The sequence below is a fragment of the Vulpes vulpes genome, chromosome 2 (genome assembly GCF_048418805.1).
Source record: "Vulpes vulpes isolate BD-2025 chromosome 2, VulVul3, whole genome shotgun sequence".
In the NCBI taxonomy this organism is placed as follows: Eukaryota; Metazoa; Chordata; class Mammalia; order Carnivora; family Canidae; genus Vulpes; species Vulpes vulpes.
Genome location: NC_132781.1, coordinates 93156084 through 93228172, shown reverse-complemented (window position 1 = coordinate 93228172; position 72089 = coordinate 93156084). Strand labels below are relative to the sequence as shown.

The 72089-nt window shown below is 37.6% G+C and overlaps 1 protein-coding gene across 1 annotated transcript; it reads right to left on the bottom strand.

The window, feature by feature from the left end:
* Window positions 1–21023: 21023 nt before the first annotated feature.
* On the bottom strand, window positions 21024–50566 carry MTPAP (mitochondrial poly(A) polymerase). Its single transcript, XM_026000871.2, has 9 exons — window positions 50348–50566; window positions 44689–44861; window positions 43576–43809; window positions 42256–42480; window positions 35973–36184; window positions 34104–34330; window positions 23589–23681; window positions 23423–23496; window positions 21024–21791 (listed from the first exon to the last, which is right to left on the bottom strand). The coding sequence occupies exons 1-9, from the start codon at window positions 50499–50501 to the stop codon at window positions 21429–21431; spliced, it is 1755 nt and encodes a 584-aa protein (XP_025856656.1). The 5' UTR covers window positions 50502–50566; the 3' UTR covers window positions 21024–21428.
* Between the last annotated feature and the right edge of the window lie 21523 nt (window positions 50567–72089).

Genomic DNA, 72089 nt, shown 5'->3' with positions numbered 1-72089 from the left:
ACAATACAGGCCCACTTCATGCAACAAGAAAAATTTCAAATAAACAACCTAACCTTACACATAGGGGACCTATGAAAAGAGGAACAAACAAAATCTGAAACCAGTAGAAAGAAGGAAATAATAAATATTAGAGCAGAAATAAATGAAATAAGAACTAAGAAAAAAAATAGAGGAGCTCAATGGAACCAGGAGCTGGTTCTTTAAAAAGATCAATAAAATTGACAAATATTTAGTCAGATTCATCAAAAAAGAGGGGGGGGGGACTCAAATAAAATCAGAAATAAAAAGAGAAGAAATAACAAACCACAGAAGTACAAAGGATTATATAAGAGAACATTATGAAAAATTATAAGGCAACAAAATGGACATACTAGTAGAAATAGATAAATTCCTAGAAACATATAGCCTCCCAAAACTGAATCAGGAAGTAGAAAATTTGAACAGATTGGTTATCAGCAACTAAATTAAATCAGTAAGGCACCTGGGTGTCTCAGTTGGTTAAGCATCTGCCTCTGGCTCAGGTCATGGCTCAGGTCAGTGCTGGGATGGAGTCCCAGGTTGGGCTCCCTGCTCAGTGGAGAGCCTGGTTGTCCCTCTCCCCAACCCCTGCTCATGTTCTCTCTATCTCTCTCTTTCTCTCAAATAAATAAATAAAATCTTAAAAAAATTAAATTAGTAATCAGAAAACTCACAACAAACAAAAGTCCAGGACCAGACAGCTTCACAGGTAAATTTGACCAAACATTTAAAGAAGAGTTATTACCTAGTCTTCTCAAACTATTTGAAAAAATAGAAGAGGAAAGAAAGCTTCCAAATTCATTCTATGAGGTTGGCCTAATATCAAAACCAAATAAAGACACTATCTAAAAAAAACCTTCAGGCCAATATCTGATGAACATAGATGCAAAAGTTCTTAACAAAATATTAGCAAACCAAACCTAAGAATACATTACAAAACTATTAACATGAACAAATTGGATATTGAGATATACACAAATCTGTAGGAAAAAAAAAAACAGTATGAGGTACTGGCACAAAATAAACACGTATATTAGTGTAACAGAATAGAGAGCCCAGAAATAAACCCATGATTATATATATGGTCAATTATTCTTTGATAAAGAAGGCAAGAATATAAAATGGGAGAAAGACCGTCTCTTCAACAAATAGTGTTGGAGAACTGGACAGCTACATGCAATAGAATGAAATTGGACCCTTTCTTACACTATGCACAAAAATAAACTAAAATTTTATTAAATACCTAAATGTGGGCCCTGAAACCACAAAAATCCTAGAAGAAGACACAGGCAGTAATTTCTCTGACACCATCTGTAACAACATTTATCTAGATATGTCTCCTGATGCAAGGGAAACAAAAGTAAAAATAAGCTATTGGGACTATATCAAAATAAAAAGCTTCTGCACAGCAAAGAAACTTATTATCAAAACTAAAAGACAACCTATTTAATGGGAGAAGATTTTTGAAAATGTCATATCCAATAAAGAGTTAGTCTCCAAAATTATAAAGAACTTATAAGGGATGCCTGGGTGACTCAGCAGTTAAGTGTCTGCCTTTGGCTCAGATCGTGATCCTGGAGTCCTGGGATCGAGTCCCAAATCAGGCTCCCTGCATGGAGCCTGCTTCTCCCTCTGCCTGCGTCTCTCATGAATAAATAAATGTAAAAATCTTAAAAAAAAGAACTTATAAAACTCAATACCAAAGAAAACAAATAATTGAATTTAAAAATGGGCAGAAGACACAAACAGACATTTCTCCAAAGAGAAATCCAGATGGCCAATAGATACATGAAAAGATGTTCAACATCTCTCATCCTCAGGGAAATGTCAATCAAAACTACAATGAGATATCACTTCATACCTGTCAAAATGGCTAAAATCTAAAACACGAGAAACAACAAGCACTAGAGAGGATGTGGAGAAAAAGGAACACTCGTACATTGTTGTTGGAAATGCAAACTGGTGAAGCCACTATGTAAAACACTATGAAGGTTCCTCAAATAATTAAAAACATAAATGCCACATGGTCCAGCAATTTCACTACTGGGTATTTACCCAAAGAATATGAAAAAACTAATTCAAAAAGATACATTCACCCTTATGGTTATTGTAGCATTATTTACAATAGCCAAATTATGGAAGCAACCCAAGTATCCATCCATAGATGAATGATAAAGAAGATGTGGTATGTATATATATATACATATCTATCTATCTATCTATCTAGATAGATAGATAGATAATATTACCTATCCATAAAAAAAGAATGAAATCTTGCTATTGCAACATCAGGAAGAAAATATATGAAAGTGCACAACACATTGGTAAAGGTGAAAAATACACAGTCAGACTTAGAAAAATATAACTGTATATTAGGATAGTGTATTAACCACTCAACTATAGTTTAAATATTAAAGGAAAATGGTAGATTAACCATAGTACTATAAATTATTAATAAAAACACAACCTAAAAAGTGGTAAATTGTGACATTATTAATACAAAAGCAAGGAGTAAAAGGCTGAAGCCTTTATAGGTGATTGAAGGTAAGTTGTTATCAGCCTAAAACGGATGGTCTAATCTATGTCTTATGTAAATTCCATAGTAATCACAAAACAAAAACTTAGAGTAGATCCACAAAAGACAAAGAAAAGGGAAATTGTCTACCACCATGGAAAACCAATTGACAAAGGTGGGTAGAAACAGAGAAAAAGAAACAATGGAAATATAAAACATCCAGAAAGCAGTTAATAAAATGGCATTAGTAAGTGCCTATATATCTATAATTACTCTAAATGTCAGTGGACTAAATTCACTAATCAAAAGACACAAAGTGGCTGGATGTGATGTATTTAATAAAACAAGGTCCCGCTACATACCATTAGCTATGAGACCCACTTCAGAACTAAGGATGCATTTAGACTCAAAGTGAAAAAAAATAGAAAAATATATTCCATGAGCAATAGAATCAAAACCATAAAATACCTAGGAATAAATTTAACCAAAGAAGTCAAGTATCTGTAGAATGAAAACTGTAACACTGTTACAGTTCTTACTGAAAGAAACTGAAGAAGACAAAACAAATGCAAGGACATCCTGTGTTCATGGACTGGAAAAATTAATATTGTTAAAATGTCCATGCCAGCCAGAGCTAACTATAGATCCAGTACAATCCCTATAAAAATCTCAATGGCTATTTTCACAGAAAAAAAATCCTAAAGTTCTTATGGAACCACAAAAGACACCAAAGAGCAAAAACAATCATAAGAAAATAAAACACAGAAACATTACACTTCTTGATTTCAAACTGTACTACAAGCTCTAATAATTATGGTTCTGGCATAAAAACCATAGAGCAATGGAACCAAATAGAGAGTCCAGAATTAAACCCCTACATATATAGTCAACTAATATTGACAAGGGAGACAAGCATACTAATGAAGAAAGAACAGCATCTTCAACAAATGGTGCTTAGGAGACCTGGAAAGCCACTTACAGGAAAAATGAAATTAGACTCCCACCATCACCATTCATAAAAATGAACTCAAAATGAACAAAGACTTAAATATAAGACTTGAAACTAAACTCCTAGAAGAAAACATGAGGAAAAGATCCTTGACACTGGTCTTGGCAGTGCTTTTTTGGATGAGAAATCAAGAACACAGGCCACATGGACAGGAAAAAAAAAACAAAAAACAAAAAACAAAGTAGGATTGCATCAAATTTAAAAGCTTCTGCTCTGCAAATGATACTCTGTAAAATGAAAAGGTAACCTAGAAAATGGAAGAAAATATTTGCAAACCATGTATCATATAAGGGGTTAATATCCAAAATTCATAAAGAGCTCTTATATTTCAATAACAAAATTACAAAAAAATCCAATAAAAAATGGGCAAAGGAACTAAATAGACATTTTTCCAAAGAAGACATTCAAATGGCCAACAGATACTTGAAAAATGCTCAACATCACTAATCATTAAGAAATGCAAATCAAAACCACAATGAGCTCACCTCACCCCTCTAAATATGGCTATCATCAAGAATTCAAGAGATAACAAATGGTAGTAAGGATTTGGAGAAAAGAAAACCCTTGTGCACTGTTCGTAGGATTGCAAACTGGTTCAACCACTATAGAGAATAGTATGGGGCGTCATCAAAAATTGAAAATAGAAATAACATATGATCCAGTAATTCCTCTACTGGGTATTTATCCAAAGAAAACAAAAAACACTAACTCAAAAAGATATATACCCCTATGCTTACTGCAGCATTACATTACTGACAGTAGCCAAAATATGGAAGCAACTCTAATGTCCATTGATAGATGAACTGATTGAAAAGATGTGGTATGTGTACACACACACACACATACACACACACACACACACTCACTGGATATTACTCAGCCATAAAAAAGAATGGCATCTTGCCATTTGCAACAACATGGGTGGACCTAGAGGGTATTATACTAAGTGAATAAATGAGACAGAGAAAGACAAATACTATATCATTTCATTTATATGTAGAACCTAAAAACAAAACAAAACAGAAACAGATCCATAAATACAAAGAACAAATTGGTGGCTGCCAGGGAGGAAGGCAGTGGAGGGAGGGACAAAATTAGTGAATGGGAGTGGGTGATACAGGCTTCCAGTTACAGAATAAATATCTCATGGAGATAAAAGGTACAGCATAGGGAACATAGTAGTACTGTGAAATAGTACTGTAGGGTGGCAGGACAGACGGTAACTATATTTGTGGTGAACAGGGTGTAACATATACAGTTGTCAGATCACTATGTTGTAGACCTGAAACTAATAAAATAAACAGATACTGTTAAAATAATGCAAACATAAGGTATAGAATAGAAGATAGTAGGGGCTCCCATATTTGATAAAGAACTTGTATCCTGAACGCAAATATAATACTCAATAATAAGAAAACAAAAAGTTGAAGGCTGCTAAGAGTAAATCTTAAAAGTTCTCATCACAGAAAAAAAAATTTGTAACTATGTCTGGTGACAGATGATAATTTTGCAAAATAAACAAATACCAGATCATTGTGTGGTACCCTTGAAACTCACATAACATTATAGGTCAATTATACCTCAATTTTTTAAAAAGTAAAGAACTCAATTTTTAATTTGCAAAATATTTGGTGAAACACTTTAATAAAGAATATATATAAAGATAAACTAAGTATATTTTATGTGGTAATAAGAATAAAGATGATGTAAATAGGATGTTGCAACATGGTTGATAGGAGGTCTAACCCAAACTCCTCACAAAACCATAATTTAACAACTACTCACAGATCAGGGATGTCTGGGTGGCTCAGTGGTTGAGAGCATCTGCCTTCGGCCCAGGGTGTGATCCTGGAGTCCCAGGATCGAGTCCCACATCGGGATCCTTGCATGGAGCCTGCTTCACCCTCTGCCTCTCTCTGTGTGTCTCTCATGAATAAATAAACAAAATATTAAAAAAAAAAAAACTACTCGCAGATTAATGAGTATCGGGGAGGGCTTGAGAGTACAATTAAGAAGCTGCAATGACCAAGGGAAACACGAAAACCCAAGATAGCTGCATGGTAAGATGGAGAAAGCATTGTATCTGTGCCACTTCATTCCTCAAGCCAGGATAACTTGGCTCCAAGAGACTCCCTCAGCCATGACATTCCTCCATAAGGGAAAGGAGAACAGGAGAACTGGAGCAGCTTTTGCCATTGGGGACCCTGGCAGCCCTTGCCGTGGCTATTGATGCTCTGAAATCTTCATTGTCCAGTAGTCTCTCAGTCTTTTTTCTTTTTTAAGATTTATTTATTTATTCATGAGAGACACAGAGAGAGAGGCAGAGACATAGGCAGAGGGAGAAGCAGGCTCCCTGTGGGGAGCCTGATACAGAACTCGATCCCAGGACCCCAGGATCATGACCTGAGCTGAAGGCAGACACTCAACCACTAAGCCAGACAGGTGCTCCAATCCCTTAGTTTTTATTGACGCTGACTCCAGCTGACAGATCTACCCAGAGCCACAACCACTGCTGTACTCCTGAATCCAGGGCCAGAGACACTGCTATGCTTCCCCAGGATCAGAGATATCATTCCTCAGCTCTGGTGCTTCATATGCCCATTGTGGTCCTGGAACCACTGCACTTACCCCTGAAACAGACAGCCCTCCCCTCACCCCTGCTCTGAGAACTGGTGCCATCATGCACTCCTGGAAACAGTGTCTTCAGACCCAGTCTAGAACCAGCACTGTCATGCACACCACCTAGCCAATGCCCTCATGTTTACTTACGGGTGGTTTTTTTCCCTACCAAAGCCAATCCATAGAATCTGAAAGAGGTGACTTCCTTCAAAAGTAGAGACACCAACACAAGGCTACAGAACCATGAAAAAAAAAGAAAAGGAAGCCTGATGTAAAAAAATGAACACAACAAATTTCCAGTAACTGACCCTAGAGGAATAGATTGCCTGACAAAGAATTCAAAATAACGGACAAAAAGCAGCTCAGTGAGCTACAAAGGTACATGGAAAGACAACTGAACGAAATCAGGAAAACAATACATGAAGAAAAGTTCAGCAAAAACAGAGAAGTCCTAAAAAAGAATCAAACAAAAATTCTAGAGATGAATGAAAACAAAAATGCAAAAGAGCTCTTCGACAGCGGAGTGAATCAAACAGAAGAGAGAATTAGTGAACTCACGTCCGTAATATTTGAAATTATCCAGAGGAAAAAAATTAAAAGAAGACACCTGCACCCCGATGTTTCCAGCAGCAATGGCCACAATAGCCAAACTGTGGAAGGAGCCTCGGTGTCCATCGAAAGATGAATGGATAAAGAAGATGTGGTCTATGTATACAATGGAATATTCCTCAGCCATTAGAAACGACAAATAGCCACCATTTGCTTCCATGTGGATGGAACTGGAGGGTATTATGCTGAATGAAGTAAGTCAACCAGAGAATGACAAACATTATATGGTTTCACTCATATGGTGAATATAAAAAATAGTGAAAGGGATTAAAGGGGAACAGAGAGAAAATGAGTGGGAAATATCAGAGAGAGACAGAACATGAGAGACTCCTCTAACTCTGGGAAACAAACAAGGAGTAGTGGAAGGGGAGGTGGGCGGGGGGTTGGGGTGACTGGGTGATGGGCACTGAGGGGGGCACTTGGTGGGATGAGCACTGGGTGTTACGCTATATGTTGGCAAATCGAACTCCAATAAAATATATATATATATTAAAAAAATAAAAGAAGGAAGAAAGCCCATGGGTTTTATACAAATTATAGAAGTCCCACAATAAGAAGGAAGAAAAAGGGCAACTGCTTATTATAAAAATATGCTTATTATAAAAATAATGATCCCCCCAAAAGCCCAAAATCTGGGGAAGAAAGCAGACATGCAGATTCAATAAGTTTAAAAGATGCCAAATAGGCTGAACACAAAGAGATCTGCAATGAAACATATTACAATTGTCAAAAGTCAAAAACAAAGAGAGAATGTTAAAAACAGCAGAAAAGAAATGGCTTCACATGTAAGGGACCCCCTCAGACTATCACCAGGTCCCTTAATAGAAATTTTGCAGGCCAGGAGAGGGGTGGAAGATATATTCAGAGTATTTAGCAAAGCCATCTTTTAAAAATGAAGAAGAGATCAATTTTTCCCCAAGCCAACAAAACTGAGGAACTTTGTCACCATTAGACCTTACATTAGTCTTACAAGAAATGCTTAAGGGAGATCTTCAAATTGAAGTGAAAACACACTAAACAGCAATGCAAAAGCATATGAAATAATGGATCTCACTGGTAAGGTAATTGTATGAACAAATAAAGAATAGTGTAACTGAGTAATGATAGTATGTAAATTACTTTCAATCCAAATATAAAAGTTAAAGGGTAAAAATATATTAATAAATACACAATATAAAAAGAAGCAACCTCTGAGTAGAAGAACACAACATGTTGGGAGGAGAGTAAAAGTGTAGAATTTTCATACAAAGCTGAAAATAGATGGTTATAATGATAATATTTTTATGCACACCTTGAGGTAACCACTAAAAAAAACCCTATAATAAATACATAAAAGATAGAGAAAAATATCAAATCAAATCACCACACACATAAAATATCATCAAACAACAAAGGAAGCTAGCAAGAGAAGAAGAGCAAAACTTCTCTAAAACAGACAGAAAACTATTAATAAAATGGCAATAGGAAATTTCTACCTAACAACAAAATAATAATAATAAAAATAAAAGATGAATACCTACCATTTGCCTCCACGTGGATGGAATTGGAGAGTATTGTCCTGAGTGAAGTTAAGTCAGTCAAAGAAGGACAATCATTATATGGTTTCACTCATAGGTGGAATATAAGAAATAGTGAAAGGGATTATAAGGGAAAGGAGGGGAACTGGGTGGGAAAAATTAGAGAGGGAGACAAACCATGATGTTCAAGCCAGTTTCAAAGCAGCTTGGGAAGCCTGTTCTGGTCTCCTCAGAAAGTCTTCTTATGTGATAAACCTTTGCCTACCTCCCTGGTCTGTGTGTGGCATCGTCAATCTTGAAATCCAAACCAAACTTCAGCTGGGGATCCATCGTACCAATACCAGGTGATCAAAACACCATTAAATGGCTAAAATTAGAAAACCTGACTATATTAAATGTTAGAGAGGATGAGGAGGAAGTAGAACAATTATACATAGAAGAAAGTAATGCACACCTGCTTTGGAAAATAATTTGTCAGTTTCTTAAAAAGCCAAATAGACATTGACCCTATGACCCAGCAATTCTGCTCTTAGGTATTTGCCTAGGAGGAAAGAAAGCCTATGTTCAAATAAAGACTTGTACATGGAATGTTCATAGCAGCTTTATTTATAACAGCTTCAAACTGGAAATGACCCAGACAGTTCATAAAATGGAACACTATTCAGTAATTTAAAAAAATTAAACTGGTTATAAATGTAAAAATATGGATGAGTCTCCAAAATTTGTGCAGATTAAGAGTACACACTGTAATTTCCCATTTATATAATTTCTACTTGCAAATATCTACAATGACAGAAAGCAGTAAATGGTTGTCTGGAGACCAGGTTAGGAATGGAACAAAGGTGCTGGTAGGGGTGGGGAGGTGGGGAGCAGGAGTAAAGGATTAAAAGGATGCAACATGGAAATTTTGGAAATGATAAATGTATCAAATGTATCCAGTATCTTGATTTTGGTGATGGGTGTATGCCTAGGTCAAAACATGAAATTTTACACTTCATGTTTTATATGGAAATTGTACTTTGAATTTTTTCTTTTAAAGATTGGATAATTTCACCTTGAATATTTGTTGACAGAAGAATAAATACTAAGGATTGTGATCCGAGGCACAATGTGTCTCGGATTTCCCCCAAAGGTCATTCTGGGTATTCTCTTCAATTTTCCCATTTTCATTCCTTTTCTGAATCCTGTCTTCCTCTTTTTTGGTTTGCACCCTCATGTTATGCAAGACACCCTTCAGGGGTAGTATGAGAAAGGGCATTTCTGTAAAATTACCTGAACAGTATTTATAAGATACCTTGGCTAGGCACAGAATTTCAGGTCAGAATTCCTTTTCCATTAGAACCTGGAAGGGCTTGGCTATTGCCATGTTTCCCTTGTTGCTGTCAAAAAGATCAAAAGCTATTATTCCTGATAATATTCCTTTGTACATAGACATTGTTTTTTGTACATGATCTTTCCTTTTCTTCACTCCCTTCAATCTCTCTGGGGGTCTGTAGGATTTTCTAATTGCTGCCATCAAAGTTTATGATGATGTGCTTTAGGATGAGTTTATTTATCCATTTTGCTAGTCTCTCAGCAAACATCTTCAACCTGAAAACTCATTATCCTTTAACTTTGACAAATTTTCGCAATGAGTTTTCCCTCTTTTTTTTCCTTTCTCTCAATGGAAGATCAACTCTTCAGGTTTCAGTCGGACCTACTGCTTTTGCTCCGTTGATTTTCTTACCTTTAATTTTTTTTTAATCTTTCTTGAGCAATTTCCTTAACTCTACCAACCCTTATATTGAGTTCTAAAATTCTATTATATTTCAATTTTTAAGATTTTGAGTGTTTATATGTATATGTACCATTCTGTTCTTTCATGGATGCATACATTCACTTGTTTCTAAAGCATGTCAGGGAAAGTTTCTATCTTTGTGGTGTCCTTCCTCCTGGATATGAGTATGTTCTATAAATCACTATTTGGGTTTCTACCACGTAAGAAGCATTTCTCAGGTACCTTGTGTATTATTTTCCTATTGCTAAACAAATGACCACAAATTTAGTGGCTTAAAACAGCATACGATTGTGGAGGCCAGAAGTCCTAAAACCAGGGTGTCAGCAGGGTTGCATTCCTTCAGCCTCCACTCTAGAAGAAAATCTGTTTCCTTGTATTTTTCAGCTTCTAGATGATACTTACACTCCTTGGCTCACAGTCCCATCCTCCATCTTCAAAGTCGGCAGTGTATCATCTTATCATCTTCAAATATCTCTGACTGCATCATCACATCTTCTTCCCTCCCTCTGGCCCTTCTAATAAGTGAGTATATTGGGTCAACCTTGTGATTATATTGGGCCCACCAAGATAATCCAGAATAATCTTCCTATCTCAAGACCTTTAATTTAACCACATCAGCAAGTCCTTTACCATGTAAAGGAGATTAAATTGTAGACACAGTTGGCAACATTATTTGGCCTATCACATACAGTGACCTGTTTACTGATGAGTTCACCTATTCAATCTTCATCCTTTCACTGCTGATCCTGAACATATTTACAAAATAAGATAATGATCTTTCATGAAAAAAGAAAATTTTCCCAAATGTATTCTTTTTCTCTTACTAAGTAACAAATTACCACCAATTTAGCTGTTTAAGACAATGTATTTATTTTCTCAGTGTCTGTGACTCTGGGGTCAGAGACTGATTTCACCCTTCTGCCCCGGGTCTGAGAAGGCTCAGTAAAATCAAGATGTTGGCCAGGATGTAGTCTCACCTGAGGCTTGGGGGTCCTTAGTTTATTCATTTATTATCTCACAGTCTCTTCTTGTTTGGACCTGAGGTCCCTGGATTTCCTGCTGGTTGCTGGCAGGGACAGCTTTCAGCTCTCAGAAGTCATTCTTAAGCCCTAGCCATGTGGCCCCCCATAACACAGCAGCTTACTTCTGCAAAGCCAGCAGGATTCTCTCTCTAGGTGACTAGAGGATCTTAGATCATATAATCACAGGAATGCTGTAACCATTGCCTTTGGCATTTAATGCAACCCACCACAAGAACGACTATTACATTCTATTCACAGGTCTGATCACACTCAGGACATGGGGTTATATAGGGTATATACTCCAAGGGGGTGGGAATCCAGGGAGCCACAACAGAATTCTGCCTACAACATCATGTATTAATTCTGAATCTTTCTTTTAGAAAAAGTAGTTTGAAGATTTAAATGGAAGCTGAGCTCATTAAGTTTTCTTGGTACTATTTTTATATCTTCATACACTTAAAACCATGGGCTAAGATGTATGTGTGGTGGCGGTCGGGAGGGAGAAAGTAATTTACCGATTACCACATACATGCTGGGTACCATGCTAGACTCCTTTACTTTATATAGTTAACTTCCTATCTGAGAAAAGAACAGCAGTTGAACCACAGAAAAAAAACCACTAAAAAAAAGCATGTAGTCAAATCAATTATTATCATGTTCTTAAGGCTTTTAAGTACAGAGAAGAAAATTAGACAATGATAGTAACTGTCATTAAGTTGAAAGGCTAAAACTAGTACTTCCAAATTTTCCTAAATGAGTGACTGAGCATGCTTTTGATGGTTTTGGAAAACAAATACTCCACATTTCCCAGCGTAATGAACTTTTTTTAAAAGCAAAACAGATTTTAGTTGCACAGAATTTAAAACAGACTGTAGCTTATGTAACTGAATTTAATGGCCTAAAATATCTTCTCCTAAATCATGCTGGACAGATTTTATTAATCTATGAATAAAATTTACTCCAGGATGGCACTGCACATATTTAATCATAGTCAAATCTTTCTTCATCTAGAAGATCAAATACAGCTAATATTGCTTGGAAAATAAAAACTACAAAGGACTTCAGAATTAAGAATCATTTTAAACCACATCTAAATTCAAATATTGCTTAACCCGACTTTCATCCTGAAGCATCAAGGGGAAGTTTGAAGTATTGTCTTTGTTCAGAGCAATCAAGATAAAAACATCAAATAATTTCAGTTTTTAAAATGGTTTTATTAAATATTTAAAGACCTGAATGAAAATCTCTAGCAATAGTAATATTAGAATATATGTAGCAAAACATAAACACAAGTTAAAAACCAGCTCAAAATAATGATAGCTATTTTTAATTCCTAAGTTCTCTGTTACGTACACAAACATAGGCAGAGCTAAAAAACAACAAATATGAAATGGCCAAACATCAGAGAAATAACCGACTCATAATAATATAGAAAATCTAAATTATTTCACTGATGCAAAAATGCATGAAATGTTTGCATTCATGAATATCATGATAATAACATATGCTTGAAGTTCAAAGGAAAATTTCTTCTTATAAAATCATAAAAATTCTAAGAAGCATTTTAGCCAAAAATGCCTCATTCCTGGTCTCAACCCAGAGAAATATTTTGGAAAACTGGAAGAAAAACTGTATTTCATTGTTGTCTGAGGTGTCTCAAAACGGTTGGAAAAAGCAGATATTTTCCCCATTCCTATTTGGGTATTTTGCACACATTCACACATGGCATAAATTTAAACTTTGAACTGGCACGTACAAAAATCCTGTATGAGGAAATCACAGCCCAGAAATAATCACAGTCCATAAATAAAAGCAATTTCTGATCTCTGAAACAGAGCACAAAACATTTGCAGTGCCCTGTTTCCTTGGTGGTGAATTAGGCATTCACTGCAGCCAGGTGCTCACACTGTTACCCAAAGCCCATCTCAACACATGCCGGTAAGGGAAATAGCATCTCAAACTCCTTACAAGGAAGCAAATGAAATGAATAGTATATACCATTTCTATAGGGTTAAAAACACACACACACACACACACACACGCACACACACGTATCTGTGTGGAATCACAAAGAACTCAACGGTTCCCACTAATGGCAGACTAGGTAATAAACACCAACTCTGAACACTAGAAAATGTGGGCAAAACCAAGGGCAGTTACTTGAAAGCATCCAAATGCCAACAAGGCAGTGAAAACTTAGAGGACACAGGTACACTCAGCATCTGGGACTGCTATTCCCATAGAAACACCTGCTGATGAGGCAAGCTGAGCAGAGCTTTCAAAACACTCATAGGAAAGGAGACAAAGCCTTGAAGTTCAGGGCTTACCAAAGAGAAAGAACCTTGGCAAAGGCTTCTGACTTTGGATGGGGACACACTCTGAGAGTCAAGAGTAACTAAATCAGGAATTGAATCCAACTTCAAAATCTCAAGCCCTTTCTTGATTAAGGTGATTTATGATCCTAAGTACCCCTACCTGCCTTCTGAGAGCAAAACTGAATCAATTCTGAAGGAAGACTGACACCATCCTCCCCAAAAAATCTCTGCTCTCTCTCACAGACAATGTCAATTGGGCAAAGTAACAACCAGGTGTACTAGGAGAGAACTCAACATCATGAAAAACAGAACTACAGGGGAGCAGGTATCTAGTGATTACACACAGACTTTAAAGTGACTGTTTAATGTAAGAAAATCATATAAGACTGAGAATTTTGTCAGAAAATTAGAAAAAAAAATTCAAAGTATCAAGTGGAAATTCTAAAACTGGAAAAAAAAAAACTACTAAAGATGATAATTCAGCAAATGGGTTTAAGAAACTAAACACAGCTTAAGGGAAAAAAAAAATTAGGGCAGCCCCAGTGGCGCAGCGGTTTAGCACTGCTTGCAGCCTGGGGAATGATCCTGGAGATCCGGGATCGAGTCCCAAGTCGGGCTCCCTGCATGGAGCCTGCTTCTCTGCTTCTTCCTCTGCCTTTGTCTCTGCCTCTCTCTGAATGAATAAATTAAAAAAAAAAAAAAAAAAAGAGTGCTTTAAAAAAAAAATTAGTAAACTAACAGAGTTTCAGAAATGAAGATGGGGAAAAGGACAGAAAATACAACAAAATATGGTTGAAAATTTTCTAAAACAGATAAAAATTCTTTTTAGGTTATTAAGTTATTAACGCTGAACAACTCCATAGCACATAATCACATGTGCTGACATAATCCACACAATCCACAATGTGGGAAACTCCTTAAGACAACCTATTATCTTCAATAAATTGCAAGGAAGAAGGGAGATGAAACAGAAACCTAAAGATTAAAGAGACTTCAGAACCAGCCCAACCATAATATGTGCACAGTAACTGGATCCTGACTCAAACAAATGCACTTGGAAAAAAAAACAAAACTGTGAGATCTGTAAGACAACTTGAACACTAATCAGATGTGATGACATTAAAGAATCATTGTTTTTCCTTGTCTCATTAAGATTTAATAATGGTTTATGATTGTTAGAAAAAGTATCCTTTGGAGATACATATTTACAGATGAAATAGTAGGATGACTGAAATTCACTTAATACAAAAGGGGCAAGTAATAGGGTTATAAATTAAACACAATCTGTCATAAGTTAAGTGTTGAAACAAGTGATAGATTGATGCAAATTCATTATACTTTTCAGTTTACTTTATTCAAATTCTCCATAATCAAGTTTTATATATGTATTGGTACACTTGATCTTTACTATTTCCATGTACATTTTAGTTGCTTCTGTGATCGTCTTTGTTTTTGCCTATTACTTATAGATTTGTAGATCTTTATTAGAAAAATTAGCCCTTGTTCATTAGTTGCCAGAATTCTTCATTTTGTTTATGGTTGTTTTGTGGCATAGCTTTCCATTTTAAAGTAGTCAAGCTTATCAATATATTCTTTTATCAGTGCATGTCATACTTGAAAAGACAGGCTTCCCTACTTCACATTTATAATGTTCATTCAGTTTATTTTAGTACTTTATGATTACACTTTTCCTCCTCCACATTTAAATTCCAACTCATCTGGCACTTAAATTCCCATTCATCTGGAATTTATAAGAGAATGAGATCAAACTTTTTTTTTTAAACAATAGCTATCAGCTGTCCCAACACAAATTATCAAATAATCCATGTTTCTATTGATTTGAAATGCTGCACTTAGCTTACTGAATTCCTACATATATCCTGAATCTATTTCTGGGCTGTTTCATTGATTTGTTTATCACAAACCAGTAGCATTCTGTTTCACTTTTGTATTTTATGTTAAGGTTATTTACCAAACTAAAAAATTTCTCCTAGCTACTCTTGTATGATTATTCTTCAAGACAGACTTCTGATGACTTTCACATTTAAAAATCCTTATAGGATTTTAATTCATGGCACTATTATTAATTGATAAATACATGTGAGTAAAACTGTTACCCTTATACTAAGTCTTTCTATTCAAAAACAAAAATCATTTTTCCTGCAATTCAAATCTCTCATATCACTTAGTAAGCAGTGTGTCTTGATTTATGGTGTCTGGTACATAGTAAACATGGTTACTGAATGAATGACTCTATCAAACCAGTATCCGGGGATTAAGTGTCATTATTAGAGAAATCTGAAAACTTCAAGAGATCAGTGGAGCTTATAAACAGAATACCTTTCAGATATTACAGAAAAAAATCCTAACTAATTAAAATCTTTAATCAGTATCTTCTTCATATACCTGTACAAAAGTTTCATGGATTTTCAGAATGACCTTAACGTCTGCATAATTCCAAGGTTATCTTTCGAATTACAATAAACAAACACACATGTGTAATTTCATATTCACTTACCATAATATGTACTCTTAAATCGACTCATTTGAACATTAATGGTTTAAATCGGTAGACAGAAGAGGGAAATCGCTAGGTTAAAAAACAAGCTAATGGGAATGCCCGGGTGGCTCAGCAGTTCAGTGTCTGACTTCGGCTCAGGTCATGATCCTGGAGTCCTGGGACTGAGTCCCACATTGGGCTCCCTACATGGAGCCTGCTTCTTCCTCTGCCTATGTCTCTGCCTCTCTCTCTCTCTCTCTCTCTCATGAATAAATAAATAAAATCTTAAAAAAAAAAAAAAAGCTAATGGATTATTGCATTAAATTAGGAGACAGATAATCAATCATGAATTAAGCTAATGGCAACAGAAAAAAAAGATTAACCCAACAAAGGGGAAAAACCAGAGTCTAAAAGGATCCCAGCATTTGATCTGTGGTGGCAGATAATAATGGCACTAACCACAGAAATAGGCAAATTATGAGGTTAGTCAAGTTTAAGGAAGAAGATAATTTTAACAACGCAGGCAGGCTCAGTTGGAGGTGAGGAGCAATATTTAGGACACAAAGTCCAGTGCATAAAAGAAATTGAAGTACCAGAGGGTGAGACTAAGACAGTGATTTGAGTCATATGCCAGGAAGTGAGGATGAGGTTGTGGAAATCAATATTGTTTATCTGAAGCCATCTTACCAGTTAACAAAAGATAAATGAAGTGTCAGTGCTCATTATTCTAAGTGTAGTTACTTTAAAAAAAAAAAAAAAAGGCAAATGATGGGGCACCTGGGTGGCTGGCTCAGCTGGTTAGCATCTGCCTTCACTCAGGTCATGCTCTCGGGGTCTTGGGATAGAGTCCCGCACTGGGCTCCTGGCTCAGCTGGGAAACAGTGAATGAGTCAAATATAAAAATATGCAAAAGGTGTTATGGTTCTCATTTTACAAATTTAATTACATAAAGTTAAAGGAAACCAGTCAATATTGATAACTGAATTTTATAACCAGTAATGCCAAGAAATCAAGCAGGAAAACCCCAAAGAAGTTTACTGTTGGGTCTATTAGAGAATGGGAGAGCGTGCAATGTGAAGGGGCATTATCACATAAATTGTTAACAAACAACCCTTTCTAAATCACCTAAATTAATGAAGAATAACAAGGTGAAGCCTGTGCAAGTTTTATATTGATATGTGTACTTACAGAATTTTAATACATAGTTTAGATGGAATAAAAAACAAAAAACAGGCTTTGAATTTCAAATTCCATCTCATGACATCAGCCAGGTTCATAATCTACCTTTTAGTGTTAATCTTTGGGAGAGAGAACATGTCAATATGCTATTTTACAGCACTCTCCAAGTCCATGTGTAAACTCAGTCAAGATTAATTAAAACTCTAATCACTAAGCTGCATGAATCTAAGCCAAATACCAGTAATCTTGTAACAGGAAAAGCTTAGAAGAATGTAAGAATTTCATTCTACCTAACAATTTAACGAGTTAAAGAATTTTGGTAATTCAGAACATAATACAGACCTGATTTGTAATCTCTTCATTAATTTGAGCCATTTTATTTGACAGCATCCACCACAGTAAGTTTTTAACATGCCATAATTCAAAATAAGCTCAGAAAAAATAACCATCTATAACTTATAATTTTACTAATCCTGCTTTGGCCTTTCTAAATTAGGTATTTTACCATGCTTTATTGTCTTCATAGTATAACATTTACTATTCAAGTTGAATCTTTCCAATAGCTTCTTTTAAAATGTTTCAGCACTACATGCTAACAGCTTCAAAACTTTACCACAGGGGGAAATTAAGTTGAAATGCATTTACATAAGAGTAGACAGAAAAAGTGTGTGTGTAATGCCTTTAATCTAGCTTTGACTCCACTGAGTTCTTAAGACAGTGGGTGGGATACACATACCACAGATAACATACAAATAGCCTATTTTTAAATAATTTGTGGTGATTTTATACATCCTGTATTATATATATAACAGATTAAAAATTCTATCCAAAATAGACTTTTCTGGGAGTTGCTCCCTGGGAATTCCAGAAGAACATTGTAATGTTTATATTCTTTGGGATATGTATCCACAAGTAACTGAACTCTGCATGAAACCAAAATAAGCCTTTCAAGTATTTAAAATAAATTTTCCAACATCATTCCAAGGTGAAAAGTGATTTTTGGTTATGCTTTCATTCCAAGTATATATTACAAAGAATTTTTCATTAATAAGGCTTTTATAAGAAATTGTGTGTCATGACCTGATATTTCCTGATGATAACTTTAAACTACTTAAACCTTATTTCCTTATTAATATAAATATTAAGAAAGACTCCTCTGAGGTATATGAGAGTCAGCTTTATGGAATATTTAACAGCCAAATTTTATCTAACTTAATAATGAGATCCATGGAACTAAAAATTTGCAGAACAGAAGCAGTGATCTAAAACTACTTGGTATGAACAGATGAATTGTCTAAAAGCACTGCCTTAATTTTTATTATTCTCTTGCAATACAATTCCTCAATAGCTTACCACTGAAAATACACTCAACTTCCTTCACTTGCTATTGGCACTCCTTCACTACCTCACTTCGCCTTAACTCTTCTGAGAACCACAGAAAAAACTACAGCCCAACCCAACCAAACTGCCAGTTCTCCAATTACACTTCCCTCTTCCCGACTCTTTCTCAGGCTGTCCTATTTTTCAGAACGGTAAGCCCTGTGCCCCTCTCTCAGTCTACCTATCCTTTCCAGATCTACCTATGCTATTCATCAATAAAGCTTTCTCCTACCATCTCATGCAAATGACTTATTCATGTCTATGGCATTGTGAATGTTGCACTCCCACTATGTTTCCTAAAGGGAGTGAATGGAGACCGGCTGACAGCCACTCATCAACTGAATGCCCAACTCTTGAAAAGTGGAGAGATGCTATGTGGACAAGCTGTGCTGCTTGGCTGCTCTTCCTGCTGGCTTTGCTGCAGATGTTCCCTGTCTTGGTTTAAACTGCACAATGCAAATGTTAACTTTTCCCTATAATGGCACCAACAGGCTGTAAGGAACTGTTAGAACTGTACTGTAAATGCCAAGGAATTTCTAGGAACATGACATAACTTGAAACCATCCAATTCTGTTCTTACCTGACTACAGCCCCTGAGCAAAAGGAAGAGGCATATAGTAAATGACAGCAGGTAGCCCTACTTTGAATATTTTCTCTTCTCTATGATGACTAGAGGTTTGTGAATGAGAAAGATTATAGACTTTTTCCTAGAATGTCTCTGACCAATTCTCCAGTTTCCTGAGGATGGGTAGTAACTCCAGAATTATACCAGTGGGCCATAAAATCCAGAACGATGTAGAAGTGAAATCGATCCGATCTAGGTAGGCTCATATTCAAATTGTTTCACAGACTGAGCAAAACTCATTGAAAGCTAATGAATGGAAGCTTAGTAACAAACAGCTAGAAAAGAAACACCTTGAACAAAACCTTTTTCCGGACCTTATTGCTGTAATCAGTTTTAAGAAAGAACTGGCAAGGTCAAGTAAAGGCAGATTATCCCTAAAATATAATAAAAACTAAACTACCCTTTAAAAATTTGGGAGGTGATACAAAGAACTTAAGGGAAAACATTAAATTTGTTTGTAGTCTATGTTCAGTTGACCAGAACTAAAATTTTGAATTAAAAAACCTTTATAGATTAAAATTCATCACATAATTTAATCTCAGCTTGAAAAGTAACACAAACCTACAGCGTCCAAGTTGTTCTATAGATTACAAAAGAGAAAGAGAGAGAGAGAGAGAGAGAGAGAGAAAGAAAGAAAGAAAGAAAGAAAGAAAGAAAGAGAGAGAGAGAGAGAGAAAAAACACCAACACTTATCTTATGTGCCTAAATGATCATTTTAGACTTAACACCAACCTAAAAAAGAAAACATTTGATCAAATATCTGGGAACAGAAAATCACTTCACTTAGAAACTCTAAAGTAATTATGCTTTTTAAATCTCTTTTTACTTCTTAGTATAGGTTTCTATCCCAACAGAATAAACCTAATTAAAAAAACAAATGAAAAAAAGGCTTTTAAAAGAACTGTATAAAGAACGCTGCATATGTACGAAAGAACACAGACACCTGTTTGTTGGTTTCAGATGTGAAATCCAAACAGCAGAGCCACGTATGCACAGCACTCGCTGCTTCATAACAATTCTACTAGTGAGTCCCCCAAAATATCCCAAGCAGAGCTCATTATGATTTCTGACCTAAAATTTAGATGGAAACTATTTTGAAAACCATTATAAACTCTAAATCTGAATTCTGAGTAGCAAGAATTCTTATATACTACAAAAACTAAAAAGTAATAGCTAAAGTAACACTTATCATATGCCAGACTCTTGACCTAGCACTTTCCTATGCAGCTCACATAATCTTCACAACAATCGGTGAAGCAGGCACTAGGATCAGGCCCCCTTTTACAAAGAACACAATGGGCGCCTGGAGAGGTGGAGTAATTTGCCAGGAAGCCAGTCTGGCTCAAGACCCCAGTTTTTAAGCACTCCTCTATTGGCTTCTAAAACCAAAAGTTACTCCACAGGGAATGTATGGAAATTATATTTCAATATGAATCTGTTTCAAACAGAAAGAAAGGAAGTTTCAAAAGATAAGAAAAAGGGGGATCCCTGGGTGGCACAGCGGTTTGGCGCCTGCCTTTGGCCCAGGGCGCGATCCTGGAGACCCGGGATCGAATCCCACATCGGGCTCCCGGTGCATGGAGCCTGCTTCTCCCTCTGCCTGTGTGTGTCTCTGCCTCTCTCTCTCTCTCTCTCTCTGTGACTATCATAAATAAATAAAAAAAAATTAAAAAAAAAAAAAAAAGATAAGAAAAAGGATATTGGGAATATCATATAGTAGAAACAGGGTTTTATTTTTGAAAACAGAGAAAGTACCTATTATTCTAGAATACAATGTATCAATATTTTTATATACCTGGCGTAAAATACCTAGAATGTAGTGAATCAAGTATCTGCATTTATACCTTTTAAAAACATGAACATCTTTGGGACTCTGTTTTAATTTTTATGTGAATAAGAATACTTTGCTTGCAGAATACAAAAATACATACTAAAGAGTACTAGCAAATTCTGAAGCTTTATTGTGTTCACTGACTACATATGTACATACCCAGAAGTCCTTTTCAATGATTTCCATCCAGTGCCTGATGTATATATCAACAAAGGTTTGATTCTAAAACTGATTTTTACCACTTGCTTTGTATAGTTTATTTAAAGTACATTCCAATCCTCTTTCACTTATTCCTTGTGGCTGACGTTTTGAAGGGCCAGTGGATCTGAGGCTTATCAGACTGAAAACAGCCCAGAACCGCAGACCAGAAAGAGGCCCAAAGCGAAGATCATGAAAAGAGACATCAGATGAAAGTGGTTATGATATCTGTGAAAATTTCACACCAGTTCTTCCAGGCAGTCCAAAGAGCATGTTCTCAGAGAAAGCCAGTTCTTAAAGCAAAGGAGTAGCCATTATGCCTGAGTACTGACTGTTCTTTTCCCATTGGTATTTGTATCATTTTCTGGACTGCTGCTTTTTATGGATTCCAGCAAATTTTTAATTCTTTCACTTGCAGGCTTCTTCCTTTTCTTCTTGGCAAGAGACACACTATTTACCACGGAAGGGAGCAGCAGGGCTGCCAACCCCCAGGGCTGATTACTTGATGGGGAAGGGCGATCTTTATCTTCCTGACTTAAAATCCAGGCACTTTCTCTGGCCAGATCTACAAATTTTTGTAGCTGGCTTTGACTTACATTTTTGCTGATGTTGAGAGAAGTTTCAAAAGGATTCTGAATGTGCAGTGGAGATGATTCAGGTTTGTTTTGTTCCCTTCCCTATAGATTATTATAAGGAAGAAAAAATGTATAATAAATATATGAAAGACTCAGATAGAACAATCTGGTTTAATAAAATGTCAGAAACATGTAAAATCCCAGCATTAACTTTACAGAGTAAAGAATTGCTTTCCTAAGAGAACTGGGTATGTATGCATATTATATGTCTGTGTGTCTATGTACTTCTTTCTTTTTTTTTTTTTTTTTTTTTTTACCACTATAGTTCTGTGATTATCCTCTAGAGAAAAATAAATCAGGATTATGAGCTATGGATGATGATGTTCAGATGAGAGGTATCTAGACTAAATCAATCAATAGAAGTATTTTTAAAGTAACAGCTTTTACCTAGGAGGATAAAGCTGAGGAAGGGAAAAAAAATGAAAAAGAAAAATAGAAAATAAAGTGAAGACAGCCGTATTTTTGAGCCTTGCCAAAAACATAATAGAAGCATACAAAATTAGAATCCTTAAATTAAATACAGTAATTAATGTTTCCCAAGAATAAAGTCGGAAAGGAAGAGAAGGAGCAAAGGATAATTCATTATTCATTTTAAAACACTGAAAGTTTCCTATTATATTCCTAAAATACCAAGTTATATAAGGCTCTGACAGGTAAGACCACATCTCACAGAGATTTAAAAAAAAGCTTAAGCTTTCATATGATTCATATGAATGGCAATGATGCATTGGCATACACAATCTTCTCCTCTTTCAAATGAGATCACATGTACTACTAAAATATTAAGAAAACAAATGGCCAAGATTCTCCAATGTGAGTAGCACCTCTATTCCCTAACTTCTCTCATGCCCTACCCAGTAGGGGTCATGTCTGTCCAACCATCTCTGTCACCTAGGGGTAAGGGTACAAAAAGGATAAAGAACTTCATACAATCAGCGACTTTTTTCTCATATGGAATCTAACTGCCATAGTAGCTTGCATTCCAGAGCCCTCCCCTCCTTCTCCCTTCCCCACACTTTTGTTGTTGTTGTTGTTAAACAAAATCTCCATGAGCAGGATAAGAAGCAGGAATGAACAAAGGAGATGTGAAGAAACAACAAAAAGAGTATCTGATTATGTGTCTTATGTAGCCAATCTTATAATGGTTGTAACCAAGTACTCAAATGCCAAACAGAATAAATCTAAAGAGAGAGCTATCTCAAATATCCCCAGCTTCGGAACAGATTTTGCCTAAGGTTCTGCTCTGGGTTATCTTTTTTAGAAAAATGTCTATGATTCCAGCTATTCAGATGAACCAAGATCATAAATTCATTTGCTTGAGTAAATTTAGAGCTCAAATTGAGAGAATCACTAAAATCTATAGGGCTGTGTATCCTACTTCTTCTATGAACACAAAAGCAGTTTAAAAAGAACTGTATATAAAATTATGTTTTCTAGAAAGTTTTTCAGACTATAATACACATTTTAAAGGATACAGTATTAGACACTAAAAGAGCTGGCTTCCAAATAACTAGATGAATGATCTTATGGAACTCCTCCAGGCATCAATTTCTTTTAGTATCTATCACTGTGGAATTAAAATACACTAACACATTACAGTGCTTTGAAAACGAATTAAATACTAGTACAGCAGAATCAGATATTTAATCACCAAATATTAAAATATTATTTACCTGTCGAATATTTATGGAATTTTTATTGAAAGCGAAGTTGCCAAAATACTCAAAAAATTCTTTGAGTAGTGATTCTGTAAGAAAATAAAACAAGGAAAATAAGAGGAAGGTCTGTTTCAATTAAAAACAAACAAAGAAAGAGGGGGAAAAAATACAAAACACCTACCTAGTGTTTCTGTGTTTCCTGAAGGTTTAATTCTATTCAAATCACGAATAAATGTACAGTTGTGGCCTTCTATTATACATTTATCTTCTGCATCTTCAATAAACAGAAATGGAAAACATTTCACATTTCAAAGATAGTGCCTACTTAAGAAAAGGAATCTACAATTAAGTAAATCGAAGTTACAGATCAATGTGTTCTATTTCTTAGTCAGTGTTATATATATTTACAGTTATTAGGATTTAAAACTCCTTACAAAAAAGATTTAAGACTAATTACAGTACAGTGATATTAACATTACTTTTTTGGCATACTAAAATTGTCTATCAACAACGCAATGATTCTTTATCTTGTGAGGTCATTAGTTTTTCAGTTATAAATGAAAATGTAGATAGTTTCCATCTTTTACCAACTCAAATCTCAGCACTATCTTAATAATATTTCATTTTCTCACCATTTCCATCCTTATCACCCCTTGGTGCATATTTTTTCAACAATTCATCTGTGACACAAACTGAATGTTCTAAGAGTTTTAAAGAACTTCTGATAATTTCTAAAGGCAACCAGAATTCACTACCACAAAATAAACAGCACACTGGGCTTAAGCATTCACCTTGTCTAAAAGTATTTGTATCTTCATAAGGAATCCTTCCCTTCATGAAAAATATACAGCCAGCATGAAATTCCTTGCCCATTCTACCTTCCACTGTACAATAAGCAAATTCCCACTCTTCAAAAATCTAACAGCCACCTCACCTTGAAAGCATCTGCTAATTCCAAGTTGGCCATCCTCCGTTAGTTATTCCATGTTCCATGAGCACTTATCTGACTGCATTTTGACTGTATACACGCTGCCTACTCTCCTACCTCAGGCTGGGATTACAAATGTCACTGTCCCCTTCACTACTCTCCCTCCACACACCCAGTCTAGTCACAACACATGTCTAGCTTACAGCAGGCACATAACCAGTAATCTGAATGATCAATATTTTGAATGCTATAATCCCCAACAGGGGGATTAAATATAGAAATTAGAAAGTGACAAATAAGGGTCTTTCAAATTTTTGTCTCTCTTTTTTTGTGGTTTTGGTATTTTTTATTAAGACCTGGGTTACTAATATAATTTCTTAAAAATTACTCTAGATCCTAACATATTAATTTTATTTTTTTAAGGATTTATTGATTTATTGGAGGAGTGGAGAATGTAAGCAGGGTAAGGGGTAAGGGGAGAGGGAGAGGAGAAGCAGAATCTATGCTAAGTGCAGAGCCCCATGTGGGGCTCAATCCCAAGACCTTGAGATCATGACCTGAGCTAAAACCAAGAGATGGATGCTTAATGACCTGAACCACCCAGGCACCCCACATATTAATTTTAATAGCAAATTTTATGTCCTCTATTATATGTTATAGTACCCTGAAGAACTTATACACACACTTAGATTTTTTTTTTTTTCTTAAAAGATTTTATTTATTTATTTGAGAGAGAGAGAGAGAAAGAGAGAATGCTGAGCATGGAGTTTGATGCTGGGCTCGATCCCAGGATCCCAAGATCATGACCTGAGCCTAAGTCAGACTCTTAACTGACTGAGCCACCCAGGTGCTCCACACTTAGATCTATTTTTCATAGGACCCAGACACATGTTTTACTCTTTCAAATTATCAAGTTATATTTCTTGTGACACAATGCCAGTCATATATATTGATGTTATTTTAACTACTATGTCTTTGCAGGAATGTACTTCCATCTAAAGCATTACTACCACAGAAAAATGAGATCCATGTTAAAATATTTCTAGGAATGTACTTAAAGAAAAACAGACTTTCTGTGACTGCTGCTCTTCACTAAAAGGGTTTTTAACAGAAAGTATTAAAACTTTAAGGAAAAAAGTATCCTCTGATTGAAGATAGGGCCACCTTTGTTTTTTCAAAATCTCTAAGACATTCACACCTAGCAGCTTGCCTGTCAGGTCTTTTCCCTCCTTTCCTCTCTCCGCCATTTGTTTTTAACACCCACAGTCTAATATACCGCCACCAGCCACATGTGGCTATTAAAATAAAAAACTCAGTTCCTCAACCACACTAATCATACTTCAAGTGCCCAACAGCCTCCACAAGAGACCAGTGCTTACCTTATGTACAACATGGATATAGAACACTTCTATCATCATAGAAAGTTCTATTGGATAGTGCTACAACAGAAAAATGATTCTCAACCTATTCAGACATATGAAACCCGATCACTGTTAGTTTAAACCTGCCATACTTTTTTTCCTAAAGGTATTATATGAAACAATGTCAAAACTTTTAAGTAAATACAAACTCCCAGTCGTGAGGAAAAGAGCCAGGTAATAAGCACCTTAACTATCTCATATTAGGAGCTTGATGACAGATTCCTTCACTTTCACCTTACATGAACTTAGAAACTATGAAAAAGTCAGGTTATGTATTTACTAAATTTGATTTCCTTGCTTCCTTTGGAAACCTTAGAGCCTCATGGATTGGTACATCCATTATTTCTTTTAGCACAATATACGTGACAAATGAAATTCACTCAATAAGTTTTCACAGACATAGCCTGATTGATAACTTACCCAACATTTTTTCAGGGAACTAATATCAATACTATAGTAACTCATAATTAGTTACAGAGATCACTATTGGCACTCTTTATAGATTACTCAGAGGCTGCAGTACAGATAATCATGTCTATGGGTTGTATAATTATTTAGGTTAATCATTCCGGTCAAAAGAGAAAAATCTACACTGTGCCAGCTACATACATGCATATCTAGTAAGTAACTTAAAGTTGACGGGCACTTATGTAAGGGACAGAACAGGCATAAAGTTCATATGAAGGCTTAGTATTTTTTTTCTTTGATAACAAATCTTTTATGTCCTACTTTCATAAGAGGAGCTTACTGGAACAAAGCTTGAACAGCTAAGAATCATGTAACTATATTCTGCTTCTATTATAACTATTAACAGGTCTAACGAAAGCTTCTAGTACACCATGAGTCATTAGTAATTAAATGGGAGAAGGCAGTAGGTGATCTTTGCTGTACTAATCAATGCAAACTATTTAATATTAGGGGGTGGGGTGATATTCACTTAGACACACTGTCATTTTGTTTCCTTCTAGTCCACTCACCCAGAATGCTTTTTGAAATGCACATCCAAGCAACTGCCTCTCAAGTACAGATCTTATCTTGTGAAGAATTTAAGTGTTACGGTTATATCCATGTTTCAAAGGAGCTTTACTGCCTTGTAGCTCACTCGACTCCAGAATGTGACTGATACTTAGATACTATTCTTCACATATGCACATCTATAATACAGACTCTTCTCTATTAATCACTTATGCTAATCAACAGACAGGGTAAAGTTCTACCTGCTTCTCCAACCATGCCATATGCTCCAATAACACCCAGCCTCACAGAGGGTGACTATATACTGGTTAAGAGCACATGCTATGGGGTAAAAATAATGAAATGAACACAAGCATCTACCTTAATCCCCTCCCAAAACACCAATGAAATGACAGTAAAATGACATAAAATCTTAAACATGGAAAACAGAAGAAATAAGAACAACCCAAAATTTTTCAGTTAAAGAACTGATAGACAAGTAGCAAAGACTCAGGAGATCTGAAAAGACTGAATTCTAAACTAGGAGTAAAGAAAGCCAAGAAAATACCCAATTTACAAGACAGAGCTCCCAACAACTCAGGAACTGCAATGCAAGCACTAGGTCTACCTGGAAGCATTGAGACTGGAACCTGATGGTTGAAGAAGCAGTTAGACTCCCCCAGATCTCTTCTTCCCTGACAGAAAACCTTAGGCTTACTTTAGAAAGAGTAAAAGAAAGGATATCTACACAGAGAGACAGACAGAACTGAGGGTAGGAAAACTGTCCTAAAAGCAAGTTTTAACAAAGAATTTATTTGCTGATCCCCCAAAAGCAAGAATCAGAAAAAAGACTCATCCCCTCATTGCAAGAATAGTTCTATAAAAAAGTTTCCATCATCATCTCCTTTCTCTCGAAGGTGTGCCCTTGCTTGTGTCCATCATTGCAGAGCAGACCAACATATGGAAATACTTTGTATGAAATGCACATGGCACTGTCATATTGCTCACACCTTCTGGTACACCTCCCTGGCAGGCAAGTGGAGCCTTTCCTATAGCCTCCTTCTTTTGGTAGAAATTTACTGATTTTCTTTATAGCACAGTATTTAAAGATCCTTCCCCCTGTTCATCTCACTTATCTATTGAAAAGTATAGAACCGAAAGGCTTTTTTGCCCCTGCTGTGATCCAAACACTGAAGAGTGAAGAACATCTTAAATACTCATCACAGAGGAATCTGTACCCCAAGTTCTGGATTTGATTAGAACAGCTAAAAAAATGGATAGTCATTCTACGATGGAACAAAGCAGGCTTTTCCAACCATACTACCTCAATGATCCCAAATCTTGTAAAGATCCAAGATCAGAGCCTCTCATACAGACTATATTTCAAAGAGAGTCAGCGGAGAATGCTAAGGTATATGAACAGAGTTGAATGCTGGTGAAAGCACAGAGTAAAGGATCCCAAGAAATTTTTAGTGCCATTTCCATTTAATAAGCCAGTAGTAGAGCAACCTAAAGGCCTTAGCTGTGATCACTCCAGGATGTTTTGAAGGAACAGTTGCAGGAGAACATGACTGGCAGCCGGGATCCTCTGGCTCACTGAGATACGCCAACAGCTCTAACACTAATTAGTGTCAAAGTTATGGCATGCTAGTAACCAGAACTTTTCTTCCAGAAAAATATTAAAAGAGTCATGTCTGGGGAATCTGAATAGCTCAAGAGGAATGACCCACAAATAGTGACATAAAAAGCACCCGCCAATGGAACAGTCCAGCTACATTACCTTACAATGAAGCTCTCGGTCAATAAGCCCCCTCCCCTTAAGCTCAGAGGTTCAAATTAACTTTTTATTAGTTCCTAACTCAAATATGAGCAGAAAATCAAAGATTATCAGATACCCGAGGAAGGCTTCTAACATGACACTAAACTTGTAACGAAAACTCAAAAAAAAAAAAAAAAGTAAAAAAATAATTTATTTAGAAAAATGGAGCCTACATAAGGAAGAATTAGAGTATGTGATGATTCTGACTGTTCTGACAAAAGATTTACAACCAGTAGCAAGCTGGAGATTCAAGTAGTGTTAAGTACATACAAAACTAAGCAAACAAGAAATTAAGCAGTATTAAAAACTATTATCTCCAAATAACAGAAAAAGTTGGGCAGGAAAGGAAATTAATTTTAGTTTACTCCATGGTTTAGACCGGAATAGCATTTACATAATCACAAAGAGTGTATAGCAAAATTGAGCCACAGCCATATTCAGAATATGAGGGGCAGAAGAGATACGTGTATAGTGAGGGCTACAGGAGGAAAAAAGGTAATTCCTCTTTATGGAAGAACATAAAGGGAAATCATACCTGATGCCTAAAACTAAAAATCAAGAAACATGGTCATCATTTTGCAACATATACAAATACTGAATCATCAAACTCTATACCTAAAACTAATACAATGTATATGCCAATTCTACTCCCCAATAAATACAGAAATTAAAGTACTTTATTTTGAAATACAGTTCATAATAGCAAACAAATCAGCTAAAAGAGTTAAAGTAGCTGCCTACAGAGCAAGGAAAAGGAATAGAAGGCACAGGTTCAGAGTGTGAGTTACTGTTACCATGTTTGTAGAATATTTTACTCTTTAACAAGTGCATCTGTAACTTTGACAAAACTAAATTTTAAAAATTAGTTCTTTTCACCAAACACCATTAAGAGACTGAAAAAGGAACCATAGTATGTATTTATTTGAGATTTCAAATATAGACACACATCTGTAACATGTGACAAAGGATTCAACTGTGGAATATGTAAGGAATTCCTACCGATGAATCTTTTAAAGAGAAGCCAAGAGAACAATAGGCAACTTAAAGAAACATCACAAGAAGTACCCAAATGGCTGAGATAGCCCGAGAAGGTGCTCAACTTCATTAGTCATTAGGAAAAAGAAAACCAAAACACACCATGATGCCACTATCATGCATTTAGAACAGCTACCATAAAAAAAGATAATACCGCGTGTTGGCAAAGATAAAGCACAATTAGAATTTGTCCATAATGCCTGTGGGAGTTTACACTTTGGAAAATTGTTTAGCAGTGTCTACTAATGCTGGATATGCCCAAATTCCAAGACTCAGAAATTCTATTACCAGTTTATATTTGACCGACAGGAGTGCCTATGCTCACCAAAAGAAACACACTAGAATGTTATCAGCAATTACCTGTAACAGTCCTAACTACAAGTTATTCAAATGCCCATCAAAAAATAAGTATTTTTTGGTATATTCACATAGAAGAGTACTATATCACAATGAAAATGAGTGGTCCACTAATACACAAGCAGTAGGACTGAATCTCTTAAACATCATGTTGAAAGAGAAGAAACCAGATACAAAACAATACACACTATATGATCCTTTATATCTAAGAGATATAAACAAGTAAAATGAATCCATACTATTGAAAGGGAGGTCAGGGAGGGTGTAGAGACCAAAAGGAAATACAACTAGTGCTTCTGTGGTATTCATTCAGTCAGGCTGGTATTCACATGGGTGTGTTCAGTTTGTGAAATCTGATACACACACACATACACACACACACACACACACACACGTACTTCTAGATATAGTATATTTCAGTTACCTTAAAAAATTTGGAAAAACTCAAAACCTCAGTTTTCTCATCTATAAAATGAAAAAAATAATTGTGTCTCATAAGATTTGCTGGGAGGACTGAGTAAGATGATGTGTAAGACTTTTTAGCCAAGTACCTGGCACAGAGTTACCACCCAATAAATTGTGACTGGGTCACACAGAGCTACCAATTAAAACTCTCTTCCATTCTGGGGTTTCTGCATCAACATTGCCAGAGATACTATACCCAGTCATTTCTTCCTCAAATCTTTAATTCGTCACAGGAAGTAAGCACAGGGATCCTAAGCAAAAAACTGCAATCAAACAAGTATTTATAAAAAGAAAATGCCACAGAAAGCACCAAGTACAGAAGTAAACATAACAAAAGCAGCAAAACCAATTTAGGAGAGAACACACAGTAAGAGACATAGAGGGGAAAGGAGTGGAGATTCTAAGAAAACACAAAGAAACAGAAATTCAAGAGTAACCAAAATATGAAAATGGCCATCATGCACAGTACAAAAAGCTTTCAACTGTAAAACGTTCAGCCAATTCCCTGAAATTTACTGAACTTCTCCTAGGGACCCGATACTATGCCAAGAACAGAAAATGCAAAAATGAATCAAAGATCACCTGCCCTAGAAAGGCTTGGCCAACACAGGCAGGTAAAAGAAGTCAGCAGTGTGGCAGTTGTTACACGTGTGTACCAGGTGCTTGGAAGCCAACCTCCTGGGAGGAAGGCAGGAGGGAGCCAGACACCAGTGACCCAACACATGAAATCCTGGACTGGATCTGTCTTCTCTCTTCCCTGGCATAACAGAGAAGAGGTCTCTCCATGTGAAAAGACAAGGTAGTGAGAAGGCGGCAATTTCACATAGACAGATGCCAAAAAGAACAAAGCATTTGAGGATCAGCAAGGAGTTTAGACTGCAGAGGCTCCAGATTTGCACACAGAAGTGAACACAGAAGACAAGGAAAACAATGGTCAAAGAGACCCTAAATACAACTCTACAATGTCTGGACTTATTCTCGGTTCCAAACAGGTTTATCAAGTCCTAGAAGGTGTTCCAGAAATTCATGCCACCTTTTATTAATAAACAAACAAGGAAGCAAGCTTTTTTTTTTTTTTTAAAGACAAATCAAGTGCCTCTATATGAATGAATATCCAGTGAGAGGCACACTTAAAAACAACAAAATGTACACAAGACTTAACTTACTCAGCTAATCAATCACAGAGCACCCAAGATGGTTTGGATTATTTCATAGTTTAACATTGTTTTTACTCTAGATATACATATATTAGATATATATACCAACATGGGACTGCTGGTTAAAATCAGGAAGTACAAAAAACATGGTATTTGAAAAATACCTAAATGAATAGAAAAAAATATTTTGATAAAATCTCCTTAAAATAATCTTCACAACATCCTTAAAATACATTAATTTATGAAAAATTCTTTTATAACAAATTCAAGATATTGCTAGAACTTCAAAAATAAAAGATAAAAAAGTAGCAATAATGCTATCAAATTTGCGTCTTCATTTATTGTCATTCACATCCACAATGTGCTATGTGTAGAAAAATAATTGCAAAAAAAAACCTGAAAACTTCTCTTACACTGTTTAAAAGCTAACATGAAAAATTTTAAACAAGCAATTTGGTATTTTAAAATAGAAAATTAAAGGATTCCAAAAACGAGTTTTTTCTGTTTTGATGCCATTAGATACAAATACATTTAAATTGTTTTAAAAAACAGATTTGAAATTAAAACATGTAATTTTCAGTTTGTCCATCAATCACATTTTTTCTAAAATAATGAGAATTTTTTTTTTTAAAGATACTAGGAAGTTACTGAAAGACTTCAAGAGAGAATAATACAATTAGACATGAATTTCTGACAACTGCTCTGCTAGTTACAAATATACTGGTGGGTAACAAAAGGAGGTAAGGAGAGAAGGTTAGTATAAATGTTCCAGGGAAGGGAATGGTAAGAGCCCCACTCTGGCAAAAGTAACAGTACAAGTAAAACTAGAAAAGAGTAATAAGATGTTAGGAACAGTTTGTCCCCAACATCAACTTGCCTCAGTTGATTATAGCTCTACTTTCTTATAACTTCTACTCTTTCTTATAGCTTCTACTTTCCTTAGCTTCTAAACTCTGAAAGGTCCATATTTCCCCAAAATGGTCTCTATGAGGGCAGTTTTAAGCGTTAGCACACACAGCAAAGGTTGAAGAGGAAGTGCTATGTACAGGTTTATTCTGAAGATCTACCCACATTTTATGTATGTCTGTATGTCTGTATGTGTGTCTCCTACATCTCTACCGGACTGTGAGTTACCTAAGAATATCATCTGTATCCTCACTGCACTAAACATAATACCTGTAAGTAACCAATAAGTATTTAGTGAGTGAATGATACCAAACAATGAGATGAGCACAGCCATGGATAGTGCCCCTTTATTTCAACCTCAAAAGTGAGATCCATGACCACTATCCTATCTTCTGAAAACTTCCTACTTTCCATTAACCTCCTACACACAGAGGTTTTATAAAGCTCAATTTCAAGCTAAATCAGTACTTAACAGTGTTCATAGGAAGGAACTACTTCTAATTTGGATAATAAGAGAAGGTGGCACAGAAGAAAGAACTGAGAGAAAAGAAGTTACAGGCCAGGCAGAAAAACAAATAGTGTGAACAAAAGATTTGAAATGGAATGTGATGGGAGGCCTAACGGTATTGAGTGGAATGTGGGAACGCAAGAGGTGGAACAAGGGAAAAAGAGACTAGGAAGTTGGGTCTGACTAGCTAATAAGTGAAGATCTTTAATATCTAGCTAAGGAAACTGAGGTTTATCTATAGAGAATAAAAAAAAATCCCTTTAAAGGTTATTTCAAACTGGAAGATTCAGAGATGTACTTTAAAAGTACTTGGGACACCTGGGTCGCTCAGTGGTGGAGCATCTGCCTTCAGCTTAGGGCATGATCCTGCAGTCCTGGGATCGAGTCCTACATTGGGCTCCCTGCAAGGAGCCTGCTTCTTCTCCCTCTGCCTTTGTCTCTCTTTCCCTGCGTCTCTCATGAATAAATAAATAAAAACCTTAAAAAAAAAATTACTATTTGGCAGCAATGTACAGAATGGGTAAAAGATACAGTGTCTACACATTTTGAGTGTTTCCCTGATTTATCTTCTTTTTAGGATTTAGAACTATTAATACTTTAATATCTCCCTCCAGCACTCTACCAAAATATCAATTTACAACATAAATTTTAAAATATACTAAATTAAAAATAATTCATCTCAGATTGCTTGTGAACTTTTAATCAAAAAACATTTAGGATCTTTAAAACATTATGAAACCATTTTTAGCGTCTTCAAAAAAAATCTGGAAATAAATTCATATTTGGAAAGTCCTTGTTGAAACTGTGATCCACTCAAAAGCTGTATCTGGGATGTTTTTTTCCTCAAGGTCATTCCAGGCTTGGTCAAATAAGAGGCTCCAACTGTCTCATGATAATTGTAAACAACCTTGCCAACTGACACAAATAGGACAGAACTCTCAAGGCCTCAGCTTTGCAAATCATCTGCTCTCATGACCCCTAGTGGGCATTAAAAAAATAAAAAGCACATAAATTTTAGATTCACAAAGCTTTAAAAATAAAAACAAATTACAGACCAAAAAACACACGTGTCTTTGATAACACATGGTAGGTAATTATATTCATTTAAAACGTCAGAAAGAGAAAATAAACTGCTTCTAGTCTTACCTGCTAGGGTTTTTAGGTAGTCAAGTGTTGGAAGAATAGGGGGTGATCTCCTCTGGAGAAAAAAGATGACCATCATTGTAAGAGAGAAATTTGTAATCCAAGAACCAGGAATACTACTTGTTAATGAATGTGCTCGAGCCCAACATCGAATACTGAACACCATGGCTCTCACTCTTGAATCGAGAGCACCATATATATAAAGCAGTTCAGAACTTTTCAAGGCAATCCTTCAAAAGAAAAAGAAAAAGAATTTTCAAACCCCCAAATTACTGTTCCAGAGAAGAATAAAACACATACCAGGGAACATATGTAAATATCTTACTATAACTAAGCATATTCAGAATACCATGATCAGATAATCAAAGCATTATATATTTGCAAATAAAATTTAATGTGAATGGTTAAATATCAAATACATTCACTAACATTAAAATGTTCTTTTAAATATTGACAGTCATATTGTAGTTGTAAAATTCAGAATTTTTAAATCGAAATTTCTAAATGATTTAAATAATAAGGGAAACACACTATATATGTGCTCTTTAGTAACTATCAGTAAAGACACTGACACATTTGTAAATAAGAGGCTCTACACCTCACTTTCACACATTAGTTATCTAGTCCTTCAGCATGCAAGGAAAATAGTCTACTTATTTTATTATGAGTATACATATGTCTTAAGATTCAGCCAAAATTATGTTAAATCTAACATTTAAAAAACCAAAATCCATGAAGATAAAATGCCTTTTAAAGAAATCAAACTTCAGAACTTATTTTCAATGTTTCCTAGTCATAATGTTGCAATGCAAAAAATTATTAATCAGAAATATTTTGAAATTAAGCTCCTACTGATCAAAATACATCCTGTAATTTCCCAAAGAACCGACAGAGGGCACAAAACCATTAACAGTATCAACTTCAACTCTTTAAGTATCAGCATGGCATTTACATCCTGAGTTTTAAAGAGAAAAGAAATGACAAATTAGAAATTCAAGGTGATTAGATGTTTTATGTCAATGAATCTACATTAAGCTGAAAATAAATTATCAAACAGTGCAAGGTATTTGATATAAAGAAACAATACAGGTGTATAAAAACCTGAAGGATACTAAGATAAATTTTTAAAAACTGATAGAAAGTGCATTATATATATATATTTTTTTATTTTTACTCCCTGAGCTACTTGAGAGAAATTCCAAAGTACTCAGCACTGACTTGTTAGTGAGCACAAGTTGAAGCAAAAAAACTGCTCTGGAATGGATTTTCTGAATCTGTTTTTAGTAATGATTATTTATCGAATGGATAATATAGTGAAATCTAATGCAGGCAAGGAGAATACTAGTTATGAAATAAACTCAATTGAGAAGTTTTCCTGACAGAGAATGAAAGAAAAGAAATCAAGAGTATGAAAGAACCTGTCATTCATACCCTATTGTTTTTTTTTTTTTTTAAGGAAGCAGATTGCCAGGATAATAAAATGAAAATCTGCTAAAGACCCAAAGCTGACTATATCTGGAGGCAATTTTTAAATATACTTAAAAGACTACATACAGAAGACCTACTAGAGCTGCTTTCATGTTGTTATCAATCTAAGTTAAGAACAATGAAACAGCTCTCCTCAGAAGATGATGTTAGTTAGGTATAACACTTTAAACACATTCTCCTAACGTTTTATTCATGAAGACCAAAGAAACCAACAGATACATATAAGAGAAAATAGTTCCAAGTTTTAAATCCAAGTGTTCAAAATTTTTAAAAGTTACTATTTTGAAGCATATGTAAGAGTCCAAAGCCACTGTTTCTGTACAAGAACTATGCTAATACTTTATAATATTCATATATAAGATTATAAAATTAAAGAGATCATACCTATTGTTAGTAGTCAAATCACACTGAAATCCAGAGGCCTGGTGTGAGAACCTCACAAGAGGACATCGAGCATTTAAGATTTTTTGTACACCCACACAGCCAGGGCCAAAGTGGTCAAGGCATTCTCCTATGACAGACAGGATCTTCTGAGTTGCAACTCTTTCTGAAGGAACATTTTTCACTTGAAATTCCATTAGAAAATTACCTGAGGTCTGAATATAAAAACATGTGTAAATGGGAGCTTTTTATAAGAAAAAAAAAAAATCACTGGGGTAAAATTACTACCTAACAAATAAGTTAAGTGGCCAGTGGAAAAAATAAACTAGATCCTGACGTTAGTCCTAAAAGTAAATTCAACATAAATCAAGATTTACACATACAAAGTTTTATCAGTAAAGTATCAGAAGACAATGGATGAATGTTTTTACAAGCAGTAAAGGATTTTCTAAGCATGACACAAAATTCCAGAAGATACAAAACAAGAAATGTGATTGTATGAAAACCAAAACCATCTCAAGGTAAAACATAAATTCACTGCTAGAAAAAAATGACAAAGGTATAATAATAATTAATACATATGTCACATACAGGGCTAATTTCCCTAATTTATGAAGGGTATATATAAATGAAAGGGAGAAAAACTCACCCAATTCTAAAAACAGGCAAAAAAAATTTTTTTGAATAAGAAATTAACAGAAGAAATAAAAATGGCTAAGAAAGACAATAAAAGACGCTCTTATTTCCCAGAAACCAAAGAAGAAATTAAAACAAAACTGGGATTTTTCATTTATCAGTCTGCCAGAGACCAAAAGGCTGCCAGGATCACCATCACTGAGTGCAGGGAAACATGTATACTGTCAGTGGGAGTGTAAACTGGGACATACTTAGTAGACAACTTCAGTATCTACTGGAACTTTAAATGTATACTTGGACCAGCTACTAAAATTCTAGGAAATTACCCTAAAGAAACACTTGTATCAGTGAGCCAATCTACAAAGCCATTCATGCATTATAACATTATTTGTTTGGTATATACCCTTCGGGAATTCTATTTAGCTTAATAAGTCTCCCTACCCCCAACCATTTCCTAGTACCCATTCCTACTACAAGGATTCACGCTCTAACAATGTTTATCATAGAAATCCACCCTCTTACTCCCAGCTGCGTGGACCAGGCACAGCAGCTGATGTAAGCACCAGAACACTATACCATATATTCATCCAGAGACTTCTGAGGATTGGAACTGAAGTTCAGAGGCAACCATGTGGCTGAAATATATGACTCAGAAGCTTTTTGCAGGCACATTCTATATCACAAGAACAAAAATGTAAAAAAAAATCAGTGGGGATACAGAGGGTGGAATGAAGGGGAGAAAGAAAAACAGCAACTAACCTCATGGACTCTTAATAATTTATACTTCCTACTTCTAGTTTTTTTTCCTAAGACTCATCATCCACATTCCTGGCCCTGGGTTCTATAATGCTTCCTCTACTTCTTTTTTGTTTTGTTTAAGCTGGTTTGAGTTGGTTTCTGCGAATAACTGAAGAGTATTAACTAATACAGTTGACAACAAAGAAAGGGGAAAAATACACCACCATGTCTAACAAATAAAGGACTGGTTAAAAAAATATGTTAACAAATAAAGGACTGGTTAAATAAAGTATTCCACCATTCACTTGATGGAATACTCTGCAGCCACTGAAAAGGATGCAGTAGACTGAAATGCCAAGATACTATTAACTGGAGGGAAAAAAAAGATCAAGTTACAATCTATGAAGATTAAGGAGATTTCGTTATAAAAAAGAATTTCTACATGCAAAGGAAAAAATCCAGGACAAAATATAAAACTATTCACAGTAGCTACTTCTGGAGGTGGGGGGGACCATCAAAGATATTTACATTACACATTTTTTTAAACTAGTACCATATAATCAGAAAAAAATACATTAAAAAATATATACATGTATATAATCTCCACAAATAAGTATGCTGTGTTTTCTCTATTCTGTCATCCAGACAGATTTCCCTTTAAAAACATTAAAATTTCAAAAATCTGGCTTAGCCAAAGGAGACACACACCAAAAGGAAGGAGAGTTCACAACTGCACAAAGCAGTCAAAGAGACTCTTTTATGAAGTTGGTGAGTTTTTTTTTTTTAAGATTTTATTTATTTATTCATAGAGATACAGAGAGAGAGAGAGAGAGAGAGAGAGAGGGAGGGAGAGAGAGAGAGAGACAGGTAGAGACACAGGCAGAGGGAGAAGCAGGCTCCATGCAGGGAGCCTGACATGGGCTCGATCCTGGGTCTCCAGGATCACGCCCTGGGCCAAAGGAGGCGCTAAACCGCTGAGCCATGTGGGCTGCCCCAAAGTTGGTGAGTTTAAAAGTGGGTCCCTTGGTGGCTCAGTTGGTTAAGTGCCTGGCTGGATTTAGGACCCCAGTCATGATCTCAAAGGTCCTGAGATCCAGCTTGTCCTTCTCCTTCTGCTCTCCACCTCCCCACTTCTGTGAGCGCACATGCTCTCAAATAAGTATAATCTTTTTAAAGATTGTATTTCTTACATTGTATTTCATTGTATTTCATTTTTAATGTTTCTAATAGCAAAGCTATTATAATCCTAAACAAGCACATATTTCAAAGTATATGTTTATAACACATACCTACAAACCAAATAACATCAAATTGTTTAGTGAGACTGGAGCACTGTTTTTTATCTGTTTTTAAAGATTTATTTATTTATTTCAGAGAGAAAGAGGAGGGGCAGAGGGCCAAGCAGACTTCCCGCTGAGTGAGGAGACGAACAACAGCACCCTGAGATCATGACCGAAGCCCAAGTAAGACACTTAACTGAGTGAGTTACCCAGGTGCCCCTGAAACACTGTCTTTTAAAATATCTTTTCAGAATACCTCTGTATTTTAGAAACCTAAGACCTAACTGAAAGTTTCCAACTCCTCCCTCTACTTTCAAAGAAAAAACTGTTTCCTATTTACAAAATAATTAAATAACTAGTAATACTGCAGCTGTGATCAACATTTGAACACTTATTACATGCCAAGCACCATCCTATGTATGTCATGTGTATTAGCCCAATCAGGCCCCTCCAACACTCTAGGTGACAGCTGCTCTAGTACTAGCCCAATCTCAGAGCTAGAAAACTGTAGGCACAGAGAAGACAAACAATTTCCTGAGGATCACACAACTAGTAAGTAGAAGAAGTACTCTTCGGTAGTTTGGCTCCAGAGCACAGGTTTTAATCATCCCAAAACATTTTTATGCACCTTGATTATTTAGCAAAGTCTTTTTACCTCCATTAAAAATAACCTAACCCAATTTAAGTGTCCCTGCCAGGAATGTAATACAATTTCAAGTACATGTTAGTTTAACTAGAGGAATGATTCATTTTATTTTGATGTATTTTGCATTCCTTGGCCAGTTTTAATTCAGTAAGTATATTACAAGTATATTAAGTTATGCCAGGCACTCGGTGGGATAAGAAAATGAATAGACATGGTTGCTGCCCCACCCTATCTTATAATATAGTAGAAGGAATATATCAGCCACTAACTAAACATAACAGAAGGAATTTGGAGAAAATATGAGCAAGACACTGAGAGAGTTTATAAGAACCTGTGTGACTATAGCTTTGAGGATATACATAAAAGGGGAGATACAAAGATAATTTGAAACAGAATTAAGATAGCAAATGTCAGGAAAACTAAAATGCCACTAAATTAACATGTGAAACATACATAAGAACTTTTATAAAAACTTCCAAAGAATATTTGCAAAAAATGAAAAAAAAAAAGTTTCATTTTCAAAATGGCAGGCTGAAGGGCCACCTGGACATCCACATAGAGAATTACTAGCTTAAGAAAGACAGAGTCTTTCTTAAGAGATATAAAAAAGAGAGTCATGGGGATCCCTGGGTGGCGCAGCGGTTCGGCGCCTGCCTTTGGCCCAGGGCGCGATCCTGGAGACCCGGGATCGAATCCCACATCGGGCTCCCGGTGCATGGAGCCTGCTTCTCCCTCTGCCTGTGTCTCTGCCTCTCTCTCTCTCTCTCTATCATAAATAAATAAATAAATAAATAAATAAATAAATAAATAAATAAATAAATAAATAAATAAAAAAGACAGAGTCATAAAAACCTACATTTTATAAACACACAGAAGCCCCCCCCCCTTTTTTCAAGACTATTTCTTCATGAGAGACACAGAGAGGCAGAGACACAGGCAGTGGGAAGGAGAAGCAGGATCCCCATGGGGAGCCCGATGTGGGACTCGATCCCAGGACCCCGAGACCCCGACCTGAGCCAAAGGCAGACGCTCAACCACCGAGCCACCCAGGTGCCCCAGAAGCTTTTTCAAAGTTGTAATTAAATTAAAGCTGGGCAGCCCAGGTGGCTCAGTGGTTCAGCGGCCCCTTCAGCCCAGGGTGTGATCCTGGAGACCCGAGATTGAGTCCCACGTCAGGCTCCCTGCATGAAGCCTGCTTCTCCCTCTGCCTGTGTCTGTTTCTCTCTCTCTCTCTCTCTCTTTCTCTCTTTCTCTCTCTCTCCCTGACTCTCATAAATAAAATCTTAAAAAAAAAAAAATTAAAGCATCCTGGGATGATGGCTGGTTGAGTGTCTGCTTTTGGTTCAGGTTGTGATCCCAGGATCCAGGATCGAGTCCCACATTGGGCTCCTTGCAGGATGCCTGTTTCTCCCTCTGCCTGTGGGAGGCTAAGTGGTTGAGCGTCTGCTCAGTGGCTCAGGGCATGAGCCCAGGATCTAGGATGGAGTCCCACATCGGGCTCCTTGCAAGGAACCTGCTTCTCCCTCTGCCTGTGTCCCTGACTCTGTGTGTGTGTGTGTGTGTGTGTGTGTGTGTCTCTTATGAAGAAATAAAATCTTAAAAAAAAAAAATTAAAGCATCCTTAGGGCATCTGGATGGCTTAGTCGGTTAAGTACCTACCTTTAGCTCAGGTCATGATCTCAGGGTCCTGGGATCTAGCCCTGCATCAGGCTCCCCTCTCAGGGAGGAGTCTACTACTCCTTCTCTCTCTCCCCCTTTGCCTCTCCACCAGCCTTGTGCTCTCTCTCTCTCTCTCTCTCTCTCTCAAATAAATAAATAAATAAAATCTTTAAAAAAAATTAAAGCATCCTTTATGTTGTTTGGGAGAATGACAGAGATACTGGTCAACTTTACCCATTAAAACATATTAATAAGAACTAAATGGAATATATAATTTCTAAACTGTAAGAGGAAAATCCACAGGAATAAAAGGTACAACATAGAGAATTTGGTCAGTGGTACTGTAACTGCATTGCACAGGGACCGATGTGACAAGATAGACTCTTGTGGTGAGGATAGCATAACATATAAACTTTTCAAATACATCCACTTGAAACTAATGTAACACTGTGTCAACTATACTTCAGTTTTGCTTTTTTTTTTTTTTAAAGCAGTAATCCGGTAGGAGGAAAGGAAAGGGAATGAAAAGCAAATAAAAAGTACAGAAAAAAGCATAAATAAAAAGACAATAAAAATGAATCCAAAAATAATCAGTAATAATGAATAAATACATGATCAGTAACAATGAACAAATACATGAAGAAACAGCTCAGAAAAAAAAAAAAAAAAAAGAAACAGCTCAGAGTAAAAGCACAAAATTCAGTGATCTGGTATTCATCAGAGAGATACCCAAAACATATGTAAAGGTCAAAAATGAAGATATAGAAGATATGTGAAGCAAATAACACGTAGTTATCTTAACAAGAATTTAGGGAAAAAGCATATATAAAGGACATAATTTAATAATAAATGAACCCAGTAAGAAGACATAATAATCATATACCTATATACCTACATGTAGCTAACAGAGCCTCTGAATAAAACAAAAATCAAAAGAATTCCTAGGAGAGATTAACAAAACCAAAAATCATGAGATTTCAAATAACTAGTTATTTCAATAACTAGATCACACAGATATAAAAAAACATTAGTTAAGATACAGAAATATGAATAACCCAATAAATAACCCTGGCCTAATTGAAAAACTTCAGAATCTTTGGGAAAAAAAAATACTCCTTTTATTTGCATATGTGTAGAATTTTCACAAAAAAAATTATCATCTATTACACCAATACAAAGAAAAACTTTATAACTAAATAATCAATATCAAGTAGGTATTCTTTAGCCATGTTTATTAAAGTTTATAAATCAACAGTTATAATTTTATTACACCCAAAGATTACTTCTATAATATCTTAATTTTAGTGATCTAAAGAAATATAATCACCTTGTTGGTGTTAAGTTTTCCAATTTCATCTAGATCCAAAAACATGTCCAAATCACATCCTAATTTCCCAAAACTGTTGACTGAGGACCCAAAGGGTCTCACTGTACAGTCCAGAAAATATGCAGCTGCTATGTCTTCAATAAGGGAACAGGTGAGATATCGTAGTTTAATGTCCTCCTCTGTTAACTGGAACTCCTTCAGGAGAGTATTCAGCTGATCATCTATCTAGCTGACCAAAACAAAACCAACAAAATACAGAAAATGTACAGGTCATATAAAATAATTGTCATTTTACTTCTAGAGATTTGATGGCTTTGGAGACTTACCTTAAAAACATACACTTTCTCCCTGTGACCATTAAAGTTGATTAAATTTTTAAAAAGATTTTAACTATTCTTTTAAAGAGAACTGAAGAATGGTAACATTAGCAAAATCAAAGTTGGCTAGAATTAAAACCACTACTACTTTAATACAACTAAAGTATTGTTTTAGGAAAATGAAAATAGTAAAATGCTCCAGAAGAGATCAAAACAACCACATAGCTAGACATTTTAAATGAAGTTGGGGGGAAGGAAGAACCATGTTAAAGGCAAGAAATACTAGAAATAAGCAATACACCTCAGGTAACGAAGGCCCAAGATCCCTCAATTCCTCAGAATAAAAATCCTGTATTTTCACCAGAAAACTGGGGTTTAAAAGCACATTTTGAAACTGCAGTATTTACAATAAAAATCATAGCCTCAAATGCCCATTTTTGGAAATACTATTGAAAATAACGGAAAAAAAAAATTGAACTATAAAACTCAAGAAAAATAAATAAAACAAATGTATAAGGTTAGAAATAAATTTTTTAAAATTAGAAAATCAAACAAAAATAGCATTTGGTAAAAATTATGAACTGATTCTTTGAAAGGACTACCAAACTAGCTAAACCTCTGACAAGCCTCAGGAAGAAAACCCAAAACTAATACGAACAATGTTAGGGCAGCAAAATAGATTAAATCAGAAATGAGATTTTTTTTGGGGGGGGGGGGGGGGGATATTTTTAAATTTATAGAAAAATGCCAAGTACAACTGTATGCCATTATGCTGACCGGAGAAAGAAAATCTGCATAGTCCAAAGACTGAAAACTCTGGAAGAATGCGGTTACTCAGGCGTATAAGCAGGGCATGGGGGAGGGGAGCAGAGAAGGATCACTTTCACTTTTCACTTGACACATTCTATAGTATGAATATTTTATGAAAAGAACCTATAACATACAAACTAATATCATACACACACATATTTTTAGGGATTGGGAAGTATACCTAAAAACTTACACTTTCTGCATAACAAAGTAATTCAGAAAGCTTCTTGCTTGAAGGAGGGGAATGATTACTGCATTGTATACAGGACTGTTCTGAAGTCTGACTTGATGGATTTTTCATCTTTAAATTGAAGAAACGTGACTTGAATGGAATTGCAGCCTCTGTGTCCATACTTGGAGTACGAGTTATATTCTGTAGTGAAGTGACACTTTCCTTCTGACAAAATTCTACAACAGCATAAAGACCCTATGCCAAAATCATAAGGAGAAACAGAAGACATCTCAGATGGATATATTTTACATAGTATTTCTGTTCAAATTTCCAAATGATTATCATAATACTAAAAACGATTACAAATAATAGACTTCTAACATAGCACTGGTTTTAATCATTAGAAGCGGACTAAGAAAAGAAACAATACGGCAGCCTGGGTGGCTCAGCAATTTAACACCGCCTTTAGCCCAGGGCATGATCCTGGAGACCCGGGATGGAATCACACATGGGGCTCCCTGCATGGAGGCTGCTTCTCCCTCTGCCTGTGTCTCTGCCTCTTTCTCTCTGAAAACAATGATGAAATAGAAAATCAAAAGGCAAAACAAAAATCCCCGTGTCCACCCCCCCCCCCCCGCCTTTACCCCTAAAATAAGAGACTACTTATTCAAATAATGGAATTAGTCAGTTATAAACTACTTCTAATTCTGTAACAATGCCATAAAGATTTCTATTCTCAGACCAAAATATCATTAAAGAAATTTAAAGAAATCGGACACCTAGGTGGCTCAGGGGTTGAGTGTCTGCCTTTGACTCATGATCCTAGAGTCCCGGGATCGAGTCCCGCATCGGGCTTCCTGCATGGACCCTGCTTCTCCCTCTGCCTATGTCTCTGCCTCTCTCTCTGTCTCTCATAAATAAATAATTAAATAAAATCTTTAAACAAAAACAAAAACAAAAAAAAAAAGAAATTTAAAGAAAGATGTAAGGTATCAAAAGAGAATCTAACTTTACCATATTGCAAATAACCAATGTTATTTTCATAATGATATATGATATATTATAATAATAGCAAAATAGCAAAAATACATATCTTTCAGAAGCATAAATGTTAGATGATTTTCAGATACTTACAAAGCTCTCATAGAAGAAATGATTACTAATAGGTCCATGTTGGGATAAGTATTTCAGAAATTTTTTTTCACTGATTTTATTTGGGCAATGTATTAAAACAGTTCGCTGTGCCTGTTCGCGTCTTTCTTTCTGCAACTCAGAGAATTTCTTTTTGGGAATCCTGCCTTCAGAGCCTATGAATGAGACAAAAACATTTCCAATACACACACACACAAATATAAAATTTAAAGCATACTTTGATAAGGTATATAAAGATTTTTTTTAAAAAAAGGGTATATGAAGATTTTATAGCTGATTAAAACAATTTTATCCAAATCTCATCTTCTTTCTTCTTTACCTGTATAAGAATAACGCTATACTACTTTCGATTTTCATTTTACCATTCTCTTGTAAATATCATTACCAATGTCCACTTTTCTACTTTTGATTTACTGTATTCAATGCACAGTGCTGCAAAGAGAGATATCCACAAAATTTTAAAAGCAAAATCAGGAATGTAGTCACTCATGTAACACTTCCCCAAATATACACATACAAAATCTGTATAAGCTGTAACATTCCAAAGCCTAAAAGAAATTATTGTAAGCCTAAGTGTAATGAGAATGAGTTTATAACTTTAATGTATTAAAGTAAGTTATTATAGTTTTTCTGTCATAGGTGTTGGTCTGGCTGCAACAATTAACAATGAGTTACCAATTATCATGTGCTGTGTGTCACAGGGAAATCAAAGAATTTAAAATCCAGTTGCTGCCCATAAAAAGTTCATGATAATTTTACTAATGAAATACAGGGTTATTTCTTTTCTCATTAAAAACCACTTCAGGGGCTGGGGGTTTTACAATCACAGGAAATGAAGACAAGAGCTGTGACTGTCAAGAATTAGATATTAATAATTGACCACAAAGGAAAGAACAACTAAGTATAAGGAAAAGGAAAATCATTCAAATTCTTAAGAGCATATTCAAGCCAAATACTGAATTTTACCAACTCATTTTTTTTTTCTCTAGATATTTAACTTCTAGGTGGGTGGCTTAAAAATGATTCTTTTAGAAGTCTGAAATGGTAGATTCTAGAAATTATAAACCACCAAGTCTGATTATCAATGCCCTAAAGAAATTCCAAAGAAGTTAAATAGTACAGAAAGTAGAACTGATATATATGGAAATTGGCAGATGCTTTTAGACTCCTCTTCTTTATTTTATAACTGATGGATCAAGAATACTACAAACACACTACACCTTAATTTCAGCAAACTCCAAGACATCCTCACAGACCAGACAGACAAATGTGCATTAATGCTAGTTAACGGCTTGCTGAATCGTAAACTCTGCTCTTTAGCACAGGCCTGGAGGCAGTCTCTGATGGCACACCACAGAACTCTGCCTCCAGACAGAGTACACGTTCCCAATAAGTGATCAAACAGATACTGAACACCTTTCCTACATTCACTGTACCAGATGCTGAAAACACATCTCTTAAATAGGGGTCTACGTCTCCATTCTGAATGCCAACTCTTTAACATCAATCTCCTATTTCAAGGCTTGATCCCTAAACTGGTCTTACACTAGTCGTCTTCTCAGGCCACTCTTTGCTGCCAAAGCGATCTTTGTAAATTAACCTTTTTAAAAAGTCTTTGACCTCACTGCTTCAAACCCTTCAGGAGCTTCCCTACTGCATCCAAAATCAAGTCTATATTCGACAGTGTGGGTACAGTTACTGGCATCTTGTCCCACTTCCTCTTCAGTGTCAATTTCTACCATTTCTTCCTTTTGCAGTTGTTCACTTAAGGTACTCCACATACAATACTACCACATACTGTAGTATGAACTTTTCAAGCCTTCCTGTCTCTGAGTGGAACGCCCACCTCCTCATTTTCTGCCTGGAAAACTCCCAGTCACCGTCCCCCGGTCTGTGAAGACTTCTGACTTCCCATGACCTTCTCCACCTCTGTATTACCTTCCTTCAACATCTGTGAAAGAAAGTAATTCGTGGTGTTGTATTTACTTAATAATATGGAAGGAAATCCATCTTCCATACTGAAGATAGGGACTCCTCTTATTCACTTTGATCTCAGTCTACTAACAGTCCTTCCAATTAGTCCCTAGTTCCTTCTTTTTTTTTTTTTTTTTTCTGATACAGGCTCTGCCTGGACTACTTCAACCACTTTTCCCTATGTAATTACCACCTACATATTCTTGTCTCTGGTTTTTACTGATGTCCAAGTGCTTATTGTAAAAGTAAAGTCAAATTGTTAAATTTTATTAAATAAAAGTATAAATCTTTCCCCAATTCTCTGCCCCTAATTACATCCAACCATTAAGTTTGGTACTTATATTTCCAGATATTTTTAAGGCATATGTAAACATATACATTTGTATTTCTCCACAGATAAACGTTTTCTACACAATTAAAAATTACCAAAATTATACTATACGTTCCGTTTTACAATATGCTTCTAAAAACTTAATACATTGGGGATATCTGTGTCTGTATATTTCCCTCATTTTTTAAATGTAATGTAGTATATTGTTAATTTATCATAGTTTAGCCAATCCTCTGCTGATGAGTATCGAGATGGCTTTCCTTTCTTCGCTATTACAAATAATACTGCAGTATCACTTGCATACAGTGTTTGCACTTTTGCAAGTATATCCCTGCAGCTAATCACTAGGGAAGAGAAGAGACTGAATTTAGAGAAGTTCGATAAAAGATGAAGAAATGTGCTTGAGAAGGTGGAGAGGTAGAACCCAAAGCATTGACAGCTCTCTGGCCCCGAACAGTAGGCAGGAGTGATGGGGACAAGACAAAGTTGTAAAGGAAGGGACAAAAAGTTCAGGTAGTTTATTATCTCACAAAAGGCTTATCAAATCTACAAATGACACAAAGTTGAGAGTAAAAAGTAGTAAGTGCTAATATATTATGACAGACTCAATTTATGGTCTTTATGACATAACCTGGTGACCATAAACTTAACACAAAAAATAAGAGTTAATACAGGTCTACATTTTTTATTAAAAACAACATAAAGATACAATGACACAATGGGGGAGAAAATTAACCTAGTAGTAGTTGCATATAAGAGGCCGGGAAGAAGTTCAATCTGATCAAAGCTCAAAATCAGTCAAAGACGTGTCTTAACTTCTGCATTGTGGATAGGGAGAGAATAAACACACTAAAGAACCAGAACACCTGGAGAGGAGTAGTAAGATGTCTAGAAACTGACAGAGAATTACTGTAGATAAAGTAGGATTTACAGCCTGGAAATAAACTAATGAGAACCCAAATGCTGTCTTCAAATATAACAGTGAACCCTCCACTCATGCAGGACTTCAGTTTTCCAAGTACCTTCACGTATACACTCTATTTCGAATCCCACAATAATCTTTGAAAGCGTGGGTCTCATAATTGGTGAAAACACTACACCAGTTTTTTCCAATAGTCTAGATAGCCTCTTACAGAATTAATCTGTCCCTTTTGTTCTAGCAACAGCATATCCCTGCTTGTAGAAAACTGCTCTGTGAAGTTGCAGGGGTATCCTACCTCTAGCACTGACCCTCAGCCCATTAGATGCGGCTAACATTATCATACTATTTTGGATAGCTCCTCTAGGTCCAAAAGGTGGGGGGTGGTGGAGATGGGGCAGTTTGTGATAAATCAAAAGCTCTTTCTTAGAACTCTTCAAATTCAGGTAAAAGATTATATTTTATTCTCCCTTCTGGAGAAGGCTACAAGCAAGTAAACAGGAAGCTGCTGGCGGCCAGGCCTTCATGTACATGTGAGATAAGGAGGCCACCAAACAACAGCTGAGGAAAATATCGCACATTGGCCATATCCATCCAGCTGACCTTAAACTCTCTCTGGAGTTTGGTTAAATGAGTGGAGTTGGTATATCCTCCCCCCATACTTAAGCTAATCCAAGCTAATTCTGTCACCTGCACGCAAAAGATTCCTGAATAATATACTGTATATTCTTACTCTTAGAATCAAGGTTCTTTTCTACTACTGAAATGAAAGCTGTGTCAAAACTAAGCTCATTTTAGCTCATTACAAACATTTTCCAACCATTAGAGCCTGCACCAAAAAATGGAATTGGCTGATTTGTGAAATAGTGTGCTTCTTGTTACTAGAAAATATTACTGGAAATGTTCTCCAACAAGTTTTCACACTAAGTGGAAACCTCAATTGAAAATTTCTCAAGTTCTTTCCAATTACAAAATGTTATGCCACTGACTATAAGGTGCAGTTACCTTCTTCTCTTTTTAAAAAGGAAAAAAGAAATTCGGACAAAGATTTTGTTAGGCACCACAAGAGTGTCTGAATACTTAGCCAGTTATGATATGAAATGAAACATATTTCCTAAGAAAAACAACAAAACTGTATGAAATGAGGAGTATAGCCTTGGAATCAGGTTTTTCCCTTACCTTTGCTACTTACTAGATAAGTTCGAATTAGCCACTTGGACTAGCCTGCTTTCTCATCTATAAACTGCAGTAGTAACTCCTGCCATACCAACTTTACAAAGTTGTATTTCTCAAAGAGCGTAAGAAAAAACTCCCAAATTTAAACCACTATACGGATGTTAAATTACAACAGCTTCTTTGGCAGAATCCTTACTCAAATTTTCAGGTACTCGAGAATTTTTAACAGAAGCAGCTTCTACCAAATACAGTCCAATCAGGAGGTTAATGAAAGAAATATCGTATTAGGTAACAATTCTCACTCCCTGTCAACATGAATCTTTATTTATACAGTCTGATGAGAAGATCAAGCCTACCATTTATTTTAGGGGGGGGGGAACGTTTTACTTTTTAGCCTACTATAAAAAATATTCCCAGGAATAATTTCATCTCTTAAAACTACCGTCCCAAGAAATGACAGAAATCAACATTTTCCTTAACTTGGTCTGTGGTCTAAATAAACTCAGCAACATAACCTTAGCTCTTTGAGCCTCTTTGTGCACCTGTTAGGTGGAGACAGTGGACACACTCATTGCTAGACTGTTTTAAACACTGTAAATAAGACACGCGCAGCTCTTGGGTCCCTAGCGGGTTTCGGGAACAGCAGGCTCCTCTCGATACACAAAGCAGCATATAAATTCAGACCGTCTGCGGGGCAGCAGCCTGAGCCGGTGGACGCAGATCTGTTATTAGGTCATCAAGATAACCAAAAGAATAAAGCAAACGGCAGTAATTTCCAAAGGCGGAAGCCTCCATTTGGGAGCCGCGAGTACTGTTATTCATGAACACTTCGCTGTACCTGTCCTCCGTCAACTTGTAAAATCCGATGCATTTGTAACTGAAGCAAGGGACTGACGTGCGGCATCACTGCTGTCACCGGGAACGTCAGCTTGACAAACCAGAAAATATCAGCAAGCCAAGCCGTGCTCTTGGCCTGAACTTCATAAACATTTAAGTAGTGTCATTACAGCGCACACACGTCCTAGAAGAAACCTCCCCCCCCCACACACACACACAACTACCACGAGCAATGAGCGTTCCCCTGATGAGGTCAGAGGGCGGGACGCTGCCTCACCCTACTGCCAAAGGCTCCACGGCCATCAGCACAAGCCACCAGCTCGCCGCGATCCCAGCCTCTTCCCCCTTCCCTCGCCCGCCGTGGGTCGCGGATACAGAGCAAACCGAGAACGCGGCGCCATCACCTGTCTCCACACTCCTGGAAGACTGCTCTTCTCTCTTAACGTCTGCGGCCACAGTTCCTGGGCAGCTGAGAAGCCTGTGGGTGGGACGCAAGACTTGACTTCTCTGGGCACAGAGGAGTAAACGCGCCGACATCCCCACGCGGCGGGCCGCCATTGCCAAAGCAGCAGAAGCAGGCGGACGAAAGGGCACGGGCTCCCGCGCATGCGCGCTGAGACGAAAGGAACGGGAAGCCTCGAGGGTCAAACTAGGTGAAAGCTGCCCCGAGGAAAATGCCTTTGCTTTCCTTCAGACCTATCTCTGTTCTTCTCTCCCACAGTTCTCTTAAAAAAAAAAAAAAAAAAAGCCTCCTCCCCCAATAGAACGAGCCCACCACCACAAGCAGTGGTGAAAATAGAACATGAGGAAGCAGCACTGACCTGGGAATCTACACCTAGAATATAATAAATGACAACAGACCCTGTAGGGAGTGTCCTAGTCCCTCTTACTCCTTACAGCAGCCCCGTGAGATGGGAACACCTGTTATCTCTATTTATTTATGGGGAGACGAGGACATACGGAAGTTAAGTAACATTTCTGAAGTTACACAGCCAGTCAGGGGCAGAGATGGGAGTTAAACCCAGGATACCTGGTACAGAGTTTGCCTTTTTTCATGAAACAAGGCCATTGAGCTGAGCTGAAGCTCCTGCGCTGCACAGTCCACCCCTTCTGGGTGGGGTGTTTACAACGTCGCGCAACGTCTCTATTATCATTTTAAGAATATTTTCATCACCCCCAAAAGCAACCTCCTGCCCACTAGCTCTCACTTCCCCCAGCCCTAAATAGCCACGTATCTCCTTTTTGTCCGTGCTGTGGCCTATTTTAGACATTTCATATAAATTGGATCGTGCAGTAGGTGGCTTTTGTGACTGGCTTCAGTCACTTACGGTAATGCTTCCAAGGTTCTTCCTTGTTGTCACATCTATCAGTGCTTCATTCTTTTCTCTGGCCAGAAATAACATTCCATCACATGGTGTCAAAAGATAAATTGAGGCATGTTAGAAATTTTTAAGACATTATTTGAGCAAAAAAATCCATTCAAAGCGGGCAACATCCAATCTAACAGATAGAAAGGACTCTTAGAGCCTGAAGGGAAGACTTGAAAATAAAAACCAAGAAGAGGCTTTTATAGGCAGAGGAGAGCAGGAACAAGGAAGTTAAAATAAGCAAAAGGTGCATGGTTATTGCAAAGTTACTTTCCTCTAGGGGATGTCCCAGTTCTATGAGGCTAAATAACTAAGTAATGCTGATCAGGTGATTCGTGATACACTGGCTTAAGATTCCGTTTCCGGGAGAGTTGAAACTGATTAAGTCTTGGTTTGGGTACATAGGGCTTATACAAGTGACTCTGTTTTGGGCCTGTTGTCTTATTCTTATTCTTGTCATATAACCATATGCCACATATGGTTATCCATTTCTGCTGTTTCTATCTTTTGGCTATTGTAAAATCTTAGAAGCAAACAGAGGGGTAAATCTTCACAACCTCAGGTAAGGCAATGATTCTTAGATATGACACTAAACAAGCAACAAAAGGAAAAACGTAAATTAGGTTTCATCAAAATTAACTTTATATTTCAAAGGACACCATCAAAAAAAGTGAAGTTCAACCCACAGAATAGGATTAAGTGTTTGCAAATCGTATATCTGATAAGGATTTATATCCAGAATATATCCAGAATACATAAAGAACTCTTAAAAGAGTACTAAAAATAATCCAATTAAAAATGGGTGAAGGAGGGATGCCTGCGTGATTCAGTGGTTGAGCATCTGCCTTTGGCTCAGGTTGTGATCCCAGGTCCTGGGATTGAGTCCCGTGTTGGACTCCTCCCAGGGAGCCTTCTTCTCCCTCTGCTTGCGTCTCCACCTCTCTCCCTGTGTCTCTCATGAATAAATGAATAAAATCTCAAAAAATACTTTATAAAAAAATGGGTGAAGGATCTGAATAGATATTTCTTTATATATGCAAATGGCCAATAATCACATGAAGAGAGCTCAGAATTCATCAAATGCAAATCAAAAGTGAGATACTACTCATACGCATTACTGTGGTATTAAATGAAAACAGAAAATAACAAGTATTGGCAAGAATGTGCAGAAACTGGAAACTTCTTACACTATAGTGGTGCAGCTGTTTGGAAAATAGCCTGACATTTCCTCGAAAGATTAACACAAAGCCACCACATGGCCCAGACTTCCATTCATAGGTATACACCCAAGAGAAGTGAAAACATATGTCACACAAAAACTGATACGTGAATGTTCATAGCAGCATTATTTATAATAATGGGCAAAGTAGAGTCCTTAAACAAATAGCACTCGGACAGATTGAATATCCACAAGCAAAACCATGAAACTGGATGCCTACTCATATGATATATAAAATTTAATCCAAATTGATCACAGACTTAAATGCCCTAGTGCTACTTGTTTAAAAGACTCTGCTTTGCCCATTAAATGGTATTGGCATATTTGTTAAAGTCAGTTGGTCATAGATACCTGGGCATATTTCTGGATTCTCAATTAATTCCATTTCATTGATCTATATGTTTATCCTTACACCAGTACCACACTATCTTGATCAATGTAGCTTTCTAGTAATTTCTTAAAATCGGGAAGTACAAGTTTTCCAACCTTGTTATTCTTTTCCAAGATTGTTTTGGCTATTTCAGATTTCTAAACTTTCATATGAACTTACTATCAGCTTCTCAGTTGCTGACAGAAAGGCAGCTAAGGTTTTGGTAGGAATTATGTTGAATCTGTAGATCAATTTCAGGAGTATTGTCATCTTAAGAACATTAAATCTAAAAAATGAACATGGAAGCCCCTTTCATTTATTTAGGTCTTCTTTAATTTCCTTCACCAATGTTTTCCACTTTTCAACATATGAGTCTTACACTTATTAAATTTATTTTTTTTTAATTTTTATTTATTTATGATAGTCACAGAGAGAGAGAGAGAGGCAGAGGCACAGGCGGAGGGAGAAGCAGGCTTCATGCACCGGGAGCCTGATATGGGATTCGATCCCGGGTCTCCAGGATCGTGCCCTGGGCCAAAGGCAGGTGCCAAACCGCTGCGCCACCCAGGGATCCCTAAATTTATTTTTAAGTATTTTATTATGAAGCTACTATAAATGAAATTGTTTTCTTAATTTTGTTTATGGATTATTCATTGCAAGAAGACAGAACATTCAATAAAATGTTCATTGCAATAGATACACAGTTGATTTTTGTATGTCGATAGTGTATCCAGTAACCTTGATAACTCACTTTTATTATTCTAATAGTTTTTCCTGTAGCTGCATTAGATTTTTCTAAATCTAATTAGATTTTCTAAGCCTGATTACTCTGCCTAGAATCTCCAGTACAGTGTTGAATAGAGGTGATGAGAATACACATCCTGTATTGTTACTGTTCTTAGTGGAAAAGCATCCAGTCTTCTTCATGGTTTATGATGTTAGCTGTGGGTGTTTTGTAGATACCCTTACTAGGTTGAAGAAGTTCCCTTCCCTTTCTGTTTGTTAAGCGTTTTCATTATAAAAGGGTGTTGGATTGTCTTGTTTTGTTTTTTCCTACATCCATCAAGACGACCTTATGCTCTTGTCTTTCATTCTTTTAATATGGTATATTACATTAATTAATATTCAGGTGTTAAACCAATCTTGTTATTCTTGCAATAATCCAATTGGTCATGGTATATAATCCTTTTTACACGTTGCTGCATTCAGCTTACCTATATTTTTGCTCTAACCTCTTAACTGGTTTGCCTCTTTCTACCAGGCTCCATATAGTCTTTTCTCAGCCTGCAGGCTACAGTGTTGTATTGTGCCATTCCTCTTTTCAAAACCGTCCAGGGATTTCTTTCCCACTCCAGAGTAAATGCTAAAATCTCACAAGATCTGATCTAACCAAGCCTCCCAATTCTTCTAGAGCACATATCCTGGGACTCTCTGTTTCATCTACTCTGCTCTTCCTATGCTAGTTTCCTTGATATTTCTCAGCAATCCAAGAAAATTTGCACCTCAGGACATTAGCACTTTCTGCATTCTATTCTTAGGTTGTTCTTCTTCCATATGACTTACTCCCTTACTTCCTTCAGTTCTCTGTTCACATGTTGCCTCATTAGAGAAGCAGCTTCTGATCATCTTATAAAAGAGCAATGCTTTTACCCCCCAAGAATGGCATAGTATTCCCCATTCTCCTAACCTGCTCTTTCTTGATAGCATATTTTACCATCTGACTATATATGTTTATATGCTTGTTTTGCTTACTGTCTTTCCTCACGTACAGCATAAGCTCAAATAAATATATGTATATATTTGTTGGGCGAGTATTATTGATTTATTACTATGGGCAATGTTCTACATGCTGGAGACAAATTGAAAAAAAAAATAAAGCAGATAAAATCTCTGCCCTTATGGAGCTCATCTTTTAGTAGGGAGAGATATTCAATAAAGAAATATAATTAAAATATGGAATTGTGGTGATGAGTACAAAAGAGGAAGATTTTGCAAGCAATATGGAGGTTACTAATATTCTTGGTAAAAGCAGTTTTAATGGACGATGGATATGAAAACCCAATTGGAATGGGTGCAAGTATGAATGAGAGGAGCAAATTAAAACCGACAGTACTGAAAATTATTTCAGGGATCTTACTATGAAGGTGAATACAGAAATGAGGTATGGAGAAATAGCATACTTGTAGGTTGACCCAAACAATCCCAGTAGAGATACAAAGAAGGTTTTATGGGAGACAGAAGAGAAAATTGCTGAGCTATGTCCTTTAGCAGTTTTTGCAAGAGGACACAGTCTAGCTCCCAAGTAAAGAGATTAGACTTAAGAATATGGACTATATGGAGATGATGTAAGCAGGTGGTATGTTTGTTAAATGAATGATTCACTGTTAATCATAATAGTAAAGTACTCGCACCAGGAACTTCCAAATTCCAACAAGTGGCTTTATATCACGGGGCTTTCCCTGATCCCCTTTGTGAACTGAGATCATCTATGTATAAGTTATAGTCTACAATATTAAATTTGGGTTTCAAGTGTTGACTTGTTCTCATTTTCTGAAGACTGGTGGAACAATTCTTCTACTTGGAAGCATTTTAATGGGATGTATCAGAAAACCAACTCAAATCACGTAAGTTTAAAAAACACATTTGTGACTTTTACCCAACACTCTATGAATTTATCTTATAGATAGACTTGCACAAGTGTGCAAGGGTATCTAGACAAGGTTCACTGCAACATTAATTGTAAAAGCAAAAAATGAAAATAACTCCAACATCCATCATAGGTTACATCAACTAGGGTATAGACATGAAGTTCTCTTTCTTTATTACAAAGAGTGAGTTACTTTGTCTAGGGGGTACCTCTGGCATGAGAAGACTTCAAATTTTTACATCATAGAATTCTAATTACATACAATTTTTTTTCAATAAGCATGTGTCAATATAGTAACTTTACCATTAAAAAATTCATATAGGACACTTCAAAGATATGGTAATGTTTTATTTTTTAAACCGGTGCGGTAGGGCCACAGGTGCTCATTGTATTAGAATTTTTTAACCACACACATAATTTGTAAATACCATTTTGTACCTGCTTAACATTTAATAAAAAGATTATATCCCTTGGGCAGCCCGGGTGGCTCAGAGGTTTAGCGCTGCCTTCAGCCCAGGGCGTGATCCTGGAGACCTGGGATCGAGTCCCATGTCGGGCTCCCTGCATTGGGCCTGCTTCTCCCTCTGCCTCTGTGTGTGTGTGTGTGCATGTGTCTCTCTCTGTCTCTGTGGATAAATAAATAAAATCTTAAAAAAAAAAAAGATTATACCCCTGAGGGGTGCCAGAGTGGCCCAGTCAGTTAAGCATCTGCCTTTAGCTCAGGTCATGATCCTGGGGTTCTGAGATGGATCCCCACATTGGGCTGTCTGCTTGGCGGGGAGTCTTCTTTTCCCTCTGTCTCTCCCTCCACTTATGGTGTCTCTCGTGCTCTGCTTTCTCTCAAATAAATAAAATATTTTTTAAAAGTTATACTCATGATATCTGATTATTTTCTTGTTAATGACTTCTCTTTTGAAAAGGCAAGTGCAAATACATCTTTGTCAAACAGTTGAGGATTCTAGTTAGCTGAGGTCGGTTCATTCAGGTTTCTCTATGTCATCAAGAATTGCCCCCCTAGATTCTTTGGAACATGGGAAGAAAGAACCAAACTTCCAGGTATTACTGAATATCTGTTACAGACAGTAGCCTTAACTTCTTTATTTACAAAGTTTATCTACTGTTAAGGACAGAATTATGTCCTCCCCCCCAAAAAAAAATGTGTTGAAGTCCTAGACCTCTGCACCTCAGAATATGACCTTATCTGAAAATAGGGTTGTTGTAGATGTAATTAGTTAAGATGACATCATAATGGAGTAGCGTGGACCCCTCATCCAATGCAACTGGTGTCCTTATAAGAAGACAGCCATGTGAAGATAGAGACATAGAAAAAGAATGCCATATGTTGACAAGGCAGAGACTGTAGTTGCGTGACTGCAAACCAAAGAATGCCAAGGATCTCCAGCAAACCACAGATGCTAGGGAGAGACAAGGAAGGATTCCCCTACAGGTTTCAGAGGGAACACTTGATTTTGGATTTCTAGCCTTCAGATGTGAGATAATACATTTCTGTCATTCCAGCCACCTAGATAGTGGTATTTTGATAAGAGCATGACTAGGAAACTAATAAGCCTGCCTTATACTTATAATTATTACCAATATTATTGTGACATCAGATCATAGTCCTCAATCAGATTCAGTGTGTTTCACACCACAAAGCCAAGGGATCCTTCTCTCATTTGAGAGATCCTGTGAAATACAGCGTTGGAAATGTCTGGAAGGACACTCTCCAAACTGTCAGCAGCGACAGTTCCCTGTGAGGAGGGAAAACAGAGGCTCAGGTACATAGAAATGAAGGACTTTTAACATTGCCATCTTAAAAAACAAACAGATATTTGTTGCATCATTAAAAGGAAAAAAAGAATCCTAGGCAGCTTGGAAAGCCAATAGGAAAAAAGCAAAAATTGTGTGTACATTTCACGTGTTATGAAAATACTTACTGTAAATTAAGCTAATCTTTGATAAAAAGTGAATATGTGGTTGCCTGGATGGCTCAGTCAGGTAAGCCTCTGCCTTCGGCTCAGGCCATGATTTCAGGGTCCCGGGACCAAGTCCACATCAGCTCCCTGCTCAATGGGGAGCCTGCTTCTCCCTCTCCCTCTGCCCTCCACTTGTGCTCTTTCTTAAATAAATAAATTTTTTTTTAAAAAAAGTGAATGTATGTGATTTAGGGCTCAGAGACCATATATATTGTTTGATACCATGTAATTACTGAAACACTCTCTTTCAGTCTCAAAAGTGATCCAGGTTTTATAACAAAATATGTGATTACCTCACTAATGTCCTTTCAAAGTCACTAAGAAGGACTTTCTTGTTCAAAGACAAATATATCAGCTAAGAAAAGCTCAGCAAGCAGAGGTGCCAGGGAAAAATTTTCTAGCAGAAAAAAGGAAACTGAGAAGCACTGGGACTTCTGAAACGCATGAACTAATGCAATTTTTTTTTTTTCAATTTCTGTGAAATTGTGTCTTTTATCTTTAAGATCGTGGAAATTTTGCATTCTTTACTAGAGTATTTATATGTTTGGAGCAGTAGAAAAATAATGCTTTTCTCACTATAGAGTTGAATTACTTTACTTTTCCTTTCAAATCATCTCTGAGTAAAATTGGATTGGCAGTCTATGGTTCTTGTGCTCTGTCCCCAACCCCCCCACCCCACCCCCAAAACCTGAGATTGCTGCCCTTCCATCTGAGAGGTACAGCTCTAATGCTGCAGACTTCTTGAGCTCCTTTATTAAATACCTGGGTGTTCAGAAGGCCTAACTGAACATTTTCACTGCTTTCTAGTGCAATCACATCATCTATTAAGGGGAGACTCCTGTGAGTAAATGGCCCTTATTAGGGAGCCAGGAGGCTGGATTCTTCCCACCCCTGCCAGGAACCTGCTCTGGGTGTCCTTAAGGAAAGGAATTCAACTCTTGCTTTTTGTCCTTTGTGTCTGCTAAACTGCAGAAAGAGGAACACAGGATCTTCTGTTTCTTTTTTAAAGGATTTTATTTATTCATTTGACAGAGAGAGAGCATAAACAGTGGGAGCGGCAGGCAGAGGGAGAGGGAGAAGCAGATTCCCTGCTGAGCGGGGAGCCTGATATGGGGCTCGATCCCAGGCCCCTGGGATCATGACCTGAGTGGAAGGCAGACGCTTAATTGACTCAGCCACCCAGGTGCCCTGCCCCAGATATTCTGTTTCATCATAACATAAAGACTTAGAATTCAGTTAAGACCTATTCTCTTAAAATTATGTGCCAGTACTATAAGGTTATAAAAGACTTATATCAAGAGTTTCTTGGGTCACCTGGGTGGCTCAGCTGGTTAAGCGTCCAACTCTAGATTTCAACTCAGGTCATGATCTCAGGGTCCTGAGATGGAGCCTCACATCCAGCTCTGTGTTGGGCAAGGAGCCTGCTTGAGATTCTCTCTTCCTCTCCCTCTGCCTCCTCCTCCTGCTCATGAGGTCTCATACTTTCTGGCTGTCAAAAAGAAAATAAATAATAAAATAAATAAATAAATAAAAATAAAATAAAAAAACCAAACTCACAGCAAGTGATTCTGCCCTCATAGATTCCATTCTCTGCTGAGGAAAATAGACTAATCAGGAGATTACTTAGGTCTAGTGATAAATGCTAAGAGGGGTAAAGATTAATGTAGATATTCCCCCAAAGGTAGGGTGCAGCAAAGAGGGAAAGAGGGAGCCACTATAACTGATGATACTGGTAAACACACCCCCTCACATACACGCACACTCAAGATTGTGAGCAATTTGATATTAGGGAGTGTGACTTATTCGTCCTGTTTCTCCAGCAGTAAGAACAGAGTAGGTTCACAATTCATTGAATTATGAACATAAAAATTTGAAGCATACTTGTGCTAGCATAGGACATATATTCATAAGATTGCCTGTCGCTTTCCCTTTCAATCAATCTGATTATCCTTTTCTTCAACTTGCTCCCTTAAAGAAAAAAGATTTTTAAATAATTTCATATGTTTTAAAACAAAGAATTAAAAAAAATTAAAAACAAAACAAAGAATTTATTTATATTCTACCAATTTGGAAATAAGGTAGTCTGGACAGAGATTAGACTACAGTTACCCTTCTGTTATATGAAACCAGGATTTGCAATGAAAACTTAAATGTAACTATATCTGAGTTTCTTTGGGCTACTTAAAGAACAACTTTTTAAAAGTGTCCTTCAGATTGTTTGGCAATATTTATTAGAATTGCAAATGTAGGGGCACGTGGGTGGCTCAGTCCGTGAAGCATCTGCCTTTGGCTCAGGTCATGATCCCAGAGCCCTGGGGTTGAGCCCCATGTCTGGCTCCTTGCTCAGCAGGGAATCTGCTTCTCCCTCTCCCTCTGCCTTCTGCTCCCCCTGCTTGTGCACTCTCTCTCTCTCTCTCTCTCTCTCTGTCAAATACATAAATAAAATCTTAAAACAAAAAAATTGCAAATGCATGAAACCTTTGATCTAACAATTCTACTTTTATAAATAAATGTATATACTTGCTTGATATTGCAGCTGCTTTATATCGAGAGATAACAACCCTAATATACAACCCTAAATGAATGAAGAGGAACTTTATTTACTGATCTGAAATTATCTTCAAGATACATTGTGAAAATTGCTAAGTAAAGCAAAGGGTAGGACACTACACACATACACACACACACACTTGGCTTGTATGTGTACAAACTATTTCTGGAAGGATACACAAAAAGCTAGTCGTTTTGATTGACTTTGCAGATGGAATCAAGTGTGAGAAGGGGATTATTTATACCTTTTGTTCCTTTAAATTTTTAAATATTTAAAATGTTGTAATTCTGAATTTTATTTTAAAGATTTAAAAAACTTCTTAATTAAAAGTGCCTTCAGATCTTCCATTTGCTTCTAAGGAGAGAAATTGAATATCTAATTATCAGGAGAGCCAGGGAGACTTACTTTTCATCATCTACATTTTTGCCCCTTTTAAATTTTGTACCATGCATATTTAGGGGGGGGAAAAAGAAGTACCTTTAAACACATTAGGTCCTCAATCTAACTTTATTGAGTGATTATATAAATTCCTAAATACAAACTAAACTTAAAAATCATATAAACCTTTATAATTATATTTTCTAGTTTTATTATAATTCAAACTGACCATCCACATCCATATCTTACAGGTTTTGTGGACTTGCTGCTGATAGTAATTTTTCAAAACTCTTAGATATAGCTCTATACTCCAGACATTCATATACTTAAGATAGTAGAAGTGTATTTTAAAATCATGTTTGTTTTGCTTGATCCTTCGGAGTAAATTATAGAAACTTAATTAACTGAAACTTAATTCCATAGAATTAAGATTGACATGATATTCTCTGAAATAAAATTCATGAAACATGTAATTTCATCACCTGATGAGCTAGCTATTGAACATATTCAATATGCTCATTATATTATCAATTCTGGTTGTCTTTCTAATCTCTAAGCATCCCATTTTTCCAGAAGTTCAAGCCAAGAGGCCTTTCATAAATAATAGGTTGGGCATCAGCATGCCAATCCCAACCATTCACTAAAATTCTTAGAGTTTGCCAGGATTTATATAGCCCAAATAAAGTTGCCAAAGTGATTTTTCATGGTTATATTATGCAGAGAGATAAGCTGTTCCCATGCGTATCCATAGAAATGATGTTGAACTCTTCACCAGTTCATATAATCTATGAGATCTAAATGAGATCATCTTTCAGTATTTTAAAGCAATCGCTTTAGACCCTCATACCCAGATCGGCAACATTTATTATTTCCTGAGTCTGTCTGTCTCAGATCACACATGAGTCCTAGGCTCAGTCTTCTGCCTTCCAAATAGTCCTGTCACCACCTCCAGAAGTCCTGATGAAACTGATCATTTCTGACTCCACACTATTTTCTGCTGCTGCTGTTTCAATTACGGCCACACGGGGGGACACTGTTGAAAACTCGCAGTAGTGCTCCTCCAAAGCCAGCATGAGGCCATACAGTGCTACTGGTGGCCCAAGGCCCTAATGAAAATAGTTTATGCTGATTTGGAATTCTCTATGAGCCTGTGCTGTATTGTGTCTAATTGCATCATCTTTTTTAAACCTTATAATATGCCTCTGGATGTTATTATTATCCTTGTTTTATGGATGCTAAAACAGATGTGAAAAGATTAAGTAAAATGACCAAGGTTACAAGTAGTAACTCTAACCCAGGTTTGACTGACTTCCATTATTATAAGTTCATCCCTTCAATATATTCATGCTTGTTAACCTAGTAATTCCACTTCTATGATTAGAGATACATGTAAGGGTTTACATTCAATGCAGTACATGATGTAGGGATATTGGAGACAATTTAAAGTTTCAACAAGGAGACACTAGTTAATTTATAATCCATTCACAGATTAGAATACTAATAGATTAATTTATTAAGTAAATAATATCAGTTAGTCATAGTTTCTAAGCATTTTGTTTCTTGACTCAGTTACCCCCCAAAAAAATCCTAGGATAGAGCTATTATTATATTTCATCTAGTTTAAGCTACCATCATTATTAAACAACCCATTATTTATGTACCACTAAGAAAAATGCTACTAATCTAAGATACAATGTTTTCTCATCATCATAGTGAAATACACTTTGACGTCAGAGATTTTAAAATTGGGGGAAAATGTTTATCTTAGACATTTATCTAAAATGTTTATCTTAGAATTATCTTGGAATAAGCTATTATCATGTTTCATTTTTGGGTGAGGAAATTGAGGCACAGCAAAATTAAATAATTTGCCCAAGGTTAATCAAAAAAAGGCTGAGAGCAAAGGTAGAATGGTGATCAGAGTGACCAACAGTCCCGGCTTGGTCCATCTCTATGTGTCTCTCTCTTCCTTTTTCTGAAGGTAAAATGTGTAGTATTTTAACAATATTTTTTAGAAAACCAAAAAAAAATTATCAAAGATCCTCAAAGAGAGTAATTCAGGCACCTCAAAATTCACAGAGGACTTTTGAAAAAGCCTGAAATCATAGGAAATATTTGGGATTACGAGAATGTCTTCTATTCAGTGAATTACCTAGTGCTCTGAGCTACAAGTTTGCCTTAATTGAAAGAGCTCTGTATCTTCACCATCCTTGGAAATGCTGTATGTAAATGAGTAGTATTGACAACTTTTCTCTTTCCCGTAAAATTTGAGGGTTTTTTTTCTAAGCAATTACTGCCGTTTTGGGAACATGAACGGTCAATTAGGTTTAACCTCATGTACAAGTGCTTGTAAACAAGTGTTTTGAAAACGTGAATGTCAGCTTTTGGAATGTGACACCGGTGTGGTTGCAGTTTGACTTTGTATATTCTAGCCTAAGTGTTTTTTCCCTTTTTGGGAGGCTAGGCTTTCTAAAGTTGGTCCAGGGACCCAATTCTTGCCTCAAAAGCATTTGGCAAGCTTATTAAAATATAAGAGTTCCAGACTTTACCTGAAGATTTATTTAATCAGATTCTCTAGGGGTAGGATTCAGGAACCTGCATTTTTTACAAGTTGTTAGGTGTGCTAAAACTTGAGAACTGCCACTGAGGACCATCACTGTGTGTGTGTGTGTGTGTGTGAGAGAGAGAGAGAGAGAGAGAGAGAGGGGAAGTCTACACTCTTCTGAAGAGGTTGTTTTACCACATGAAAAACACTGCGTTGATCTAGTTATTCCTGGAGGTACTTTTCTCCCTGGAGAATGGGTTAGTCCTTTTTTGCCATATTCAGAATAAAGTAATAATAATAATAATAACAATAATAATAGCTATATTTGCTTATACTAATTTTTTACTTGGATTATAAAGATGGATTTGTATGGATATGATTTGTACGGATTCACATGCATGTGAATTTTGATTGTGAAGCCAATTTTATTTTTTTTAAGATTTTATTAATTTATGCATGAGAGATGCAGAGAGACTGGCAGAGACATAGGCCGAGGGAGAAGCAGGCTATTCATTGGGAGCCTGATGCACAACTCAATCCCAGGACCCAGGACCCTGGGATCACGCCCTGAGCCAAAGGCATATGCTCAGCCACTGAGCCACTCAGGTGTCCTGTGAAGCCAACTTTAATATTTCATTCTATGAACTTAGATCCTAACAAGCCTACACATTCAGACACATAGTCACTGCTGCAGACATACTTGTTTCCTTTCTTGCCACACTTAATATTAACTAATATCTTCTTTTATTTAGAAAAGGAAAGGAAGAAAGAAGAAAGAAAAGATCCTTTGAAAAGGCAAGAGGGAAGGGAGATTGCTTTGCCATGTTTCTTTCCTGTGTGTTACTCCCTCTCAGAGACATCTGTCACTGGCTTTTGCTCACCCCTCTGGAAATGCTGCTGCCACCAAGCCACAGGAAGGCTGCCTTCTTATGGGCAGAAATGCTTCCCCTGGGGCTGCAAGGCAAAGGAAACTAGCCTCTAGTTGAAGACCCATATCTGGAAACAGTGTGATCTCACCCTTCTGGATGGAGCACATTTTCTTCCTGGACCAAGCCACTTCTGCTTGGTCCCTGGCAACCCAGCTGAGTTAGAAAAAGAGAAACCTGCCTGATAAGTCTCATAGCTCAGGCCTCCAAGACATCAAAAATTAGGCTTATGCCAGTCTGTCTCAGTGTTCTAATAAGATAAATATTCCATGCAGTTCCCTGAGACATGAAATAGGCCTTTTGATTGACCTTTCCAAAGAGGCAGTTAAGACCTTCTGAAAACCTCTACAAACTGTGTAAGCATTCAATGATTTCTTAGTTGGGTTTTTCCTTAAAAATGTCCTGTTTCTTATCAGTTTTAGATATTTTTCCAAGAACCCCAGGGAGATTTGCAGTGGGATAATCCAGTGTACATGGTAAAAATGAAACCACTATCACAAGGTTTATGAAGGGACAAATCAAGTATAATACAAGAAGCTCTAAAGAAAACAGGAAGATTTAGCATGTTAAAAAGAAAAACCACAGCAAGATGGCTTTTACCATCTCCACGCACTGACTCGGGGTTTATGTTCCTAAACAGAGCCCTATTCAGGTGAAAGAAAAACCCAACCACCACCAAGTTCTACTTTATTCTCCCTGATGGAAGAGGTTAAATTTTATCACTCTATGTGTCGTTTTCCCCCTGTACTCTCTTAGTACCTTTTCCATTCAAACATTGGAATAATAACCATATTTATTAAGCATCTTGGTTTCATAATAAGGCAACTACAACTCATAAGGATTAAGTAGCTTTTCCAAATCACACAGCAAGTGAAAGGAGGAAAAAAAGGAATCTGGACATCACATAATACTAAAACATGTTCTTTCTTTCACCCCAGACTTGCGTCAGGAAGAAAAAGATGATGCAGATGACTGTATTTGATTACAGTGTATTTATGGGAACTATATAGAGCAGTATTCCATGGTCTTCTCCCTTGCCTGGCTCTGCTGTTAGCATAGGGATGGAGCTGAGCTGAGTATATAGGAAAGCTTCAAATAACAGAAGGTGGAGCCCACCGTCAGCCTACACTGTTGGAGAGTTTGCTACTTGGATTGAAATGAGATATTCAGATGTACTACGGAATATTAGAAATGTGAAAGTAGGGTGCAAAAACAAAGTTAATAACCTTAACAGTGTCAAAGTGCCTAAAAACATAAAATGTATCAATAGGCAATGGTGTGCTGCTGCTAACTATTTAACAACCAGCCTTCTCAAAACCCAGCCCTGGTTTGTAGCATCTGCTGGTTTCCGTGGTGTGAACACTCACACCATGGCCTATTTTAAGTTACCAATGTGAGGCCACCAACTGCAGAGTTGCAAAGACAGGCACTGGAGCACGTCATGGTGTTGTATTTCCACCACACACATATAATAGATGCGAGTAACCTCAGGAGCCTGGGAAACAATAGAATGCAAACAAAATAATCAGAGATAAGTTTTCAGTATTTAGTATTCATTACTTTCATCTTTAATATCTATTTTACTTGTAATTTCATATCATTTCATTTTTAATAATGACTGTTAACAACCAGCTCTCACAGATCCTACAGAGGTTAACACTGGCTCTCTGAGTCGGTGAAAACGGGCTCCAAACATGCCACTGCCTGTAGGGGTCCTGGCAAAGGACTCTTATTTTGGGGGACAGTGTTGGCCTGGGGACTGTGTATCTGTGCCAGAGTTGGGTGGGCAAGTAAGAACAGCTGCACATACACCTTAACAACATTTTAGACTCCAGCAGCATCTACACAAGCCTATCATCCCACCCAGCATGGCGTGAGACCCTCTGGGTTCCTGCAGACCCCAAGAGGAATTAAAGCTGGTTTGCCTTAAGGATAAGCAAAATTAATGTCCTACACTTGAGGCTTCCTAGGGCTCAGCTCTCTGCCACATCTCTACTCCTGGACTATAGTTGAAACTCCTTTGACTCTCTCCCCTCACAATTAGAGATAAAAGATTAAAAATATAAACACCTGGTTGAGGTCTGCCTGAAATCCATTCATGTCTAGAGAAAGGGGACCAAAGGAGAGAGGAGAGGCTGGGATGGGAAAGTAATTGGGGCATTTCACGACTGGCCTATGGTCAGTCTTGTTTTCCTTCAGCTGGCACGAACAAGCGCCAGCTGTGCACTGAGGTGCTTTTGCCATGGAGGCACCCATGTGCTGCTTGATGCAGGAAGTTATTATCTGGGGTTGGGGTCAGACAGGCATAGATTAGAATCTCGTTTTCTTGGACACAATACTTAACCTCTTTAAACACATACAAATCCTCCTATGCAAAAGGAGACACTAGCACCCACTTTAGGACTCATGTGAAGAAATCTAGCAAAGGGGAGTACTTGTGTTACCATAAATTTTTGAGACATGTAGCTATTGTTGTTATTTTAATATGGTCAGATGTACAGTGATGCTTATTATGAAATCCACCCATCAGAGCATCTTGATACTAAAAAAAAAGTTGTGATGAACAGTAATCCATGGCTTTAATTAATAAAGGAAAGAGGCTATCGCCTGCCCCAACATACACATACTAAAAATATGGAATCTGGGGGTGCCTGGGTGACTTAGTCAGTTAAGTGTCTGGGTTAGGTTCCCTTTCCTGCTACTCCCCCCCTCTACTCATGCATGTTCTTTCTCTCTGTCTCTCTGCTCTCTCTCTCTCTCTCAAATAAATAAATACAACCTTTAAAAAAAATAATAAAAAGATGGAATCTGTTGGCAATTATTTCTAGTGCTCTAACACAACCACAAAATGTGTTTAACTCACTTGATTTAAAGCAAATCACATGAAGATAAGCATGCCACAACTTTTATAGGCTGCTAAAATAATGTGACCTGTTTCCTCACATGTTGGGTGAATACCACCTTAGAGGAGGAGAGTTAAGTCCATTGGGGAGGGTGTGCTACTCTAGCATGTGTTTTTCCCTACTATGCATTTACATTTGCATTTATAAATTTTTAAATTTCATTTATATAAATTTTATGATTTTATTTATTTGAGAGAGAGAGAACACAAGTAGGGGGATTGGTAGGCAGAGGGAGATGGAGAAGAGAGGGAGAGCAGAGCAGAGCAGGGAGCCCAATGTGGGGCTCTATCCTAGGACCCTGGGATCATGACCTAAGCCAAAGGTAGCTGCCTAACTGAATGAGCCACCCAGGTGCCCGTTTTTTATTTTTTAATTTTAGTTTTAAAATTTTTCATTCCAGTATAATTAATATAGTGTTACATTAGCGTCAGGTGTACATGACAGTGACTCAGCAATTCTATACATTACTCAGTGCCCATCATTGAACTTAACTTTTTGCAGCAATGCCTCCCTTAAGCAAACAGTACGTTGCCAGCACTTCCCTCCCTCTGATCCTGGGCAGTAGCTTTTCCATGCACCATTCGCAGGTGATTGAGTACTAGGTGGGGGCTTGAGGTTTACCAGGAGTGACAGGAGGTACCTGAGGTTGCTAGTGGATAAGCCCCACAAATCCACATGGGACTGCTCCAGGCAGTCTGGGGGAGCAGCCCTAATGAGCCTCTCTCCTCTTCTAAAAATGTGAAAAATGAAAGCCAGAGGCCTGCACCGTTCCTGGGGGGCATCCTGAGCCATGTGGCAATCTCGGAAGCCCAGGATTAAGAAATGCTGTACCAGGACTTTCTATCCAGGAGGTGGAAGAGAGAAGCATAGAGTGGTTTTTGTTTTCAGTGTGGTTCAAGGACCTCAAAATTGAGGAAGTCGTAGCACAAAGCAATTAATAAAAACATCATAGAGATCACACAGAGCAATGCAATTCAAGCATTTGAAAGACCTCAATTTTAGCTTTCTGCACAAGAGGAGAGCTGATTCACACACGGGCCCAACTGACACACAGCCCTCATAGACAGTGGCCACAGCGGAGAGTGTTCCGGAACTTCCCTCCCTTCCCAGGGCAGCTGGGGGATTTTTCTCCCCTTCCCCCCACGTGAGGTCTCCATCTCAGCCTCAGGCCCCATTTCCCCTGTTCAGTTGCTGTTCCCACTTTGCATAGTGCTGACAAAAGTCAATGAGCACAGGGGCCCAAAAGGTGAGGCAAAGGCAAAAGGAATGAGGAGGACAGAGAAATTGTCCCTTTTATCCTTGGCTGCACTTCTCAGCCAAGAGTCCGGGGGAGAATCTGCAGGGGAGAGGGCTGCCAGAGTGGAGGGCATGGCCTGGCACACAGATGTGCCATGAGGGCATCATAGATACTTACCCCTTATTCCTTCAGGCAGTCAGATGTGGGCCAGGGACTCCAGGGCCTGTTGCCTCTGCAATTTCATCTGGGATGGGTGCTGCTGGGGCAGAGCAGAATTTAATGCTGTGCCATGTGTTCTCTATAGGTCGAAGGGACATCCCTAATCCACCTCCAGATGGTGAGTGCGGCCAAACAGGTCTGTCAATCAGCAGCTGCCGTGACTCAGGCCCTACTGCAGGAAAGGGTTTGTTTCAGGTACCAGAGGAGCACGGCCAAAGGCCACTGACAGCTAGGGGTAGGGCAAGAGGTAGGCCTGGTGGTCCCTGAGCAGAGGGAGTCAGCCCTGAATCTCCTCCTCCTCCACTGGCTACTTCATCCTTTGTGTTGATGTGTCCTTTTAGTGCTGTCCAAGCTAACTGCCTTTAACAGAAGCTTTGTCATTTTGAAAGCCTTACTATGAAAAGGTCCGATTATAATTGAAATCCACACACATTAGCATAAGAAACTTACATATGCCCAAGAAAGAAAATGAGCTACTAGATTTTTTAAACAGCATTTCAACTTTTAAAATTTTTGAAGATTATAATCATTCTTTTATTTTTAAAGATTATATTTATTTATGAGACAGAATGAGCACAAGGGCGGGGAGGGGCAGTGGGAGAAGCAGAATCCCCACTGAGCAGGGAGCCTGATGAGGGACTGGATCTCAGGACCCTGGGATGGAGACTTGAGCCAAAGGCAGATGCTTAACCAACTGAGCCACCCAGGCGCCTTATAATAATGATTCTAAATTTATTACCTGGGACGCCTGGGTGGCTCAGCGGTTGAGCACCTGCCTTTGGCCCAGGGCATAATCCTGGAGTCCCAGGATCGAGTCCCACATCAGGCTCCCTGCATGAAGCCTGCTTCTCTCTCTGCCTATATCTCTGCCTCTCTGTGTGTGTCTCTCATGAGTAAATAAATAAAATCTAAAAAAAGAAAAAAAGTCGAAAAAATAAATTTATTACCCACATGTCTGCCTGTACAGTGTCTCATCTGAAGGTTTTTCTCAGAAATTTGTACAAATCATTATTCAAACAACTTAATTGGTAAATATGTATAGTTGTTACAACAAGCACCTACAGATAAAAGTTATGCTCATGAAGTCACCCTCAAGTTCCTCTTAACTTTAAAAGTATCTTATTTAGGGGCACATGGGTGGCCCAGTCAGATAGGTGTCCAACTCCTGATTTTGGCCCAGGTCATGATCTCAGGGTTGTGAATTGGAGCCCCCCGTGTGGGGGCTACATGCTGAGCCCCAACCCCACATCATGCATGCTTTCTCCCTCTAAAAAACAAAACAGAACTTATTTAAAGCTGTATTCGAATTCAGTATTTCATTATCGCCCTTCAAAACTTCATATTTTACGGTTATAATTTAAGAAAAGGAAACAAATTTTTTTCACCAAGCTACATATAGGTGTCCCTTAACTTATTCCAGTATTTTCTAAGCATTATATTTTATGACTACAAAAAACACTGGAAAGCAGTGTCTCATATTCTGTTCATTAGTATAGAGCCCCATTTGGGGTTACATAAGATCAGTGTTCTGCCCCCTGACCTACCCACTGTCAATCATTTCATTTCCATGAGTAAATGAGATCTGATCTGCAAACTACAGTTTACGAACCCATTATCATGCCAACCTGTAGGTGGAGAAAACCTCAAGTAAACTGCAACTGGTTGCAACTCAGTTTTAAAGTGCATTTTGTTGGCTGCAGAACAGCTTCAAAGGAGCTGTTTTGTAATGCACTTCATAATGGCTCCTTGAGTAACTCTACTGTGGTTGTGCCCACACTGGCTCAGGTGGTTTCTGCTTGGCAAGGTGAAACCTCACTTTCCTAGCAAGCTCCTAAAAAAAAGCAGGATTGCTTTTGCAAGTCTGTTGCAACACAAAGTCCCGACCAAGTAAAACGTTAGCCTGCAACCTTTTTCTTTCTGCTCCGTTGTTCATCTTGTCTCTTCCAGGACACCAGATCCAATTTTTGTTGGACTTATAAAAAAAAGTTTTTTAGATTAAACTTCCTCTTAATTCCCTCCCACCCCATATGAAATCTGCTATCGAGTACGTCGTGAACAGCCAGAGAACCCTGCCGAGGCAGCCGTCTCACCAGCTCCCTAAACTGCGGCTGTATTCAGGAGACCTCTTTGTAGGAAATAAGGCTAATACTTAGTTCCCAGAAGATGAGGTGTGGTTGTAATGAGCTCATTCTACTGGGTGGAGGCGGGACCGGTTCCATGTTTCTATTTTTAAAATGTTTATAAAGATCATCCCTTGTTGCTCAAAGACAACAGATGAGGGAGAGACGTCTCTCACGTTACCATTAGGGACAACAAGGCGACAACCCGGCTTCCAGAGAAGCTAGAGCCTTTCAGACTTCAGTTTTCTGCGCACGGGGATCCCTGGGTGGCGCAGCGGTTTGGCGCCTGCCTTTGGCCCAGGGCGCGATCCTGGGGACCCGGGATCGAATCCCACGTCGGGCTCCCGGTGCATGGAGCCTGCTTCTCCCTCTGCCTCTCTCTCTCTCTGTGACTATCATAAAAAAAAAAAAAAAAAAACTTTCCTGCGCACGTCGCCTCTCCCCTGTCGGAGCTGCAGTTAGTCCCTCCCTCCCAGACCAGAAAAGCCCCGGCGCTCAGAAAGGTCTCTCCTCCCGCTGCTGGGGACGCCCTCACCGCCCGCCACCCCCTAGACCTCCTGGACGGTTCCAGGGCTTGGCATGCATCCCATCCCGCGTCATTCACGTCACAGCACTCCAATAGCTACGATCATTCGGGGGTGGCAATTTAGTGCCGACTCAGTCCGTGCCGGCCGTTTTATTTGCTAGTTGGGGCTCACTTTTGCTGATGGGCTCAGCTACTTGTCAATCACTTTATCCGCCCCATCCCGGCCCGATCGGAAGCACCAAGAAATCACAGGCAGGCGTTAGGGTCCTACGGGGAGGGTCCTGCGCTTCACCGGAGCTAGCCTGGTCTGTGAGCAGTTTTCATGGGCCTTCCTTGGATCGGAACAGCAACTCACTTTCCACAGCAGAGACATGGAAAGCTCTAGAGCGGGCCCGACGCCGTTTGGAAAGCGCGGGGGCGGCATGAGAGCGGGTACTGGAAAGGGCTGGGCGCGGACTCGGAGCTGTGGGGCATCAGGACCTAGGCTCAGCCTGGGACGCCCCGCCGTCCGGCCGGCGAGACCCAGAGACTATCGGGCTCTCCGGGCTGCCCTGCAAAATGTCTGGCTTGCAGCAGGCGTTGGATACGAGGGAAGTATTGAGGGGCGAGGGGGTGGGGAGTTGCAAGTCCGCTCTTGGCACTGCCCAGCAGAGTGGATTTCGTGAACGGAGGCGCTTTCCCCCCTACAACTCGCTTCCTGTTTCACCTGGAGGAAGCAATTTCCACTCAAGAAGGAAGAGTACTACAAAGCAAACTTTGATCTTCCCAAGCGGTGCAGAAAACCCCAGACTCGCAGCCGGGGTTAGGGAGGGGCGGTCCATACAGGTGCATTCCGTAATGGGACAGGGCCACCAAACAGCCCGCTCCGAGACAGGCTGCAGGGAACGAAACCAGGTTTTGCCGGCGGCCGGGTGCTCAGCGCCTCGCGGCGTCCTCTCGCGGGCCCGTAAGGGGGAGGCCGCCTGCGTGCCGACCGCAGCCCGAGGCACCCACCGCGCTGGCCACCCGCCGTCGGGGGCAAGGCCCGGAGCGCGCCGCGCCTCTGCCCCCGGGGCCCCCGAGCACGCGCGGGCGCGCGCTCCTTAGGGAACACCTCCTCTTCCCGGGACTCGGAGGGGTGCGGGCGCCTGACACCGCCGGGGCGTCCTAGGTGTCCGAGGCC

Coding starts and splice junctions, on each gene's coding strand:
- MTPAP (XM_026000871.2), bottom strand. CDS start 50,501: ATGGCGGCCCGCCGCGTGGGGATGTCGGCGCGTTTACTCCTCTGTGCC. Junction 36,185..42,255: donor GAAAACTTAACACCAACAAG/GTGATTATATTT, acceptor TTTTATATTCAG/ACCTCAGGTAATTTTCTAAT. Junction 34,331..35,972: donor GATTTGACTACTAACAATAG/GTATGATCTCTT, acceptor TTTCTTTTGAAG/GATTGCCTTGAAAAGTTCTG.